The 57,868-nt window shown below is 40.0% G+C and overlaps 2 protein-coding genes across 3 annotated transcripts; one reads left to right on the plus strand and one right to left on the minus strand.

Moving 5' to 3' along the window:
• Positions 1–7,186: 7,186 nt before the first annotated feature.
• Positions 7,187–45,817, plus strand: TRAPPC3L (trafficking protein particle complex subunit 3L). The gene is made up of 5 exons (NM_001205437.1): positions 7,187–7,228; positions 11,050–11,147; positions 14,136–14,235; positions 42,411–42,596; positions 45,698–45,817. Exons 1-5 carry the CDS (start codon positions 7,187–7,189, stop codon positions 45,815–45,817), a joined length of 546 nt encoding a protein of 181 aa, NP_001192366.1.
• CALHM5 (calcium homeostasis modulator family member 5) lies at positions 33,899–40,098 on the minus strand. 2 transcript variants are annotated; one of them, XM_024996961.2, is made up of 3 exons: positions 39,845–40,098; positions 39,393–39,717; positions 33,899–36,022 (listed from the first exon to the last, which is right to left on the minus strand). In XM_024996961.2, exons 1-3 carry the CDS (start codon positions 40,018–40,020, stop codon positions 35,615–35,617), a joined length of 909 nt encoding a protein of 302 aa, XP_024852729.1. In that variant the 5' UTR covers positions 40,021–40,098; the 3' UTR covers positions 33,899–35,614. The 2 variants fall into 2 exon arrangements, with proteins under 2 accessions (XP_024852729.1, XP_005210817.1); XM_005210760.5 differs by having other exon boundaries at positions 39,393–39,994.
• Positions 45,818–57,868: the final 12,051 nt, after the last annotated feature.

A 57,868-nucleotide genomic window follows, 5' to 3' on the forward strand; every position in this document is an offset into this window, starting at 1 on the left:
CTGGCTAATTTAAATGATTCTGGTGGGCTTCAGGGCATGGGGGATGTTGCTATTTGTCTAATACCTGGTCCTGGGTTGATTAACAGCAGAGGAAATATTGGCTTGGTGTATGAGAGTTAGATAAGAAGGTGGGTCAGAGTACAGACTCTGGGTCACGCAGGAGACACAAACTATTTAGCTGTTAAATTGGCTGTGCAGTTAATGGATGCAAATTAGACAAAGAATCAAAGAAAACACAGTTATAAAACCGGAGTGATGGGTATATTAATTATGGTGATTAATTTGATGGCTTCAAGGGTGTATACATATGTCAAAACTCATCAAACTGTAAAATCACTTACATCTTAATAAAGCAGTAAAAATCTTAAGTATAATTATTTAACAATAGAAACACAGTGCATAGATCACTCAGAAAAAAGGGAAATAAAAAGAGAATAATGATAGGAAAAGAAATAGTAAACAGAGGAAAAAGGATGGTAATCAGAAAACAGAAAATAATGGTAGATATGAGACCAAACACATACAATAATCACACATACAACATTTTAAAATAGCTAACAATTATTGAGTGCTCACTACATGCCAGGTAAGAACATTATCTTATTTAATTTCCATAATAATCCTATGATGAGGTACTAATATTATCCTCAGTTTCTTTACAGATGAGAAAAGTGTACTGTGGAGAGATAAAGGAAATTGCACAGGGCCATGCAGAGATGAGGGAAAGGGCCAGGACCAGGACTCAGGTGGTTTGGCACATGCCTTTAACTACCACACCAGAGCTGGGGTAAATGCATCTACAGAGATTAAAAAATAGAGTCATGCCACTCACAAGTGACACCCTTAAAACACACAAAGCTTGAAAACTAAAGGTGCTGAAATGTATACCCTTGGAAATAACATTCAGTTCAGTTCAGTTCAGTCGCTCAGTCGTGTCTGACTCTTTGTGACCCCATGAATTGCAGCACACCAGGCCTCCCTGTCCATCACCAACTCCCAGAGTTCACTCAGACTCAAGTCCATCGAGTCAGTGATGCCATCCAGCCATCTCATCCTCTGTCATCCCCTTCTCCTCCTGCCCCTAATCCCTCCCAGCATCAGAGTCTTTTCCAATGAGTCAACTCTTCACATGAGGTGGCCAAAGTACTGGAGTTTCAGCTTCAGCATCATTCCTTCCAAAGAAATCCCAGAGCTGATCTCCTTCAGAATGGACTGGTTGGATCTCCTTGCAGCCCAAGGGACTCTCAAGAGACTTCTCCAACACCACAGTTCAAAAGCATCAATTCTTTGGCGCTCAGCTTTCTTCACAGTCCAACTCTTACATCCATACATGACCACTGGGAAAACCATAGCCTTGACTAGATGGACCTTTGGTGGCAAAGTAATGTCTCTGCTTTTCAATATGCTGTCTAGGTTGGTCATAACTTTTCTTCCAAGAAGTAAGCGTCTTTTAATCTCATGGCTGCAGTCACCATCTGCAGTGATTTTGGAGCCCCCAAAAATAAAGTCTGACACTGTTTCCACTGTTTCCCCATCTATTTGCCATGAAGTGATGGGACCAGATGCCATGATCTTCATTTTCTGAATGTTGAGTTTTAAGCCAACTTTTTCACTCTCCTCTTTCACCTTCATCAAGAGGCTTTTTAGTTCCTCTTCACTTTCTGCCATAAAGGTGGTGTCATCTGCATATCTGAGGTTATTGATATTTCTCCCGGCAGTCTTGATTCCAGCTTGTGCTTCTTCCAGCCCAGCGTTTCTCATGATGTACTCTACATAGAAGTTAAATAAGCAGGGTGACAATATACAGCCTTGACGTACTCCTTTTCCTATTTGGAACCAGTCTGTTGTTCCATGTCCAGTTCTAACTGTTGCTTGTAAAAGTGAGCTAAAGGCAAAAAAGTGTCAAAAGGGCTAATTTTGAAGACTCAATCATAAGAAAGGAATGATCCATTATGAGATAGGACAGTCACCAACTTGTCTATGACTGTATTACTGAAATATATAAAGCAAAAATATCAAATTATAAGGAGAAATTCTTATAATCAAAGAGATTTTTAACATATTAGAAGTGATCAAAGAAACATTAGGAGATAAACATTGAAAGGATATAAAAGATACGGAATAACAAAATTAGCGAGCTTTGTCTAACATCTAGTATTCCATACCCTAAAAATAGAGAATGCACTATTTTTATAAGTTCTCTATAAATCACTTGCTAAAACATACTGATCGTATACAAGATCACAAAAGGAAATTTCAGCATTAATGTCTAATAACAAGGATACAAGTTGAGAAACCATGGTAAAAGAACGGTATAGAGTAGGAGTTGGTAACCTATATATAATTCAGGGACCAAACTGACCCACTGCCTGCTTTGTAAGCTTTTAAACCAATAATAATTTTTTTTAATGGTTTGAATTTTTTTCAGTATTTTGTGACGTGTGAAAACTACGTGAAATCCAAATCTGAGTGTTTATAAAGTTTTATTAGCACGTATCCACACTGGTTCCTAATTGTCTAACTGCTTTCCCACCACCTGAGCAGAGTTGAGTAGTTTGTGACAAGAGTCTGTGTGGCCTTAAAACTGAAAATGTTTACTATCCAGCCTTTTATAGAAGAAGTTTGCGGAGCCTCTGTGAAAAATAAGTAAACTAGAATGAACAGTATGAATAGAGATAAAGCTTCAATAATTTTTAAGAATGCAAGCTGTATGATATCTGCAGCATGTTACACTCTGTAAGTTTTAAAATAAAATAATGTTATGTATTCTTTGTGGTTACTGACATCTGTAGAATCTAGAAACATGTACAGAAATCACAAATATCAAGTTTGAGGTAGTGGTGACCACGGAGGAGGAAAGAATAAGATTAAGAAGGGTACAGAATATTTCAACTGTATCAGTATTGCTTTAATGCTTAAAACAAAAACTGAATTACATACAGCAACTTGTTCAGTAGAGCTTGGTAGTAAGTACTACATCTTCCTTATGTTTATAATATAATGTTTTAAAACTCCATTTAATAGAGTATATGGAAGTGGAGAAGGAAATTGTAGGCCACTCTTTCAAGGAACATTGATTAGAAGTCATTATTGAAGTGTCAAAGACTTGCTGTAAAGAAATTTGTTGATTACAGATTCTTAAGTATTTATTTTCATTTACTATTGAAAGAATTGACTCTGTCTGCAGTACCAGCACATACTTTGTCAATGATCATGAATGGTCACATCCATGGATAATAATTTTCTTTGGGGCTTTATAGCCAAATGGTGTCCTTGTTAGTCTGCTGTTGCCTGTCTGAATGAAAGTGAATGTATTAACGGCTCAGTCATATCTGACTCTTTGCGACCCCATGGACTGTGGCCTGCCCAGCTCTTCTGTCCATGGGATTCTCCAGGCAAGAATATTGGAGTGGATTGCCATTTCCTTCTCCAGGGTATCTTTTCAACCCAGGGATCGAACCCAGGTCTCCTGCATTGCAGGCAGATTCTTTACCATCTAAGCCACAGGGAAGCCCATTGCCAGTCTAGCCAACGTAAAGCATCTACCCCTTGGCAGGGATACCCTAGCTCATTCACAGAGCACACACTCGTAACACCGGTGTGGGGAATCAGGTCTGAGAGACAGCGCTGTCCTCAGAGGGGTAGGGATGCTGAGTAAATTAACACTGATTTTACGTAAAGAAATTCACTTAAACACCAGAAGCAGGCTTAAATAGAAAAAGAAGCTGCAAAAAGATAACAAGCCCCTGGCTCAGATGTTATAGTATTTGGAAGTGGCTTTGCCTTGTCTGAGAGTTTGTGGATGAGGTCAGATAGTAAACCGACTGCTGACACATCAGTAGGTGTCCTCTGTGCATCTCCCCAGTTCTCGACTCAGCTGCCTGGGGAATTCTTCAAAGGCCGGTATAGGAGGTGGCCTTACTTGGTGAACAAGTAAGTTCACCACTTACTTGTGGTGATCGGCTGCTGTGCAGATAAGATGAGACTGATGAATGTGTCATTTTTCCAACCCAGGCTCCAAATTCAGTCCTCAGTTACAGAAAAAATACTTAACGAAAGAGGGAAACTTTCCTCTCCTGCATTATTTTGAAATGATTCATCTTCCTAATTTGCTGCCAAGGCAGAAAAGTAGAATCATACAACCCAGGGGGTCGTCAAAGAGTCTGAGCTGACTTAGCGACTAAACAACAACAACCTGTTTGAAACACAATCTCTGTGCCTCCCTCTCTATTTAAGTGAAGGATGGTTTTACATAAAAAAGAAAGAGCCTGGGGAATGCAAGGCTCACTCTGATCTGAAGAGCTACTAGAGGCAAGTAGATTTCATGGTCTGAACACCAGAGCTGTGCTTGAGTCAGTTATGTTTTTGCACAGGCCCGCCAGGCAGGGGTTCCTAACTTAAGCCCCGTGGTCCTGGCTGCAGGGGAGGGAGAGCGGGGAGACCCAACCATCTGGGAAAGAGCTGGGGTTTTCTTTCTTTCTTTCTTCATTTTTAGTTGCTTTGGGTCTTCATTGCTGCTCACGGGCTTTCTCCAGTTTCTGCAAGCAGGAGCTACTCTTCTTTTCAGTGGGTTCCCTTTATGGCAGCTTCTCTTGTGTGGAGCATCCTCTGGGGGTGGGGGTGATGGGAGGCGGGGACTGGGGGACTTGTAGCACATAGGCTTTAGTTGCTCCTTGGCATATGAAATCTTTCCAGACCAGGGATTGAACCTGAGTGCCCTTCATTGGTAGGTGGATTCTTACCCACTGGATCACTAGGGAAGTCCTGGCTTTTTCTAATGAATCTAGGATGTCCTGAATTCTCACAGTGGCCCTGATGTCACCACAGCATTAGTTTAGTGAAATCAGTTCCTGTATCATCATTCGCCTCCCACCAAGTACACAGACTTTTTCTGTCTTTCTCTGGATCTTTCATCTAGAACCCAGAATTATCCCCAAATTGGGCCCTGCAACATACTGTCAGCATACCTTCTGAGATTTTGTGAGTCGACCTCTAAAATATTTTGCTCTAACGTAAGTAGCATATGAGCAGTGGAAATAAAAAAAGACATTGCTGATTTGGAGTCAGCAGATTTAGTGCAAATTCCTCTTTGTTACCCACTTTCCAGCTTGTTGTTGTTCAGTCACTCAGTCATGTCCGACTCTTTATGACTGTATGGACTGCAGCACGCCAGGCTTCCTTGTCCATCACCAGCTCCCAGAGCGCGCTCAAACCCATGTGCATTGAGTCGGTAATGCCATCCAACCATCTCATTCTCTGTCATCCCCTTCTCCTGCTTTCAGTCTTTTCCAGCATCAGGGTCTTTTCTAATGAGTCAGCTCGTCACATCAGGTGGCCAAAATATTGGAGCTTCAGCTTCAGTATCAGCTAATCTTGAACAAATTTCTTAATTCTCCAGCTAACCTTCAACAAATTTCTTAAGCTCTGACTTTTAGATTTCTATCCTTTAAAATGGTCATGATTACAGTACTGAATACTTCAAGGGTGTAATTAAATTAAAATGAGACCAAATGGCTTAGTGTGCCAATGCAGGAGACACAGGAGATGTGAGTTCAATTCCTAGGTTGGAAGATCCCCTGTAGAAGGAAATGGCAATCCACTCCGGTATTCTTGCCTGGGAAATCACAAGGATAGAGGAGTCTGGCAGGCTATAGTCCATGGAGTCACAAGAGTCAGACACAACTTAATGACAACCACCACCACCAAAGAAAATGAAAAACAGGTTGTAAACTGTACAGTTTATATAAACATAAGATGTTATTAAAATCTGCTACTGAAAAGTCCCACACTTCCCAACCCAGCAAAACTGCTCTTCCTGATAATGGTATCTTGGAAGAAAAGCACTAATAGAAATACCTTAAGTATTGGAGCATACCATTTGATACATCACCTACAAAAACCATCTACAGTAATTCATGTTTGTATAGTACATGATAATGGAGAAGGAAACGGCAGTCCACTCCAGTATTCTTGCCTGGAGAATCCCATGGACAGAGGAGCCTGGTGGGCTACAGCACATGGGGTCGCCAAGAGTCGGTTTGTAGCACACATCATTTCCTTGATACAACTCTTTTGTGAGGTGGGCACTGTTATTGCCATTTTCCAGATGTGAAAACAGATCCAAATAGCAATAAAATGCCTTGCCCATGGTGACACAACCAGTAAATTATAGAAACGCAGCTAAGCCTGAGCCTTCCAAAGCCTCCTAGGCTCTTTGAACTAAGTCACACTGTTCTCCAAAGTAGTCAGTAGTCTGTCACTACATAGCAAGAATTTTCCAGAACACATAAGACTAATCGACTCAGGCTGTAAGAAATAGAGAACTACTTTCTCAAATTGAATTTTATGCTTCTATTTCTGGAAGAGTTTTGATCCTCTGAACCCTGCAGTTGTCAAGATGAGAAGGTTTCTTGTTTTTAACTTGAGGTATCTCTACTTCTGCGTAAATAAAACAGCCTTCAATAGCTAATATATTAGGTACTTTCAAAAGAAAGCTAAGGGCTTGTTTTCTCTGCCAGAATCATTATACATTATTAAACTGTAGAACATGCATTTTGAGCAATAGTTTTGTAAGAAAATATTATCACCCAAATTCTATCACACCTTAAATGGCTGCTTATGAAAAAGAAAGTTACCAAATTTGGATTTGTAATCACACTAAGTGGGGATCTTTCATACTTATTATTTGGGGGATAAAATGAAACCCATTAGAGTTGTCGATTAGGTTTGAATCCAGGATTTAGTGTCTATAAATTGCTGATCCTTTCTCGAATCCACACCACAATCAATACAAAGACTGAATAATGCTAACATTTAGATCTATCTTGGATTGTGAAGGTTTATGTTTGTGATTTTAAAACAATGCTTTGGCATGAGAACAAAACACCACTCTTATACTCCCTTGGGCCAAAGAATTCTCAGTAGCTGGTGCTTCTGGTCTGACTTTTCACTCTCAGCTTTTATGTCTTTAGTTTACAACTCGTCCCTACAAGTGAAGCAGTATTTGATTGCTGGCACTGTACTTGGCTATAAGACAGTCCTATTTATGATTCTTTTCCTCTCCAGTTCAGCAGAGAGCAAAAGCTGTAGAGTGCAGAAGTAGCACCCGTGTCTCAGAGCAAGGAGGAGCTACAGAAGCAATACGAAAAGACAAAGATCGGTGAACCTTCTTCACCTGCCAGGCACAATGTCTCGTCCTGCACACAGAAGACCAGAATACCGTAAAATAGTAAGATCTCTTTATAAATATATTCTCAAAGAGATTATTTTTTTCCTGCTTTAGAGAAAATGTTTTCCCAAGTGATTTCTGAATTATTTTGAAAGGTGATGCTATTAAGTAGACTTTTCCAGTGGAGCAAAGGGAGTGTTTTGTGGAGAGAAACATAAATGACACTTCTGGGAATAGTTACAATGATCTTTTACATACTGTGAGAGAATAATCAATTCTTTATACATATTTTAAAGTCTTCTTTTCTGACTAATTATATCTACAGAAGTGTCAAATTTTTCTTCTATCTCTAACAGTAAAAGTAAAAAGATTAAGCAGTTCTTTGTATTTCATACTTGTAACTGGTTGTATTTCATACTTCATGAAATAGGAAATGAAACATATACAAAATAGATGATTATATATTACATTAAGTAGGAATAGGTCATCAAAAACTCAATACTAAAATGATTGCCTTTAAACTATATTTTCTAGTCTTAAATATAATTATTATTGTGACTTGGTGTGGGCTCTTATCTTTCCTGTATATTCCAAGTTCAGAGTTATTTTTAAAACTATTTGAGGATTAGATTTGGATAAGTGTTGTTCTTTAACTCTCTTTTATTATGGTTTAGAGGTATTCAGAAGTTACAGATGTTAAAATTCATCATTAAGTTTAAAACTCTGTTAATTATTTCAGCAGACTCAAGGGCATTACATAAAAGTAACTCTGGACATGAATACTTAGGATTGTATGACTAACCCATGCACACACCATTTGGAAATGGCTGTAGATGCCAGTCTGGAATCTTCATTTTTTTATGGGACTCCTCAAATGCTGAAAAATATTGTATGTGCTTCATATTATACCTAAGTCACTTAATTTATGTATCAGTTAAAACACATTTTTATCTTGATATATCCAAAACCTCCTGAAATAATTAATGGTGTTCTATTTTTTATGTAAAAAAAGATTGATTTTTATGTTTTCAAAACTGTGATGATAAATTTATGTTGATCTCTCTTGTGATCAATCTGAGACCCTTCTGGACATGTGTTTCAAGATACAGTCTTTGACCATGAAACAAAATGAAGAACACTGGCCTTTATGGGCACCGAGCTTGAAACTCAGCTAGAAGTAAAACATAGTTAGTATCCACCCACCAGAGAGAGAGAGGAAAGAAAAGAAAATGCTATTTTTTTTTCAGTTTAGCCTTAATTATAAATGGGCACAATGTTGAAGGTATGGCACATAGATAGGTGTAATTTTATCTCCTGTTCTCTATTTTTCAAATTCTTTTGTTTTACTGCTGGCAGCAACAACCACATTCATTCACTTCTCTCTCTCCTTCAACTTTGCTTATTCTTACACTGTCATATTGGCTTTTAACAGTGATTTATCTTCTGCTGTAGCTCCTTATATGTTAGGCAGATATTTTCTGTATAATTTACAGGCAGTTCTTGTGATTTATGATTAGGTTCTTGGAAGGTTTAAATAAGAACGGAATTAAAACTGAATACATGATGACCCTTCAGTGGTTTGCTTAACAAATATTTTTATTTAAATCACATGCTTTACATCATTGGTTTCCTACTAGAAATATTAATGTACTCATTTTTTCCTATGCCTGAAGTGTGTACATTAGTGCTTAATGTCAATTAATGTATTTAATGTCAATTAATGTTTTTAATGTATATTCTACACATGTTTATGACATTTTGATTTAGCTTTTCAACAGAAATTATGTCCCTATGCACCATATACTATTTGGATTCTTTTGATTTATCATTTATAATTTAAATTTTAAATTATAATTAAATTATAATTTAAAATTTACAAAGTTATAATAAATATTCTACCCAATTAAAGAAACCTATTTATCGTGATATAAACCTATTCATAAGAGAATGGACATTGGTGGTATTGGGTCAATTTTGGAAGCATTTGGATCAATATCATATAACATTTCAAAGAAGTCACTTGGTTGAATAAACTATTTTATTGGTTTTCTGAGTCATTTCTACTTCTTATTTAAGAAAAAATAATTGAATACATATTATCAGGCCTTATCTTGCCCTCCATGTTGTGCTACACAAGATACCTGAGCCTGCAGGTAAAAACACCACTTCTAACCTGGAATCCATATTTGATCTAGATTATGCACAAAATAAGATTATTTTTGACAATGGTACCGCTTCCTACCTCCCTCTCCCACTCACCTCTACTCCAGGCAGTGCCTTCTTTTGTGCACCTCAAAGAAAATTGCTACAACAGAGAGGAGCCTGCAGTCTCAGACTCCACCCGGGCTCTGCCAATCATGGCCAGTTGGGAGAGTAACTCATTCCTCCTGAGGCCTCATTCCCTGCTCTGAAAAATTGAGGGAATTGCAGTAAATTATGTCAGATATCTTCTTCTATTTCTTTGTTTTCAATAGCAGATACAAAACAAAGAAACTTTTTTTTAATTGGAGGATAATTGCTTTATAATGTTGTGTTGGTTTCTGCCATACAACAATGTGAGTCAGTCATAATTATACATATATCCCCCCCTCTCTTGAGCCTACCTCCCATCCCCTAATCTACCCCTCTAGGTCATCACAGAGAGCCAGGCTTGGGCCCCTGTGCTATTCAGCAGCTTCCCACTAGCTATCTTTTTAACACATGATAGTGTATATATGGGGCTTCCCTGGTAGATTAGCTGGTAAAGAATCCACCTGCAATGCGGGAGACTCTAGTTCAGTTCATGGGTTGCGAAGTTCCCCTAGAGGAGGCATGGCAACCCACTTCGATATTCTTGACTTTCTTAATTTGTCCCACCCTCTCCTTCCTCCACTGTCTTCACAAGTCTGTTCCCTATGTCTTTGTCTCCAATCCTTCCATCCAAATAGGTTCATCAGTACAATTTTTCTAGATTCCATATATATGCATTAATGTACAATATTTGTTTTTCTCTTTTTGACTTACTTCACCCTCTATAACAGGCTCTAGGTTCATCCACCTCACTGCAACTGACTCAAATTCTTTCCTTTTTATGGCTGAATAATATTCCATTGTATATCCATACTACATCTTCTTTATCCATTCATCTGTTGATGGATATCTGGGTTGCTTCTATGTCCTACCTGTTGTAAATAGTTCTGCAGTGAACCAAAAAAACTTTTTAAAAGGGATTGATTGAATTTTGTGTTTTCTTTTTTCCATATTTTCAACATATCTTTGGTAAACTAAACCAAATTTATTCTCAGTTTTACTTTTCATTTTTAATTTATTCTTAAAAATATTACATATTTTAGAGATCTATAAGAAAAGTACAAATTCTTTTTTCTCTAAGTATAAAGAAAAACTCTAAATTTGTTGCTATAGTAGGGTTCAGCCTGATGGTCTCCTTAGCAGATCTGAAACGTATTAGGGATTGTGCAGACTCATGAGACATCTCACCCAATTTTTCCTTCCAAGTGAAAACATGGTCAAAATATACCAAAGGCCATTCTAGAACAATAAGAATTTATATTAGCAATTAGCATTTTAAAAAACTTCCTCCATGAAAACGTATTGTAAGTTGTATAAGCAAATGCATAGAAAGATGTTCGCATGTTAAGAAATTTATTTCAGAGCTCTTTTTCCCCCAGCAAAGTATCCAAATATGGGTACAATTTGTTCTCGAGTGAAAATTACTGCAGTCATCAGACACAACTGAGCACACACACTTAGTGGGGAGGGGGATGGAAGAAAGGAACAGATGATCTTAAAGGCTGCTTCTGGCTAGAAAACTTTTTATAAAGGACCAGTAGTATATTTCCCATAACTTTGCCAATAACATAAAACTATCTCTTTTTCCCCAGAATAAAGATCTCTTTGTCCTCACCTATGGAGCTCTGGTTGCCCAACTCTGTAAGGATTATGAAAAAGATGAAGATGTGAATAAATATTTAGATACAATGTGAGTAGACGTCTTTTATTCTTGTGGAATGGAGTTGGTCTTCCTCTTTTGACTTGTCTTGCTCCATTTTAGCTCCTCTTCTATTTCAACAAATCCCATCTAGAGAGGAACATAATTTCTAATAACTGCCATTTAAGTTGCCATAAAGCCTAAAGCAATAAGAAGGGGTTTTTATTCCATGAATATCAATCATGTGACATTTTCTTTTTTATTAGAAATCATTTATTTGCTAGTGTTCTGTAAGCAAAAGACGTGGTAAAACTGAAATTGCTCTTTAAAGAATATGGTGGGTCATCACATTTCTTTTCAAGTCTTCTGTTCTAGCATAATTTCTTCCAATGTAAATGTGTGTTTATGTAAGCATAGACTATCTATGGAAGGATCTGTGCAAAAACTGCTAATGGTAGTTGCCTGAGAGAACTGGGGGGAAGGGCAGGAGATTATGGGTAGAAGGGAGATTTACTGTTCCTTACATAGTGCGTTTATTATCCGAACACTTTTAACATTACTCTGTTTTACTCAAAATCATACTAAATAAAGAACTCATTCCTTCCTTTTAAAATAAAAGTCCATTCTCCTTTATTAATAGACATTTCTCCTACACTAATTCAGCCTTTAATTTTCAGAACAATTATATGATTATTATATTACTGCTTAACAATAAAACATCTATAAATATACTTAAATCTCTTAATTATGGATCCTTAAAAGGTTTCTAACAGAGCAATGACTGGAAAATTTGTACTAGTTAGAAGGTTCCATTAGAAAGTTTGAAGAGGAAATTTAGTGTAGATGAGCATTTTGGACCTCTTTTAAAACGCTCATTATATTCTTGATTGACATACAGAAAAAAGACATTAAGAAAAGCTTGAAAGATTTTTTTGTGAGCTCTTGCTTTCCTCCCTTTCTATATGCTTATCCTTTTTCTATCAGAAAGTTCTCCTTCATTGTTCTAAGTTCTGTTCATTTTGGTCCACATATTCTTTTAAAAAATTTCTTAATTAGTCAGGAGGACTTCCTCAGCTAAATTGTCTGTAACAGTGGTAGCTTTTTAAGCTATTTTATATTTAGGTCACTCTTAAAAACATGATAAAATATTTTCAGAAGTCAGATTATTTAACTTGTTAAATTTCCATTGTTTTGCAGAACAACAGCATAAAATGAAGACACTCATTTATTTGACACCCCCCCAAAAAAAATACCTATGGGTAGCTACTTGGGTGCATATTTTAATAAACATGAATGAAATATTATTTAAAGAATGCATTTTGAGAGGCTGTAGAAAGGCCTTGCCGTAAGAAAAACAATAATTCGCATTTGGATTTCTTTAATAGCTTCTGCTGACAGCATCTTACATTTTTAATTTGATATATAAAATATCTGCTTTGCAGAAATATACCGTTTGACCAAAGCAAGATGTATACTGCACTGACTACAACATTCTGCCTTTCCATTATCTGTCCTAGCAGCTGAGCCTGCAGATATGCATAATATAGAAAACACTGAAAACATTTTTTTCTAAAATCCTGGTACAACTATTTCTATAGTTTCTATTTTTTAAAAGTCTTTTCAACGTGAACTTCCTGCCTAGAATCACAAAGCACTTTTCTTGGAAGGCAAGTAAGCTAAACTGAATATTTCTATCTACTCAGAAATATAAACAAATAACCTCATAGATTTAGTAAATCACTTTGACATCAAATCCACCTTCCTCTCCCAGTTGACTGGTCACTGAATATCCACTCCCACCCTTTTCAAGCCCTGTGGAACAAATATAGCCCCGTACAGACTGTGATGTCTTTTGACTTGTTGAGCTTTCTGTTGCCCTGTTCAAATTGTTTCACTAGTCATGGACATGCGGCTGTGACATTAAAAGACTGATTTTGTGCCAGTTGGTAAGCAAAAACAGTCTTCTTTCTTTTATTTCCACTGTTAAGTTCATAATTCCTCAAGTAGATTGAAAGTTTTAGGTCTGTCTTGTTGAATCTGTCTGCTCAGATATATTATCACATCTCAATAAAATGATTGCAGAATTGTGCTTTGGGTACCACTCAAGCCATCTGCTGTGAGATAGAGTGAACACATAATACAAATACCTTCTCCCAAGTCCCATACATTTAATTTCCCTAAAATTAAAAAAAAAAAAAGAACTTTCTGAACTTTGCTTTTTTGGTTCTTTTCACTAAACCAGTGTTCCAACTTCAGTGTAGCTGAAAACTAAATGGCACAAAAAAAATTATTTCTCCATTCCCTTCTTCCTCTCCTTCCAGAACCGATCCCAGACATACCTGCTCTCCTACCATGGAAACTATGCTAAGAAAAGATGAGCATCTAGGTACCACACCTGTAGCAGCCAAGTCAGCTAGAGCCTCATTCTGTTTCTGATAATGGCCAGTGATGAGAAAGCTAGCTGCCAATGAGACACATTAGGCTGCAAACACCAACCTCTTTTAATTTTGATTTACACTGTTAAGTTTGGGTCAGCCTTCACTCCTCAGACTCTTTTGCTTAAAGGAGACTGGTTAAAATTTCCTGGATGAGTTGTGCTCTATGGGTCATAAGGCTGCTGCTGCTAAGTCACTTCAGTCGTGTCCGACTCTGTGCGACCCCATAGACGGCAGCCCACCAGGCTCCCCCGTCCCTGGGATTCTCCAGGCAAGAACACTGGAGTGGGTTGCCATTTCCTTCTCCAGTGCGTGAAAGTGAAGTCGCTCAGTTGTGTCCAACTGTTAGCGACCCCATGGACTGCAGCCTACCAGGCTCCTCCGGCCATGGGATCTTCCAGGCAAGAGTACTGGAGTGGGGTGCTACTGCCTTCTCCGGGTCATAAGGAACTCCCTGCCAAATTGCCATTTGACTTGTCAACTTGGTTTACTTTATTATTTATTTACAAAAGTCCTAACAGATGATTCCATGCTGAAACATGGAGGGACTTCACTAATGTCTCAAATATTATTTTCATAGGACACTCTTTCCCTTCCTCCACAGGGGATACGGTATTGGAACACGGCTGGTAGAAGACTTTTTGGCTCGATCATGTGTGAGAAGATGCCACAGTTATTCAGAAATTGCAGACATAATTGCCCAGGTAAGTGCATTTTAGCTTTGGCAGTATGTTTTGAAAAATTTTGATTGGTCCTGTTTGGTGGTTTTCTTCTCCAATTGAATGGGTTTCAACTGTTTTTGTTACTAGGTGCTAAGAGAAGGAATTCTGATCAAAACGCATTTTATTTCTGCACAGAGATAAAGCTACTGTGACCAGAGATAAATGCTGCCAGGCTTTTAAACATCTATTGATTTTTCTGACCACTTGTGGGGCGTGTACGTCCCACACTGGGAAAAATGTTTTGAGAAGGTAAACAGAAAGACAGGGTAAAAGGCAGCCTTATAACACGTATAAGGGTATGGAGAAGGGGATAGCAATCCACGCCAGTATTCTTGCCTGGAGAATCCCATGGACAGAGGAGCCTGGTGGGCTACGGTATACAGGGTCGCAGAGTCTGACGTAACTGAAGCAACTTAACGTGCATATAACACATATGCCCCAAACTAGTTTCTTTGCATAATCATTTTTAGCACATGGAAGGAGGTAACCTTTGGTTAGCTCAGAGAATATTGGTGTAGTCATTTTGTTCCCAGAACAATGTTTTCCCCAGAGGAAAAAATAAGCTTCCTGTAAAAGCATGTGCTCTAAGAACTTTCATAGCCCTTATATATAAGAAATAACTTTGAATCATCCAGCACAAGCTCAGATTTCTTGGATATAAGGTTAGGAACTGAATCCTTAGCCAAAATTCATTTAATCTGCAGGTCTTATGGTTACTAACCTGGTGCTGTCTGTTTGTGGGAGCCCTAGAAAACAGGCATGGACATGAGATATTGATGGAGACAGTAAGCTGCCTCCAGTTCACACAACCGACCAGTTAAGTCCGTATCATTTTCCTTTTCTCTCATTCTTAATATAATTCTATGTTGTCATACTGACTCTTCATCTAAGTGGTGATAATGGTTTGACATAGTGCTTTGTGATTCTCAGTGCAATTTTACATACTTTTTGTCTTTCATTCTAAAAGTATCTCTGTGAGGTAGACAGGGTAGGGGTTATTGTCCTCATTTTCCAGTTAAGAAATCTTGAGCTCCAGAAAGAATATGATAAAAACTGAATATAGTATATGTGAAAAAAATTATACCAAAAAACCACAACCAAATGAAAGATGTTTTCACATATTATTATTATTACTTTCATTATTTTGTGGCTAGTGAATCATGTAGTTGAAATTAAAATCCAGGTCTTCCAGTCCTAGCGTAGTCAGTTTATTATACCACTAAACAGGTTAAAAAAATTCTCTTTCCATATTTGCAGATGGTAACTAAGATACTGAAGCAGTAATTTGAAAAATGAAATAATTTTTCACTCAATCACTGCTATGGGTAATGCTACAAGAATACTAGCTGTTTTAATGGAAAGTAAATACTTGAAATGTATAAATGTACATGGCTGTATTCTATTTCTGTAAAAAAAAAAAAAAAAACACCATTTGGATTTTGATAAGGATTGCATTGAATCATTAGATCGCTTGGTAGTATGGACATTTTAGCAATAGTAAGTCTTCCAATCCATGAATATAAAATGTAGTTCTATTTTTTGTGTCTTATTTAATTTTCTTTTCATTAATGTTTTGCAGTCTTCAGTATACAAGTCTTTCATCTCCTTAGTTAGGTTTATTCCTAGGAATTTCATCCTTTTTCGATGCTTCTATAGATGGACTTTTTCTTTTTTCTTTTTGAGGGGTGATAGTTCATTGTCAATGGCACCCCACTCCAGTACTCTTGCCTGGAAAATCCCATGGATGGAGGAGCCTGGTAGGTTGTAGTCCATGGGGTCGCGAAGAGTTAGACACGACTGAGCGAGTTTACTTTCACTTTTTACTTTGATTCATCGGAGAAGGAAATGGCAACCCACTCCAGGGTTCTTGCCTGGAGAATCCCAGGGACGGGGGAGCCTGGTGGGCTGCAGTCTATGGGGTCGCACAGAGTCGGATACGACTGAAGCAACTCAGCAGCAGCAGCAGCAATTCATTGTCAGTGTATAGAACAGTACTAATTTTTGTATGTTGATTTTGTATTCTGCAGCTTACTGAAATTATGTATTAGTTCTAACAGTTTTTTGTATAGTCATTAGGATTTTTATGTATAAGATCACATCATCTGCAAAAAGAGAGTTTTACTTCTTATCCAATTGGGGTGTGTTTTCTTTCTTTTTTTTGCCTAATTGTTCTTACTGTGATTTCCAGTAGTACTATGTTGAGTTGAAGTAGTAAGAGCAGGCAGCCCTACCTGGTTCCTGATCTTAAAAGAAAAGCCCTTGGTTTTCACTATTGAGTAAGGCAATGGAAAAAGCACAGCCTCTTCAACAAATAATGCTGAGAAAGCACAGAACAATGAACCTGGACCCTTATCTTATACCATACACAAAACCAACTCAAAATGGACTAAAAAAATGTAAAATCCAAAACTTTAAAACTCCTGAAACAGACTATAGGGCAAAGGCTCATGACATGGGTCTTGACAGTGATTTCATGGATACGACATCAACAGCACAGGCAACGAAAGCAAAATAAGCAGGTGAGATTACATCAAACTAAAAAGGTTCTGCACAGTAAGCAATCAACAGAATGTAAAGATAACCTATGGAATTAGAGCAAATATTTGAAACCACCTATCCGATAAGGAATTAATCCCCAAAATACATTAGAAAATTCTATAACTTTAATTAAAAAAATAAACCAAACTAATAACCTAATTAAGAAATAGGCTAAGACCTAAGTAGACATTTCTCCAAAGAAAATATACAAATGGCCAAGAGGTATATGAAAACAGTCACTAATTGTCAGGGAAATGCAAACCAAAACCACAATAAGATATAACCTCACAACTGCCAAAATGGCTGATTTGTTTTTTTTTAATGTTGCTGAAGATGCTCAGAAACTGGAGCCCTTGCATACTGTCAGTGGGAATACAAAATGCAGCCACTGTGGAAAATAGTAAGGAAGTTCCTCAAAACATTGAAAAATGCAATTACCATGTGACCTACAATGCCTCTTCCGGATATGTACCAGAAAGAATTGAAATCAGGGTCTGGAAAAGATAGTAGCACTCCTGTACTCTAGGAAACAACCCGAAAGTTGATTGACTGATGAATAGATAAGGTGATCAATACTACAATCGCATACTATTCAGTCTTTAAAAAGGACATTCTGCAATATGCAACAACATGCTGCTGCTGCTGCTAAGTCGCGTCAGTCGTGTCCGACTCTGTGCGACCCCACAGACGGCAGCCCACCAGGCTCCCCTGCCCCTGGGATTCTCCAGGCAAGAACACTGGAGTGGGTTGCCATTTCCTTCTCCAGTGCGTGAAAGTGAAAAGTGAAAGTGAAGACTCTAGCGACCCCATGGACTGCAGCCTACCAGGCTCCTCCGTCCATGGGATTTTCCAGGCTGGAGTGGGTTGCCATTGCCTTCTCTATGCAACAACATGGTTGAAGTCAATTACAGAATGACAAATCTGGTATGATTCCACTTATATGAAGTCTCTAAAATAGTCAAATTCACAGAATCAAAGAGTAGAATTGTGGTTGCCAGCAGCTGAGGGAAGGGAGAAATAAGGAATTACTAATCAACAGGCATAAAGTTTCAGTCAAGCAAGATGAATGAGCTCTATGACACTTCTCTGATGGTCCAGTGGTTAAGACTCCATGCTTCCAATGCAGGGTGTGCAGGTTTGATTCCTGGTTGGGCAACTAAGATCTCATGTGCTATGCCATGCAGCGCCCCGCCCGCCCCCCCCCAAAAAAAGTAAGTTCTAGAGGTCTGTTGTAAAAAAAGACTTAAAAGAAACAGGTCTGTTTGATATAAAACTAAGAACATGTGCAACATCCACTTTCCAAATATCTCTTCTCTAAACATTTTATGTCTTTTTGGTCTTTCCAATGTCATGTAAATTCTTGTCAGCCCCTCCTATCCTCAGCGATTGGGAAAAAAATCCACTTTCACTCCCATACAAGATTCCTTATTAATGAAGAATAAGAAGGACCTCGCCCTTCTCTTGTGCAGAGAGGCTGTCTCTTGGCCTTTGCACTTTCCTTCAAAGACCTGATTTCCTCCCTCTTGATCATTTCCACCTCCCCAGCAAAGTGTTCTTTTACATGTGGGGATGATGTCACCCAGTTCAAGAGCATTTTAACACAGATGATGGGTCAGACTTTATACTCAGCCACTGATGCTTTGCTTATAATTAGTAGCTTTTGTTAAAAGGTTTGGCTTTCCATAGCATTATCTCATTAGCCCTTGTAAACTCTCCTGGAGGAGGCAAGTATAAAATGTTCCAGAGCTGGTGTTGTAGAGAAGTGGGGCAAGGTCAGAGGGAGTTCACCTAGTCACATGCTGCCGTGGGGCACAGCACAATCGGGAACAGAACCTAATGGTGTGACTTCTGTTTGGCTGCCCTCTCAGACCACGCACTTGTACAGAACACTGCCATCACTCTTCCCGAGTACCTACTGTATACTGACATGTCATGGCTTCCACAGAATTCATGATTGTTGTCCTGGCTCCAAACCAGGAAAGAGAAAGAGGATGCATTTGAAGGAAATTGGCTAGATGAAGAAATCTATGCCCATATGAGTGAAGTGATTCTCCGAAGAGCTGGTTAGTGAAAGACTGCACGTAGGAACAGGTCTCCTGACTTTATGCCTCTGCCTCTGAGAGGGGACAACTATTTGACTTTGGATATTAATAACATTTTCCCCTCTCTAGCTTTCTTCATTTCATCTTTTCCACACAACAGATTGTCACTCTGTCACTAGGCTTCTGACAAATTCTTTTGACAGTCTTTATCAACTTAGACAGCTTATTAAAAAGCAGAGACATTACCTTGCCAACAAAGGTCCGTCTAGTCAAAGTTATGGTTTTTCCAGGAGTCATGTATGGATGTGAGAGTTGGACTATAAAGAAAGCTGAGCGCCAAAGAATTGATGCTTTTGAACTGTGGTGTTGGACAAGACTCTTGAGAGTCCCTTGGACTGTGAAGAAACCCAACCAGTCGATCCTAAAAGAAATCAGTCCTGAATATTCACTGGAAGGATGCTGAAGCTGAAACTCCAATACTTTGGCCACCTGATGCAAAGAACTGACTCATTTGAAAAGACCCTGATGCTGGGAAAGACTGAGGCGGGAGAAGAAGGGGATGACAGAGGATTAGATGATTGGATGTCATCATTGACTCAACAGACATGAGTTTGAGTATACTCCGGGAGTTAGTGATGAACAAGGAGGCCTGGCGTGCTGCAGTCCATGGAGTCGCAGAATCGGACACAGCTGAGCGACTGAACTGAACTGAACCCTTAAATTGCGCCATCTAGTGGTGTGAGAAGAAATCTCATGCCAGACACCAAATCACTGATTCAAAGAATTTTTATAGTCAGCCTTACATTTTATAGAAAAAAGGACATAGGCTAATTATGAACTCAACTTCCTGAAACATTAAACATGTATGAATTTCTAATGTCATTTTTTCATATACAAGTGTACCTTTTGTGATTATTCCTTCAAAATACAACTACAAATTTTAAGTAAGACAATATATAATTAGCAGCAATATAACGTGATATGTAGCAGCATATAATATTTTAAAACGTGAGTAATACAGAGCTTTTCTTCAGAAAAGCTCAAAGTAATTTCCACCTATTGTCTATTTTTCTATTACAAGAACCGTGTGAAGTAAAAAGGCATCTGTCATTAGCCTCATTTTACTGACAATGTAATTAAGACTCAGATGATGTCACCACGAACACATAAAGAAGAAAAGCCAGTTTAACTGTTGATGTGAATCTAAATTGATGCATTCACTATTTTCATAGTGTTTGGAGATTCCTAAAAAAGTTAAAATAGAACTAACATAAGATTTATCAATTTCACTTGAGTATTTACCTGAAGAAAATAAAAACACTAATTGGAAAAGATATATGCACTTTTATGTTCATTGCAGCATTGTTTACAGTAGCCAAGATATGGAAGCAACCTAAGTGCCCCTAAATAGATGAGTGGATAAAGAAGATGTGAAACACACACACACACACACCACACACACGTGTGTGTGTGTGGTGTGTGTATATAATGAACTACTCAGCCATAAAAAAGAATAAAATCTTGCAATTTGCAACAACATGATGGACCTAGAGCGTATTATGCTAAGTGAGATGTCAGACAGAGAAAGACAAATGGTGTATGACTTTACTTATATGTGGAATCTAAAAAGCAAAATAAATGAACGAACATAACAAAAAAGAAACAGACTTACAGATACAGAGAACAAACTAGTGTTTGCCAGAGCAGGGAGATTTGAGAGGAGGGATGAAATGGTTGAAGGGGATTAAGAGGTACAAACTATCAGTCATAAGATCAATGAGTCACATTGATGTAATGTACAGCACAAGAAATATAGAAAATATTTTTAATAGTATGGTGTATAATCTATAAAAATATAAATCACTATTATACACCTGAAACAAATATAATGGTGCAAATCAACTACACTTCAATTTTTAAAATGTGTAGCTTTCAGAGAAAAAAAGCCAGCTTCGAATTTAATTTTTCTGACTTTGTTCCAGTGCTTTTTCCAAAAATTAATTGTTTCTTTAAAATAGACCTTTGATTAGAATATATATATATATATATACACACATATATATATATATAACCGAGTCACTTTGCTGCACATCAGAAACTAATACATGTAAATCAACTATACTCCAATAAAAATATGAAATGTACCTTTGAAGATTTTTCTCCTATTACAACCACCATTCTGAGAAAAATGAAAATGCAGAATTTGCAGTAGAGTTACCCTAGATGATTTTAGTTGTAGTAATGAAATATTGGAGAGTTTAAACTTAACAGGCATACATCCCTGTGTTTATTATAAGAGCAAGTCAAAGATAAAATTGTACTTCTCTCTGGTCTAAGGTCTAAAAGAGAGCTCCTTATTACACAAAAATGTATTTCATGGTTTCCAAACACATTTATGATAAAAATTTTTTTATTAGAAGAATCAAATCAAAGAAAAACTTCATCATTGAATCAAGATAATCATAAAGGATGGGCCTGAAAAGAATTATTAGAATGTTGCCTTTAAGAGTAGCTTAAACATGAGGAGCTCCGATCCTCATCAGATTCGGAGCAGTAGTCTAACCAAGTTCAATGTAATGGAGATTAAATCTGAGTCCACATCCTGCTCAGCCACATTCCCTCTCTGTGACCCTGAGCAAATCATACAGCTTGTCCAAAGGTCAGTGTCCACATGTATCAGGTGAGACCTCTTCCAGTTGTGGTTTCCGGATTTTCAGGTATTGCTTTCCCTAGCTAAACTCTGGACACAGAACTGTAATCATAAACAGCTGAATATGTTGATTGCAGCTTCCAGTCTATCTCAGAACATCCGTGCCTTCTCGTTACTGATAGTATTTACAAATAGTTGACCTGGTGTAAACTCTGTTCATCAAAGCCTGGAAAGCTTTTTACTGTTAGGTCAATGTCATTATGATGGTTGCTCTGAGGGGTATAGACGGAATTTATGATTTTCTAGAATAAACATCACATCATTGGTATTGTCACAATGAAATTTTTAAATAGAAAAAAATATGATATAAAATATATAAAAGATAGAAACAGACTTATAAAACTTGAAATTCTGATCCTTAGGCTGAAAAAATTGGAACTCCATATATTGTGCTTGCAATAAATTCTGAAAAGCAAAAGCGAAATCTTTTACTTTGAATAGTATAAGTTGAAACCTTGGAAAGGTAAAGGAACTCATGATCAATCTTACTGAGAACATCTTTATTATGAAAATAAGGCAACATAAGGCTGTATTTTAGTTCAATCTTTTAATCAGGCTGTGACACACAGTTTCACTGTGTTTTATGCCTGTTGATCTTCCAAGAATTTGCTGCTGGCCAGCTTCTTTTATATGTATTTCTGTTCTCCATCCAACAAGAACAAGACTGTTTTACAATGAATGAAAATAATATGAAGTTTTCCTGAGTTACGGTAATACACATAAAATTTGACTTGATACTTACATAGATTATCCAGAAAAATTATATTGAATTTCATTTCCCCATCATGTCTGTAAGCTTTACAAAGGGAAGGATAATTTCTGGCATTCTTGGGGTTTGGCCCATCATGCCATGGCAAACCAGCGCATTGTAGACATTCATTAAATATTGTTGAAATGAATTTAGAAAGTATTTGAAGATTTTTTTTCACATCTACACTGTTGGTCCTCCTAGTCTGTCCAGAAGAGGGCAGTGGGCCGTATTCATCGCCAAATAGACTCCTCTCTCTTCCTCTCTTACTGTAACTCTCATCACCTGCAAAAGCCCCCTTATTTCAAGTAATATTTACTACGCTGAAAATACAGTGCTCTAAAAGTCTCTAGTTGCTCACAACAGCAAATCAGCAGTAACAAGATTTGAATTACAAAAGGATCCTGAACAGGAAAATAACGCTTTCGCTGCTGCTGCTAAGTCGCTTCAGTCGTGTCTGACTCTGTGCGACCCCATAGACGGCCCCCTACCAGGCTCCACCATACCTGGGATTCTCCAGGCAAGAGTACTGGAGTGGGGTGCCATTGCCTTCTCCAGACTCTCACTGAATAACAGACAATGAACTCATCTTGATAATTTTACTGAAATGTTTATTTTTTCCATGATTTATAGAAGTGTAGAAATTTTCAGGAGAAGATTCATTCTTGTTACATTGATGTCACTTGTGATTACAAAATGCAAGCATTAAAGAGGTAATCCAATACCATTTCACTTAACTTAATGGGCTCATATGTCTTCCAGTTTATTATAAGGGCAAATAGAAAATACAGTTGTACCTTTCTCTGGTCTAAAATCTAAGAAACATCTCCTAAGTTACAGAAAAATATTTCTCATGCTTTCCAAACACACTTATGGTTAAGTTTTACAATCTTGAGAAGCTAGAGACAAAATTGATCATTTAAATAAATCATTTCCATTTATTATGGGAAATGTTCGAAATGTATCCTAAAACTCCTCATGGAACAAAATTGTGTTAGGGAGACGTAATGTTGTTAGCATTGGGGTTGTCACGTTGTAGGGGCCTGTTGTGCGGATGTTCGGGACGCCACAGCTGGACCTCATGGAAGAATAGAAATGGAGTCTATCTTGTCATCTCAGTAGCCGGCATTTATGGTTCCTTACTTCAGTCTTCTGCCGTTTTAGTGACTCAGTTACTCTGGTTATTAAGCTCTTGCAGCTACCTACTAATATCGTTTTATTCTTCTTTATCTTTTCTCCATCTCAGTGATTCTGCTGCCTCACAGTTTTGGCCTCCTCTTGATTTCTACTTAGTCATTTACTCCAGGCATTTTTTTGCTTTCTGCCCAATTATTTAATCTGTGATTCTCTCTGTGTGTCTCACATTCAAAATCCCAAAAAGAGAGCCTCTAGCTGGTACAGCCAGTCACTAGCCCTCTGTTGGGTAGAGTTTTTACACTAAGCCGCTTCCACAGACCCATAGCCAAACTATGGACTGTCTTGATTTTCAAATGCCTGTCCTTGTCCATTGTGCTCAGTCGTGTCTGACTCTTTGCAACCCCGTGGACTGTAGCCTGCCAGGTTCCTCTGTCTGTGGAACTCTCTAGGCAAGAATACTGGAGTGGGTTGCCATGCCTTCCCGCAGAAGATCTTCCTGACCCAGGGATCAAACTCAAGTCTCCTGCATTGCAGGCAGATTCTTCACCATCTGAGCCACCGGGGGAAACAACAGGGTAATGAAACACAAAGCACGGCCATCAGAGGGAACCTCTCAGAAAGGGAACTCGGGCACGAAAAACAGCCTGCTGCTGCTGCTAAGTCGCTTCAGTCGTGTCCGACTCTGTGCCACCCCATAGATGGCAGCCCACAGGCTCCCCCGTCCCTGGGATTCTCCAGGCAAGAACACTGGAGTGGGTTGCCATGTCCTTCTCCAATGCATGAAAATGAAAATTAAAAGTGAAGTTGCTCAGTCGTGTCTGACTCTTCGTGACCCCATGGATTGCAGCTCACAGGCTCCTCCGTCCATGGGATTTTCCAGGCAAGGGTACTGGAGTGGGGTGCCATCGCCTTCTCCAAAAACCATCCTGAGACTTTCCCAAATGGGGAAAACAAAAGAAGAACCTTATTCTTTCCATCTAGGAAATTGATAGCAGTAATTTATGGGTCTTACTTTACCTGTGAACACTCTACTTGGTTTATTCATCTTACGGATGCTACTGTTTGTTTTCCTTTGTTCCAGCGGCCAGAATTCCTGTATACAATAGTGTGCTGCTGCTGCTGCTAAGTCGCTTCAGTCATGTCCGACTCTGTGCGACCCCATAGACAGCAGCCCACCAGGCTCCCCCATCCCTGGGATTCTCCAGGCAAGACACTGGAGAGGGTTGCCATTTCCTTCTCCAACGCGTGAAAGTGAAGTCGCTCAGTCGTGTCCGACCCTCAGCGATTCCATGGACTGCAGCCTTCCAGGCTCCTCTGTCCATGGGATTTTCCAGACAAGAGTACTGGAGTGGGGTAGCAGGCTCCATTTAGCATGCAAGCTACAAGGTACTGAAGAAGGGAATTGTCATTGTTACACATTTTGCAGACAATAATCAAGTAAGCAAACCTTTCCAAAAAAAGAAAATGTTTCCCCTAGGAAGCAGTCCAAGTGAAACCACATTGTTAGTTGAAAGTAAATATTTTAGACCATTAGCAAGAGTGGGGCAGACATTTCTTAGAACACTAAACTCAGAGATACTTTGGTGGAAGGGAGATAACCAAGTTCTCCTAAGACAAAAATGATGTTGTGCTTCAGTAGACAGTATTTGGTTTTTCTTTTCAATTTCTTATAAAAGAACCAATCATAAAAGTTCTGGTCCTCTAATCCTATGGGGGTTTTGCTTTTGCTTCTTTTTTTCTAAATCCCTTGCAGTCCTTTCTCTTGGCATTCTGTGTTTCTTCAGAGAATGTTACCAGAGATGACCTGATATTTTTATGTGAATAGAGAAACTGCCTGGGTGAAGTGAACTTAAACCAGGCCATTCAAGTCAGAGACATCAGTATATCTTAGGATGTTTTTCTCCTCTTAAAAACAAAACAAAGCAAACAGTTTTGTTCCTTATGCTTCTGTATTTTACTTTTGCTTTTTTTTTTTCCTGATTATATTTGGCTTCCTTCATTTTCTTAACAATATACTTTATCTTTAAAAAAAAATACCTTCCACAAAAATCACCATATTTCACAATTCTGTAGTAATAATCAGTCACTCAGTTGTGTCCAACTCTTTGCAACCCCATGGACTATAGCCCGTCAGGCTCCTCTGTCCATGGGGATTCTCCTGGCAAGAATATTTGAATGGTTTGCCATGCCCTCCCCCAAGGAAATCTTCCCAATCCACAGATAGAACCAAGGTCTCCCACATTGCAGGTGGATTCTTTACGGACTGAGCCACCAGTGAGGCCCAAGAATACTGGGGTGGGTTGCCTTCCAATTCTGAGTGTAAGCCTAAATGGAATGCACCCAGTACCATGCACAACATACATGATTATGTTGACACCTTAATTCTGTGCACAAAAGGGGGAGGCTTTTTTTCTGTGCTTTAAATGTTTTATTATTTTTTTTCTCTTACCAGGATAAAAATTTAAATCTCAATTTTAAAGTTGCCTCCATTCCTACGATGCCTCCCCAAAGATACACATAAACAGATACACCCCTTGCCTTTTACACACCACTTACTTAAAGGGATAGACAAAGAAATGCAGCCTGAATGGCATAAAATAAAGGGAGCCTTGGAACATTTTTATGGCTAGGCAACACTTGTCCTTTGTTAAAATCTCTTACTGATGTGGAGGACTGGTTTTCGCTGATCCTTTTGGTAACGCGTTCATGCTGCTTTTACGGCCTCAGGGCCAGGAGCATGCCTCTGATGCTGCCTAGTTAGTGGTCAGCATCACCAGTGATAACACACCTTCCTTCTTCTGCAACACGTGCTCTCCACACTCAGCTCAAATCTCTCCACGTCAGGCAACTCAAAGCCGTAACCCGGACAACCTGCCAGGAATCCTAACACTATGGGGTGGGAAGAGGGAGAGGGTGCAGTGGGCCACCGCTAATTTCTCCTCCATGAAATTGTTTAACAGCCAACAATTGTGACTCTGGGACAAAGAGCCCCCAATCCTGAATTTGTAGGTATCTTGCCACTGTTTTATACTAGAATAATTTTTAAGTAGATGTTTGAGGATTTAGACATTATGATATGGGCTCCCATCCGCACCCAAAAGATTGAAGTGGGAAACTGAGGTCCTAGAACAATGGAGTCCTCAGAATCTACCTGGCATTCAGGAGCCAGGCACTCCTTACCTGTGATGCGTACAGGGAACTGAAGCAGCGGTGGGAAAGAAGCCAAGTGGCAGCCTGGGTCACTCATCAGAAGCGTCTGGGCAGACCAGGAGGGTCAGGTTCACAACCAACAGGGTGGCAACTGGAGAGCAAGTCAGAGAGCAGTTCCTAACGCAGCACGGTGGATGTGGGTTTCAGGGCTGACGCACCACACGTGCCCCATCCCCAACTCCTTCCTAGGATTCCTGCTTCCTCTCATCCCGCAGTCAAGCAATGGAAGTGAATCAGACTAAGCCTCAACAGAACATCTTTCTTTGCTATTAATTGCTATTTTTCAAAGGCTAGCTCAAAATCTAGTGGTAGAGGCCTACTGACTTACTTTACTTTTTTCCAACATATGGTATTAACATAAGTCGGAGCCCTTAGTAAACAGGGATTAAATTCCATGGAAGTCACAGCATAGCACCACACAGCATTCCAGAGAAGGCTGATCTCACAGTTAGCTGAATGTCAGACCATTTTCCTAGTTAGTAACATTGTCGAGCAGAGAAGACAGAAAAACTAAAAGGAAAGAAAAATCCTTTATAGTCAGAAAATTCTCAATATTTAAAAATGATGAATATTAACAGCAAAGGGCACACACAAAATATTTTGAAAATTCTTACCATTTGGTCCAGAAATGTGTTTCTTAAAAATCAGAAAACTTTTTAAAGCAAACATAACCATTTAGACTGAATTTTCCCCCTCTGAGTAGGCAAAAACTGCCTTATATAAACACCCCCACACTCGCTCTGTTCCCTTTGTAGCTCAGGGAGGGGTGAAAGAAAAAAAGCGTGGGAAGTTTTCCTTTGTGAACAAGCTTGCGTGCATAACCACAAGTTCGGTGGATTCTGCAGGCTGAGGGTGTCTAACCCAGAGGACTGCATCAATTGCTTTGGCAGATTCTCAGTATGAAGCCAAGGCACCTGCAAGAAAATTACCCTTTAACTTTTTATAGACTACATTTGTATAACGTTATTTTTCTTTTAGACACAGAGAAGTATCTCTTAAGGCTCAACTCTCAGTAAATTCTGCAAGTTACCTCCCCTTACTTGTGAATGTCTATCTTCTACTTCTGTTCATGGTCAAATCTTACAGGCAAACTGGCTCTTTCCAGGCATCTTGTCTCCTTAGCACTATTACCAAAGATGTTCCAGAAGGAAGTGTTCAATCTTTCAGGTATCTCAGCACATGAAATCCAGACTGTCCTTAAGTTTCCATTGGAGACTCTTGGTCTTATTCCTGTGGCTTAACTTATTTGGAAGAAACTCATGAAAGAGACTGACTTATGAAACAAACTTAAGTGTTTGGGTTGAAAACAGCAATAGCATTGGGAGCATTTCATTAATGTAAATTTATCATGAAATTCCTGAGTAGGGGGTGAAAACAGTTGAGGAAACACTGGGAAACAAAACCCCAAAAGCTCAAGCAAGCTCTACCTGAGCCTGGAGATTCGGAGACACGTGGGCAGGCAAGCCCTGCTTGCTGTGTCTTGTAGTTTGTGTCAGAAGTAAGATTCTGTCTGGATTTGCCCTGACCTCTCAGTGCTGCGCCAGAGTAATGGTTATCGACCCTGACTATTTCATAGAATCATCAGCTTCTCCCAACTCCAAATTCTGATGCCCAGGCCCTAATTTTGACCAATTAAATGATAGTCTCTGGGAATAAGGCCCAGGCATCAGAAATTTTAAAATGCTCCCTATGTAATCTTAGGGCTTCCCAGGCAGCGCTAATGGTGCCTGTAGAACCTGTCTCCCAATGCAGTTTGATCCCTGGGTCAAGAGCCCCTGGAAAGGGGCATGGCAACCCCTCCAGTAGTCTTGCCTGGAGAATCCCATGGACAGAGGAGCCTGGTGGACTATGGGCCACAGGGTCTCAAAGAGTCAGATGTGACTGAAGTGACTTAGCATGCACGCACACACGCATGTGATCTTTAATGGCACACACTGCTTTAGAGCACGGTTTTCTTGATGCACCAGGGTGATCACTGCAGAGGTGGGGTGGCATGTGGGGACTGCTACTTCTTCTCTCAGTTCAGATGCTTCCAGAGTTACCACTCCCTTTTATCTCCTTTAAGTGCTTCAAATAAAATAAAATGTAATTGGGAAAAAAGTGGAAAACATTAGAGGGATGTAACCAAGGAGAGTCTTGATAGAAACAATGCCCGCCAGTGTTGGGATAACTAGTTTATCCCATCGAGGAGGAGGTAGGGAAAGAAACTGCTTCTTTCAGGACCTTCACTCCAAAGAAGATGAAATTGATCAAACACCAGTTTCTAACTGTATGTTTGCAACTACGTATTTCTTGAACTGCTTTACTTCCTTTTTAGTATCAGGTGAAACTCACTCATTGGAGAAGGCAATGGCACCTCACTCCAGTACTCTTGCCTGGAAAATCCCATGGACAGAGGAGCCTGGAAGGCTGCAGTCCATGGGGTCGCTGAGGGTCGGACACGACTGAGCGACTTCACTTTCACTTTTTACTTTCCTGCATTAGAGAAGGAAATGGCAACCCACTCCAGTGTTCTCGCCTGGAGAATCCCAGGGACGGGGGAGCCTGGTGGGCTGCTGTCTATGGGGTCGCACAGAGTCAGACACGACTGAAGCAACTTAGCAGCAGCAGCAGAAACTCACTCATAGTTAGCCAACAGTTTAAGGAAGCAAGCCTTTTAAAAACCCTGATTACTATCTCTCATGTTTCGTCTCTTGGCACAAACACCAACAAAACACCTGGGAGAAATCTTCCCGATCTGTTGATACCATCAGCAATTATTATTATTGCAGAAGCACATCCTTTTATGTTAAAAATCTAAGAATAAAATGTTGTTACCACGCAACTAGTGGAGACGAAAATGGCAACCCACTCTAGTATTCTTGCCTGGAAGAATACAGTCCATGGGGTTGCAGAGTCAGACATGACTTAGTGACTAAACCACTACCACCATGCAACTAGTAACCATTTTATAGGTTGTGTACTCGGCCAAAGGATGTGTATATTTTGAGGTATTTTCTAAAGCAAAATTATTCAACATCACCTGAATTAATAACTTTTCTTACTTTATCCTCTTCCTTGAAACAATCTAGAGAATGTGATTAAGTAAATCAATTCATTTTCCCCAATTTAATCTCAGCCATTACAATTTAAAATGTTTTAAAGATTTTTTTTTTTCTGGCACTGGTGTGGCTGTAGGGTCAGGAAATTTGAAACTGTGAAAAGACAGCTGGTCATACAGACAGACAGAAAGATGTGCTCTCAGAGATAAAATATTAAAGTTTGGGTACTCTTCTAAATCTTTTATGAACTTTCCATTGCTGAAAATTTCTTCTTTATCAATTGTAATTTTTATCTGAGGAAATAAAATATGATAGTGATGCTACGTTCTAACTGTGCTTCTGGTTCACCTCATCAATACAGTGAACGAGAAGCATAGTTCAAGCATAACTATCTCAAATGTCTAGAAACCCAAGTGAAAACACTGTACAGAAAGGGAAAGAGGCCAAGGGCCCAAATAGAGACCAAGCAACTTGGAGACAGACATCAATCCCCAAGAGTACACGCAGAAGACAACGGACTAGCAATTTATGGACTACTGCCTTAAGACTCAGGACAACAGAGTTGAAAACAACTCTGATGTACTAATCCAACACTCAGAAATTACAAGTGAGGAAATTCACTTTAAAAGATTAAATGAACACTTGAGAATACACTACCATGAAGCAGTATTTATGTGACAGAAGTTGAATTACACTAATTCAGGTCCAATTCAGGTCCACACTTAAGCTCCATCTCTTACCTGTGGCTTAAACATAACCTTTTTGAAATTTAATATTATTCATAAAGGTGGAAACAATCATCTTTCCCAGTATGCTTTTGAAATTTTAAATACAAATTATATGTAAAACATCCAACACATAATAGTTTGTTAACAAATTTTAATTCTCCCTTTCCTCTTTAGTGGAGTAGCAAAATTTAGAATATAATCTCTCTTACAAATATTCTTTTATTTGGCTAGGCAAATATTCTTTCTGCACAACTCGATTTTAACAAACAACTGAACTTTGAAAATATTATTTGAAGCAACCTAAAAGCAGTTTTCTTCCAGGATCAAATATGACATTTTATATTTGTAAGAAGAATCTTCCAACCTCCAAAATGAATTAAACTAACCTAATGCTCTTGACCAAAACCCTACTCCAGTAGGTGTAAGTACAAAGGCACTGGCACGTGCCTTGCCTGCAAGTAACACAGGCCTCCTTCTGGGGCTACCCTCCATGTTCAAGTTCAGCCTCAGTAGCTCAGCTTGACTCCTTACCTCTCCTAAAACCTCATTATGTCCCAGTACTCATTTAGGGCTTCATTAAGTTTTAGTCAGAAGCCACTGCATTAAACAATTAAAACTGGAGCCAGATCCTTCCTTGTGTCAGCTCCCGAGGGCAATCTAGGCTCCCCTGGGAACTTTGGGGAAGGAAGAGATTGGTTGAATACATGATAACAATCAAGGCTGAAACCACACCAATGAGAATAGTCATCCTTGCAGCTGCCACATAAAAGGAGCATGTACAGATCCAATGCTCCTTGCTCTTTAGGTCATAGGTAAGGGGCTGCAAATGTCAAAAAGTCAACTACTGACTTTATTCTGGTTGCATGAGTGAACAAAGGAGAACAAACCAACATGCTATTATCATGCACATAAAAATGAACAATTCCTTGAATTACCACATATTATGTGCCTCCTAATCTGGTCCCACCACTTCGTGGGAAATAGATGGAGAAACAGTGTCAGACTTTATTTTTGGGGGCTCCAAAATCACCGCAGATGGTGACTGCAGCCATGAAATTAAAAGACGCTTACTCCTTGGAAGGAAAGTTATGACCAACCTAGATAGCATATTCAAAAGCAGAGACATTACGTTGCCAACAAAGGTCCGTCTAGTCAAGACTATGGTTTTTCCAGTGGTCATGTATGGATGTGAGAGTTGGACTGTGAAGAAAGCTGAGCACCAAAGAATCGATGCTTTTGAACTGTGGTGTTGGAGAAGACTCCTGAGAGCCCCTTGGGCTGCAAGGAGATGCAACCAGTCCATTCTGAAGGAGATCAGCCCTGGGATTTCTTTGGAGGGAATGATGCTGAAGCTGAAACTCCAGTACTTTGGCCACCTCATGCTAAGAGTTGACTCCTTGGAAAAGACTCTGATGCTGGGAGGGATTGGGGGCAGGAGGAGAAGGGGACGACAGAGGATGAGATGGCTGGATGGCATCACTAACTCAATGGACATGAGTCTGAGTGAACTCCAGGAGTTGGTGTTGGACAGGGAGGCCTGGCATGCTGCGATTCATGGGGTCGCAAAGTCGGACACAACTGAGTGACTGAACTGAACTTAACTGAACTGAATAGCATGTTGGTTGCCTTCTAACCAACTCATCCCGTGTTGTCCCCTTCTCCTCCTGCCTTCAATCATTCCCAGCATCGGGGTCTTTTCAAATGAGTCAGTTGTTTGCATCATATGGCCAAAGTCTTGGAGTTTCAGCTTCAGCATCAGCCCTTCCAATGAATATTCAGGACTGATTTCCTCTAGGATGGACTGGTTGAATCTCCTTGCTGTCCAAGGGACTCTCAAGAGTCTTCTCCAACACCACAGTTCAAAAGAATCAATTCTTCTGCGCTTATCTTTCTTTATATATTCATTAAGGAATAGCTTTTTCATGTACTCAAATAACTAGCACTTAGAAAATACCATGGAAAAAAGAAAACATTAGACTAGTGGCAAAGAAGAATGAAGAGGTACAATATTTGCAAAACGTAGGTGAGGAAAACTTTAAAACTATCCCTAAGTGATGAAAGGTAGCCTTGAATAAATAGAAAATACATGGAAAGTCACCCCATGTTCTCAGACAGGTTGATAATAGCACAAAGTCTCATTCTGTAGATCTGGGGTGAGGCCCAGGATTCTGAGTGACTTCTGTCTCGCCTTCCCCAGTGTAGACTGCTTTGTGCTTTACAGCTGTTGCTCTCAAGATGTGGCCCCTAGACCAGCAGCAGCAGCATCACCTGAGGAGTTGTTAGAAACGCAAATTCTTACCCCCAACCTGCCAAATCAGACACTTGGGCTCAGCAATCTACATTTTAACAAGCCATCCAGATGATTTTTGGCACACATTAAAGTTTGAGAACCAGCACTTCTAAAGTTTAAGTTGCATAGAATCACTCAAGATCTCGTTTAATGGAAAGCTTGATTCAACAGGTCTGGGATGGAGTCTGATTCTGCATTTCTAACAGGCTCCCTCATGATGCTGATGCTTTGGTTTGAATGTAACACTTTGAGGAGCAAAGCTAGAAGACCAATCTGTTTCTAACTTACTCAAGGCCGGCCTGTCCTGTGCTTTCCACTGTCATCTTTTTCTGGGTATTAATGCTAAAAATATGTCACTTTCTCAGTAATATGTTTATTTTAAACCAAATTAACTCATAGCAGTGTGTTCCTCTCAAACCAAATTTAACAAAAAATCATTAAAAATGAATCTCAGGCTTTGGTGGAGCCAGTTTGGAGAAGTAACTATTCAGCATCTATCAAATCATTCCACAGCTCATTCACTACTTACTGAAATCAAGAGATAAATGTTATTATAAAAATCTATGCATAAGGAGATATTTGCATAATCTATATATAAATTCAATGTGCCTCTAATCTCTCATTTAACAAATTCTGATTTTCACATATTAGTGTTCAGGATATCTTCATAATGCCCATAATTTGATTGGCTTCAAACAACCAACATTTATTTAAGCTCAGGGGATTTGGACAGGACACAGTGGGGACCCTTTTATAATATTTGCAGCAGATGGTGTGGCTGAGAAGTCTGCATGGCTGGTATGACTTCACTCAGACCATAGATCTAGGATCTTTTTCCTGGATGTTTGCTGGATCCTCTGGTTCTTCTCCATGTCTTGTCTGCTGAAGCTGGAATGTCCAAATGACTTCTTTACTCATATGCCTGGTAACTAACCTAGACGGACTCAAACAGTTGGAGCTGGCCAGCTATGATCTCTCTTTGTCTCGGTCTCTCTCCACTTGGCTACTTTAGCCTTCTTCAGGGCTTGGGACTCTTCATTAAGGTAATTGCATTTCTTACATGGTGGCTGGTTTTTACCAGAGTAATCACTGCCAGAGACCAAGGCATAAGCTGGAATAGTTCTGCAACCTGGCTTCACCTCTGCTACATATTGTTGGTTCGTTAAGGTCAGACTCAAGGAAAAGAGGAAAAGACTCTCTCTCTCAATTGGTGCCATTAAGCCATGTTTAATCTACCATGGTTAGGTTTTATTGCAGTGAAACTCAGATCCACCAAAGTGGTACCAGAGACAGTTTGGCTAGAAGGAAAGTAAATGCACCACAAAATCTTCTTAGAAAGTTCTGGCTCATATTGTCTCTTCCTAACTCTGATTTCAGTGACATCACCTGGGTAACTTGAAATTACAATATAGAAATGGGCAAACACTTCAAATAACCACTTTTTCCAAGAACCAATTGTTACACATTTGTCACACACCATGTTTAAAACCCAAACAATATTGCAACCCCACAGCCCCCGCCTCCCACTCTCCCACCTACACATACACACACACACACACACACACACACACACACACACAACCTGACTCTGCACCTCCAAGTTCCCAAGGATATGTGTCAGGTCTTATACCTATAGGATCCTTTCCCCAGTTTGGGATAATGCCACATGATAATAAGGAATTCAGCCCCAGGATTCTCCAATGAGGAGGCAAGGACCCTCCATGGTATAAGCTGTGAGCCACAGCATAAAGCATGGTACCTCTTTCTTAAATATTGATTCCATTCATAGATTTAGAGGGAAATAATGTATCTATATATTTAAACTAATGTGGATATATTATATAATAGAATACAAAATTTGCATTCTGTAGGAGCCCACTAAAGTGTTTTTAGTTTCTTATAAAGTCACAAGGTAATAAATGAACTTCAAGGTTGAAAAAAAGTTCTAACGTATAATATTAATACTGTTGTTGCTGTTTAGTCGTGTCCAACTCTTTTGTGACCCTATGGACTGTAGCCTGCCAGGCTCCTCTGTCCATGGGATCTCCCAAGCAAGAATCCTGGAGTGGGTTGCCATTTCCTTCTCCAGGGGATATTCCTGACCTAGGGATTGAACCTGGGCCTCCCGCATTGCAGACAGATTCTTTGCCACTGAGCCATCTGGGAAGCCGTATACAACATTAATATATGCCTTTATATAAATAGTCATAAGAATAGGTGTGTGTGTGCTTGTATGTATGTGTACATGTGTATTTTTTAATGTAGAAATAAGCCCATGAAGGCAAAAGTGCCTAGAACCCACAAGAGTCATAATACAGCTCTGACTCCAGGGGTCTATTTTCAATGCATAGTGGAAACATGAGAAAAGCTCTGATTTTTGGCATCATATCCTTTCAACATGTTATTTTTTAGAACTGATGTCTTCAGATTCCAAGGAAATGAATTTTAAATGGTAGCATTTCATTACATCCTTGGAAGGTAGTAAGATAGATTTACTACGAGGATTTCTACCAACTACACCGCAGATCCCACTGTGTGGAAGTGGGAAGTCTGTTAATAACAGAAGTCTGTTAAGGGGACCAGGCTCACTCACAAGTCACCACTGCTCCCCCTGGATTCTGTGACTGTATTTACACAGAGTGGCAGAACTTCTTGCATGAGTCTCACTGTCAGTCATCAAATCTTAGAACCTGAAGCCCCTTGAGCCCGACTCCCAACCCCCAACCAATACAAGGGCACCACTGTCACCATCTTTGGCCAGTCACTCAGCATCAGTTTGAGCATGTGAAACCTTTGTCATGTCTAAAAAGCTGCTTCCCTTTGTGTTATTGTCTGATTAAGAAATATTAAATGGAAGAAAACACAGAGATACTCTGGTAGCTGTTGATGCAGGAGGAAGATGTCTGGACCCCGTGAGTCAGTGATGGTGGGTGAGCTGCACGTTTTGGGCGGTACCCATAAGCATCATTGTGGTCTCCTCATCCTCCGGACGAAGGTCTAGACCCTCCTCTACCACCCTGTGGAGGGTGCTGTAGTGTTGCCGATTTTGGTGGAAGGAATGGAGCTCCGAAGCAGCCTCCCAGGCTGCAAAGGTGGGCATGGGGAAGACATCTGGCCTCTTGTTTTCCAAGAAGCATTTCAGGTTTCTGTCACTCAGCTTTTTGGCGTAGTCCACGAATGTGTTTTCCAACTGCTCCTTCTCCTTCTGTGCATACGTCTTCCAAAAACTCAGCTGAAGGTAACTAACTTTAGATCGGCAGCGAGCATAACACGTGGTGAGCAGAGAAAAGAAAGATGCGGAACAAATCAGGAACCATCCTAGAATCTTAGAAAGAAAGAAATATTGAGCATACCAAAAGCAAAGCTACTTCTCAAGGAGACGGGGTAGTGTTATTGGGAAGTATATGGCTAATTTAATAGCAGACCTCAGTTGATATCTTTCATCTTAATTAACAAGTTTTGTTTTTTGTTTTTTGTTTTTCTACAAAGTTAAGGTTTACCTAACCTCTGTTCTCCATCCTACCCACTATTGCTGGTATGCAAAGAAATACCCAGAAGGCAGGCAAATGGAAATGAGCAAAAATATAGATTATCCAAGAACTGGAAGAACCAAGCCCTCATATAGTACTAGCTTTAAAGGAAAGAATTCTGTGTGTGAGCATATTACCAGTTCCTTAGTGGAGTATCTTCAGGCATTGATACGTGGATATTCACGACCAGTGACTGATTTTTCCCACGTTACATTGTTTACAGAGAACCGCAGGCCCTTCCTGAGAGAGGTAGCTTCACTCATTACCCTATCCCATCTCACTGTAAAGCAAGACAAATGTAACACAATAAGGAAACTGAAGCTATAAGAATTGGAAGCTCGCGTAAAAGCCAAGGGGAAAAAAAAAAAGAACGTTTGGACATCAGTTCTCAAAAATAACACATTGAAAGGATATGATGTAAAAAAAAAAAACAGAATGAATTTTTTGGCCAACCCAATATTTTTCGTAATTGGAGTTAATTTCATATGTGAACAACTAACAAAGCTCTTTCCAAGTTTCTCTTAATATTTTAGTTAAATGGCCCTTAGTATTTCTCAGCAGATGGGCCTATTTGAACATAAAAATAACAATCTGCAAATGAACCCATGCTGACCATAATAGAACAACAAATAAGCTCCAATGTTTATTTGGAAACCAATGGTTGCCAAACTCTGATTCAGACTACAGAGGTCACTGTGCAGGATCTCAGACCCTACATGAGTGCCTGCTCTGGGTTGGCACTGGTTGGGTTTAAATCTCAGCTTTCACTTTTTTACAGATATTCTCTGTGCCTCTGATTCCTCAGCTGTAAAGTAGGGGTTACCCTCCTCAGAATGTAATTTAGAGGATTAAAATGAGGTGATGTAGAAATCCACGTGACTCAGTAAGTATCAGCTATTAGCATGGGCTATTATTTTTCAATCATATCCATGTCTATGTAAAGGCATTACTGAACATAGAGTATCTCTCTGACATGATTTATATTTACTTTACTTATATTTACTTTAATCACTTGTGGTTGGCTACATCAGATCTTCCTCTTTTCTCTAACCTCTATCTTTTTCCACACAGCCCATCCTCCTGCAGGCCATCTCACTTCAGTATCTAAACCAATTCTGCTGAGTTATTCACTGTTTGATCAGCTTCAGGCCCTCCTCCCCTCATTGCGTGGCCTTAGCATCAACTTGCTTTCACGTGAGTGCTGAGCACTGAGCCCTCTTGTTCTTCACTAATTCATGGTACCCAGGATCTAACTAGACATGATGGATGGTCCCACCCCAGCCCTCAATAATACACCATTCTGCATGTGTCTTCTCCCTCAAACCTTGGCATTTTTCTCATCAGTTTAAAATACTTACTGTGTGCCAGCAGTTTTATGCCCATTTATGTCCATCATCTCTGTACTTCCAAGGGTAGGTGTTATTACCCCCAACTATGAGGACACTGGGGCTCTCAGGGGTCAAACAGTAGCTCTGGGTCACATAGCTGGTGAGCAGTAGAATCAGGATCAAACCCAAGACTAGGCAACTCCAAGATGGAGTTCTTGCCACTACTCTACCTACCCAAAGGACAGAAAGCCACCCAGCTGGATTTCGTTCCTCTGCCCCACCCATGGACGTGGCACTTTTTCCACCCCTACCCACATACCCAGCTGTGGGTCCAGACTGTTTGCTGCCCCTGCCTATCGGAAGCACTGCGGTCAGCACCTGCTATGATACAGCTCCCTTTGTCCACATCTCTTATGCATCATCCCCTAAGGAATCAGCCCCAGGTCCTTCTCATTCCTCTGAAAAACAAACAGGTCAGTGTGCCCAGGCTCAGCTGTGGCAAGGACAGGCATGATTTCCTTATGCCTGTATTTAGAGAAGGAAAAGCTCACCCAGTGGTGTTTGGATCCGCTGCTACCTGAATGGAGCCTGGTACCCCAGGACACAAATCATAAATCACTCACTGCATCATCACATTTGTAATTAAGACCTTCCTTCAGCAAAAGAAGGAAGATGTTTGGCAGCCTGGCATGTTTTTGTCTAAAATGTGCTTTATGCATTAAACAAAGGGTTTTATGGGGGAGCATTTATAGGCTTATTAGTTTATAAAGAGAGTCTGAATATATTGCCAACCAGTTTGGAAACAATTTTTGATTTGATGTGTTGTTGAAAAGACCAGTCTGTATTGAAAAAAAAAAAGAGTAAAGTCTCAGTATTTTCAGCGCATTTATTCTTAAACAAATAGCCTTCCTGACAGACTGTGGACCTGTTTATCTACTCCTATTGCTTGTTTTGATTTGTGAAATATCATTCCTGCTCCTCACAAGTAGGAATTCAGTCTTTTCCTGAGGCCAGGGCCAGGCTCACATCTGGATTTGTGCTCATGTCTCTGAAAGAATGACAAGCTACTTCCTTGTATCAGTTAGGTAAAGCTACAATTTCCTTCTGTTAAATAAAACAATGCCCCAAATCTTGAGCTCCGAAAGTAACGTAAGAAGAACTTTTTAGCTATAGAACACAGAACATAGGAGGAAAACTCCCTGGAGAATATGGTTCTGTTTCACTGAAGGCTATTTAAAGTCTGCCAACATCCCATTTTATACAGGAAATTCTTTTCCACGTTAACAATATTTACACATAGAGATAGCAGTTGCCAGAAATCATGCAAGGGAATCTCTACACTAATTATATGATGTGCAACTTTGAAAAGTATTAGCTCACTTGATTTAGCTGTATTTTAATGGATGTATGCTATGCATGTATGTGTGTGTTTCTCTGAAAAACCAGTTTGAAAATAATTAATAGAAGGCAGTAATTTCTAATTACAGCTCTGCCATTAACACTTTATAATGAGTTAGTGTCATGCATCATTTACAAAGTCAACCCAGAGAGATTGTTTTAAAGTACTTAAGTGTTTACAGATGTCTAACTCAAGAGGAGATTTTCTTTTCGAAAGTGGAAAAGACAATCCAATCAGCAATTTTATTAGCCATCCAACCTCGGAAAAGCTTTTCCTGAGACTGTCTTAACGCTGCACCACATTCCAATTTCCAGAGTTTCAGAATGTTCTGGCAGGATTCAGGCTCTACCCTGGCTGAACGAAGTACAGAGAGAATACTTCAAGCTCATGCTGGGGGGCAGGGGGGTGTGGGGGAAAGGCACTTGTGTCCCTTCTTACCTGAGACTGGGCTTGCAGCGACAATTTCAGTTCTTCGTTGTCTGTGGGGGTCATGCTGGTTTTTCCGCAAGATACTTTGTAAAGTTCTTTCCAGCACTCTTCAGGCTTGCCTTTGCAAATCAGATCAAGGAGTCTTGGACTTTGGGTCCCGCTCATTGCACATTCGTAAAAAGTCCCATTGAGCAAAGCCACAGACAGCCACATCACTGGAGCCACCAATGAGCTCAGAATGATCTGCCCCAGGACGGAGAAGAAGCGGCAGTTGTGGCCCCTGGGGAAGATTTTCCTGGGATTCACACAGCAGCCTGTGAAGAGTCTCCATGACCTGTTATTCAGAAAGAATCCCAGGATCAGTAACACCCAGGCGGGAGCAAACAGGAAAGCCAGCCCGTAGATCACATTCTCAGTGCCGCAGGGACACTTGAAAGCCACGAGTGAAAAGAGACGCTCACCTCCCACGGTCAGCAGAGCCATGAAGCTGTAGCCAATGAAAGTTTTCTGGTTGAGGATGAATTTTAGAAACCCCTGAAGAGCATCCATGTTGGAGATACACAGAGGGAAAATGCTTTGCTCTTACTTGTTGGCAGAGCCTCTGTGGCAGTGGCCGAGGGTGGAGCTCTTTCTTCATTAGAAACAACAGTCCTCCTTCTCAGACTGAATTCAGCCAGATAAGGAAACAATGTCATTCCCTAGGAATGAATATTTCCCAACAGTGTTCAGATAATGCCTCCTACTGGTGGATGTTAGGCCATGAAACTAGAGCCAAAACACTGGGAATAAGAGTAAATTCACAGTGAACAGCCCCCACTTTTATGTTATTTCCATGTGGCTTGGATTGAGAATCAGAAAGAAATTCCGACTATTACAGATAATAATAGTTTAGGAATTTTCCATCCAAAGGAATAAACATTAGCAGAAATCGCGTTTCAGCCAATTGGTTGGGAGCCAAATCAAGTCTCCTAGCCTAGACTTTCATGATGGTATTTTTCTCTTGTTACTTAAAACTTTTGCTACTTTGACTTAAGATCTGGAAGCTTCATTTTACATCCTCTTTAACTGATCTGTGACTTTATCAAATTTTTGGATTTGGGCTGTTTGAAATTTATATGGAAAAGTTCAGGGAGAGTTTGAGTTTTGAGTGAAAGATAAAGTGAGAAGGGTCCTCATCATTTCTTTCCTAGACTATCATAGTAACCTCTTGATTGGTATTTCTGCCTTTGACTTCATGCCTACCCCCATTCTCAACCTTAAATTCGTCCTCTATGCTGACATGAAGGAGATCCCTCTAATATAGAAATCCAGTTCCTCCCTAGCCTACTCACATCTTTGGGGCTCCCTGTTGCCCACAAGTTGATGAATGCAAACTTTCCCTGAACCTCATCATGGAATTCTGTGCCCTTGACATGTTCCTTCTATCTGGAATATCCCCCCCACCCCCATGCACACACACACACACACACACACACACATACACCTGACCTTGTCTACCTGGCAAACACTCGCTCAGTATTCATAAACAGCGTAGAAGCTTCTTCCTCTGTAAATATTTCAAGGGTTATTTCCTAATATACAGCATTGTACTTGTGGAGCTTATTGTAATATTGCAGTTATTTATTTACTATCTATAGCTCCTTTTAAACTGTAAGCTCTTCTAAAACAGGAACTACATCTTAATACATTTTGTATTCTGGGTGTAAAGATGATGTCAAACACAGAATGAATGCCTATTCAAGAATTCGTTTTTCAAATAGTTGTTGAATTCCCCTGTGTGCCAGGCACTGGGCTAGACAGGCAGTACTCAACGTGTACTGTTGAATGAATGACTGAATCATGAACATTTTAGTACTTCTAATTATGTGTCATTTAGGAAATTGTCTTCACTTCGCTTCTACACTGCTTTTAGTATTAAATACACTGCTTTTAATATGAAAATTAATGGAATCACTTGAAAGACAACGATAAAGCTGACAAATTTCCATTAACAAACCTCAGTTTCCAGGTCTGTATATTTGGTGACAAGAAAGCCACTTGGACTAGAAGCCAAGGAACTATGTTATAGTGTAATCTTAGCCATGTCGTTTTACTTCTCTGGATCCCAGTTTACTCGTTTGTGAAACTGGAGGTAAAAAGAAATAGTCCCCAAGGTTTCCTCTATCTCTACCTTGTAAAATTCTTGAAGCTCTTTAAAACAGCGGACTTTCTTGAGAGGCTACTTTATGACCCACTTATGTGCCTGCCACCGCTGGCCCTTGCTCCTTCTCAGAGATGTTACTCTTGGTGATATGACTGCCTCCACTTCCCAAAGCATACTCTTGGGTTTAATCTTCCTCGACTCCCTCATCCCCGACTCTGTCACCTTCCTGTTGTGGCACATGTGTCTTGGGTCCCTTCTAATTCAGAAGGCTTTGCTGGGCTCATGTGACAAATATTACGCTAGCATGCTGCTGCTGAGTAATATTTTAATTTCTTACCCTTCTGAGGAATATTTTTTTTTAGGAATATTTTTTTTGAAAAAGATTTTTTTTTCCAAAAATACTGCCTTAACTTTGTGTTTCATAAACCATACTGTTTCCACAGAAAACTAATACTTTAGGAGATTCCATGAAGAGAGTGTAAGAATTGTACAAGTTGTAAGGTCAGTACATTTCAAAGCTGAGCGTGAACTCAGGCTTTCTGACTATGAACTCCAGAAGCTTAACAATTGTGCCTGGAATGGTACTTGGGTGTCTTACTAACAGTTCTTTATTTTTATTTATTTATTCTTTACTCAGAGGAAAACTGCTTTACAATATTGTGTTGGTTTCTCCTGTACAACAACGCAATTCAGCCACTTTGCTGTCATTGTTTCGTCATTAAGTGGTATCTCTTGTGTGACCCCATGGGCTGTAGCCTGTCAGGCTCCTCTGTCCAGGGCATTTCCCAGGCAGGAATACTGGAGTAGATCGCCATTTCCTTCTCCACTAATAGTTATTTATTCCAGGCCAAGTTTTGTAATATTGTTTTTTTCCTGTTTGCTAGGTTGCTTTCAAGATGTACTTGGGAATTACACCAAGTGTGACCTGTAACAACGCAAGCAGAAATGAATTTTCCCTGATTCTAGACAAGAATCCTCTGGTGGAGTTTGTGGAAGAGCTCCCCACTGGGCGGTCTTCTCTGTGCTACTGCAACTTACTCTGTGGAATTATCAGAGGGGCCCTGGAAATGGTAAGACACATACTTTATTTTGCCAGGTGTACAGTCATTATCTGGGCTTCCCTGGTAGTCAGCTGGTAAAGAATCCACCTGCAATGCAGGAGACCTTGGTTCAATTCCTGGATTGGGAAGATCCCTTGGAGAAGGAATAGGCTACCCGCTGTACTATTCTTGGGGTTCTCTGGTGGCTCAGATGGTAAAGAATCTGCCTGCAATGTGGGAAACCTGGGTTCAGTCCCTGGATTGGGAAGATCCCCTAGAGGAGGGCATGGCAACCCACTCCAGTATTCTTGCCTGAAGAATCCCATGGACAGGGAAACCTGGCGGGCTACAGTCCATGGGATCGCAAAGAGTTGGGCACGATTGAGCGACTAAGCATGGCACAGCATTCATTGTCTAGTGCTGGCTAACTAATTACCCTCAAAGGTAGCTGCTTAAAACAACAAACATTTATAGTCTCACACAGTTTCTGAGGACTGGAAACCTGGGACGGCCTTGCTAGGTGGCCATGGTTCAAAGCCTTTCACGGTGCAGTGCACAGGCAGTCAAGCAGTTGGTTGGAGCTGCAGTCTCTGAAGACTTGACTAAGGCTGGGAATCTATCTCCAAGCTCACTCACTGGCCTCAGTGCCTTGCTCACAGCTGGCCAGAGACTTCCTGAAGTTCCTTGTCACATAGGTCCCTGTAGTGCTCTAATCACCACAGGTGCTGTCAATTCTGCTGGACTTTGGAGGGAACTACTTGAATGATAGGAGGTGGGGTCCCTGGGGGCCACTGGAGGCTTAGTTAAATCTAATCTAATCTAATCATTCATTGATTTAACTAAGATAGGGATCAGCCTCTGTGAAGCAGCGTTGAGCATACAGAGAAGAACAAGAAACAGTTGTTGCCCTTCGAGAGTCTTTTGTCCAGTATAGGAGCCAAATGACTCAGGGTCATGGGAGGATCTGGGGTGGGACAGGGGTGAGGAGAGGGAAGCCTTCCTAGGGAAACTGTGAGCTGACATCTGAAAGATGACAAAGCAGTTAGATGAAGGTCTTGGGGGAAGGGGAAAATAATATTCCAGGTAAAAGGAGAACTATGTCCTAAAGCATACAAAAACTGTTTCATTAAGGGACAAAGAAGTTGAATTAATTCAGCATCAATTGCATATAGATAGAGGAAAAAATCAACTCCAAAATAGGATAAAGAAGTCTCTTCAGTTTTCATGGATAATTGATTATATGTGCTGAATGACATATGTGTATCAGACCTCTTGTGGTCCCATATACCCAAATAATTTCAATGTAGTCTTCTTATTATTTTAATTGATTTTCAGTTAAATTATGACAAATACAAGAAAGATCTTATGAGAAAAAAATGAGAGTGCATTTAACTTCCATATTTCAAGTTCAGTTTCAGTTCAGTCGCTCAGTCATGTCCGACTCTTTGCGACCCCATGAATCACAGCACGCCAGGCCTCCCTGTCCATCACCAACTCCTGGAGTTCACCCAAACTCATGTCCATTGAGTCAGTGATGCCATCCAACCATCTCATCCTCTGTTGTCCCCTTCTCCTCCTGCCCCCAATCCTTCCCAGCATCATGGTCTTTTCCAGTGAGTCAACTCTTCACATGAGGTGGCCAAAGTATTGGAGTTTCAGCTTTAGCATTAGTCCTTCCAAAGAACACCCAGGACTGATCTCCTTTAGAATGGACTGGTTGGATCTCCCTGCAGTCCAAGGGACTCTCAAGAGTGTTCTCCAACACCACAGTTCAAAAGCATCAATTCTTCGGCGCTCAGCTTTCTTCACAGTCCAACTCTAACATCCATACATGACCACTGGAAAAACCATAGCCTTGACTAGACGGACCTTTGTTGGCAAAGTAATGTCTCTGTTTTTCAATATGCAGATATCTAGGTTGGTCATAACTTTCCTTCCAAGGAGTAAGCGTCTTTTAATTTCATGGCTGCAGTCACCATCTGCAGTGATTTTGGAGCCCCCAAAAATAAAGTCAGACACTGTTTCCACTGTTCCCCATCTATTTCCCATGAAGTGATGGGACTGGATGCCATGATCTTCATTTTCTGAATGTTGAGCTTTAAGCCAACTTTTTCACTTTCCTCTTTCACTTTCATCAAGAGGCTTTTTATTTCAAAGTGCAGTGTATATCCTTTTACTGGGTGATGGGCATCACAAAGGTATGTTTTTTGCACTCAAATAGCAAATAATTTGGCACACCGAAGTCTACGGTCTAACAAAGGCAAGCTGGTTGACCAAGGAATTCTTAGTAAGAGAGGGGAATGAGTCAGATCTCAATAAATATTAATTGATAGACCCAGGCTTTTTCACTTATTTACTTTTCCTAGGTATTTTTGCTTATTTATCTTATTTATTCCTGTGACTTAAAATAACTGAAAAGGCACTCTGTTGAGGGTACGTCAGCAATATGCTGCTCTTTTTTGAGTGTATTTTAACGAATAGAGAAGTAAGCCCTAAGGGTTTACTTCAATGTCTGAGAAATGAGAAATGCTTTATTGTGCAAAAGAAGGCCTGGGTATCAAATATTCAAGTCCACAATCTCAATGTTTAATTTTATACTTATAATTTATTTAGTTGGTGTTGTTTCATAGTTCTCAAAGCCGTAAGTGATTGCTAAATGTTGTTAGGACAAATGATTATGTTATTGAGCTAATGAGAGAATGACTTACAGCAAGTCAGCTGGAGAAGAATCGTTTAAGAAGCCATTTATCCTTGGAAGTTCTGTTTGGCAAGGCATGTTGGGTCAAGGCCATCACTGAGTTGGGAATTTGTGTTCTTCCTGAGATGGATCTATAGTTTAGACTTATACTGTGAGCAAAAACGGGCCCACATTCTGGGCTTGCCTGAGAATCAGCCAGGATGATTTGAGCCTGTCCTGGACCACCCTTCTCTTTGAAGACTCACACACAGAGCTGACCACAGCCAGACCATCAATGGAGTAAAGGGCTCTTCATCCACAGAACAAGCCCTTTTTTATCATTCCACAAGGAAAGTGAGCTCTTTATGGGGTATATCAAACTGAAAAATAGAAAAATTTGAGTTTTCTTAAAAAGCTGAATGATATAAGCCTGTTTTTTTTTTTTCTTTCCTAGGTTCATTTGGCGGCTGATGTTACATTCCTGCAAGACAGACTAAAAGGCGACAGTGTGACAGAAATAGGAATAACATTTCTGAAAAAGCTAGATGAGAAAAAATACAGACGGAAAAAATGAAGAAAAGCATGCAAAATGCCACAGGCTGGCTGGCTGAGGAGTTAATATTAGTTAAATATATATAGCCATATAAATTTTGAATTTCTTAATAGCATGGGATTTAAAAGGCTTATAAATCAGCCAGAAATTTGAAATGCAGGGCACTAAGATTTAAAGCTGTTTTTTCTTTGCTTGTAAATCACACATTTTCAATCTCAAGTCCACAAGATTTCACATACAAATAACTCCTTGTAAGATAGCAAGCATGAATTCTATATATTATATAGTCTAGTCTAAGAGAGTCTGTTTATTTCATTTACTTATGGTAATGAAAAAGAAGTATACCACCTACACAGTTGGTATATTTCTCTCTTCTTGTTGGGAAAATGGATGAAATGATATAAAATTCACTATATAAAATATTTTCTAGATATTGTATATTGCATTCGCTATAGAAACAATATCAATTGCCACAATTTCCCATAGTTTTATGAAGTGGTAGCTATAGACTAAATATCTATAGCTATAGACTTTTCTCATATCTTGGCTTGGCTTATACCTTCAGCCTCCTGAAGTTACTACTGGTTTATAATTATCGAGACAACCTATTTATTTGGATGCTAACTCTGAAATATTTTAAAATAACATTTAATTTTATTAACTTAATTTTTAGATAGCTGGTAGTAACTAAATTCCTTTCTTTATTCATGAAACATTGCTGTTGGTCAGGCCAGGAAATAAAAGGAGAGATAAATAATGTTCTTTGAGAAGAGTTTCTTATCTTCAGTTAGAAATTTTGGTATCACTTTTATCCCTTAAAAATTGTACAAAGTATATTCTGTCACCAGAACATACTGAAAATTCACAATGTACTGGATTAAATAAATGATAATCTTTACCAGACCATAAGCATATAGCAGTCCAGGATCTACTAGGCTCTGCAGAGAACTCAAAAGATAAGTAAAAGTTACCGTTAGTGTGGCACCATCAGTTAAAGCTGGTGTAAATGATACGGTAGTGATAGACCTCAGCTACGTCTCAGGAACCCAAACATACAGACTCAGTTCTGTTTCTAGTGGCTTCAGTTAATCCTGACCAGTGGCTGATCCTGGCACATCATCTCTCAGCCGCTCTCTGCCGCTGTCTCTCTCACTCACTTATCTGTAAACTGAGAGGAATGAATGTAATAAATATCTGAAATTATACCAGTGAGCTTAAAAGATATAAATAACCACCACTGAAATTCCATATTTTTGGACTTTAGAAGGCTATGGAAAATTGTTTGTTCCCCACCTCCCTAGCTGTGTCTTTGAAAGGACATTGAGGTAGGTCTCAAGAACCAGATAAGGTCACTGGAGCAGCTGCAGCATCAGTGGAAGGAGTTCCAAGCCAGTTGTATAGAAGACCAGGAGTAGAAGGATGGAAGAAGGATGTTATCTGATATCAGAAGGGATAATATCACAATTCCATGGATGCCTTCAAGAAGAATGTTGGCCTACAGTCCACCCCAAAACTTATTTTGGAATGTTTCCATCTTCTGCTCAGCTTTCTATTTCTTTTTTATAGTAGACTCACTCCTCCAGAAACCCAAGATATTCATGTCTAACGGCCTCCCTCTGAAGATAGCACTCAACTAGCCATTTTGAAAATGTCCCAGGCCCTGGAGTATTCTACTTATCTACACCTTCCTCTCCTTTCTCTCCCAACCCAGTCATCAAAACTCACTCGGCCCATGTCTTCATTACCCACCCTCTGAAGGCAGCTAATCTAATACTCTCAGTGGTGCTGGGTGTTGAAACTGGTAGTGGCTTCAGGATGAGATTTGTTTTCTATCCTTTTTTATTTTCCTCACCCTGGAAAGGGAGACAATTCTCTTGGCATTGAATTTATGCTATGAAAGGTGATCCATGTAACCAAGAGAGTGGCTTGTTTGTATTCAATTGTTGCTCCTTTCTGAAAAATGAGAATCTAGAAAATGCCATTCAATAGAATTATGAGATTCATATATAAATTTTCTAATTAAATTCTTTACATTAAAAAATAAAAGAAATAGGTAACATTAATTTTAATAATTTATTTATTATTTAAATCTATCATTATTTAATAATTTAGTTATAAAAATATTATTTTAATATTTAGCTAATATAAAAATTACTATCGACATATTACATTCTCTTTTATACTAAATCTTTGAGCTCTAATGTGTATTTTACACTTTTAGCACATCTCAATTCAACGCTAAATTTTCAAAGTGTAAATTTACAGTGAAATGCAGTTCTACCCAAACAACCAGTGTTTAGTGTTATTTGATAGCTTCAGTTTTTAAATCTAAATTAGTTAAAATTAAACTACATTAAAAATTCCTTTCCTCAGTCACACTAGTCACATTATAAATGTTCAGTAGCTGTATGTGGCTTCAGTTGCTGTGCTATGTAACACAGGTCCAGAATTCTCTGTCAAAGGGAATCGACCTTGGACACAAAGAATAAGTGGGAAGGATCCAGGTTCATGGAGAGGGACAGAAGAGATGAATTGAAAAGATAAAAGGTAAGGAGGGAGAACATCCAAGATTCATGAAATGGTGTCTCTGCAAACGGAGTGGGGATCCAAGAAAACAGAAACATTTCTTCGTAAAGGAAGGTTGCACACCGCCTGCTGGGCTCCGAGTGTCTCTTCATTGCCTTTGTGTGAAGTTGAGTCTTTACACAAAGAACATGGAAACTGCACAGCATAAACTACAGAGCTATATAATATCTTTATTTCATAAAAGCTTTCACTCTGAACCCCAAACCTTGATCAATGCAGAGATTTCTATCATCTTGGTAAAGCCAAAAGGGAAGAAAGGTTCGGGACAGAGGAGTAATTTAGGGTTATTCAAATGACATCATCAGATGGTTCCCCAGCTGTTTACCAAGGAGGCCTGCCTGGGTTGCCTGTTCGCTATTTAAAGCTGCCAGGAATCAGACACACTTCTCTTAGCAGCCTGCTCATCTATTTATTGTCTTCTCAAATCTCTCACTTTCATCCACTAGTTATTGGAAGCCTGGATCTCTTTAGTTGCAATGGACTATCATGAATAAGTTGAAAGTTCCCTCTCCTCCTTGTTTATGAGGGACCAAAGTAGAAATTCGGAAAACCAAATGCTTGACGTGCAAAGATGATATTAAAATTTTATAACCAAAGAGGTCACTTTAACCAATATCTGCTCAATGTTAAGTAACACTGCTGCTGCTGCTAAGTCGCTTCAGTCGTGTCCGACTCTGTGAGACCTCATAGACGGCAGCCCACCAGGCTCCCCCGTCCCTGGGATTCTCCAGGCAAGAACACTGGAGTGGGTTGCCATTTCCTTTTCCAATGCCTGAAAGTAAAAAGTGAAAGTGAAGTCGCTCAGTCGTGCCCGACTCTTAGCGACCCTATAGACTGCAGCCTTCCAGGCTCCTCCGCCCATGGGGTTTTCCAGGCAAGAGTACTGGAGCAGGGTGCCAGTACTTGCCTTCTCTGGTTAAGTAATACAGTAAATGCTAAAAGATATATTATTCATTGCTTAGTGTCTCTCCACTTGGGACCATAGACTCTGGGTAGTTGTGATAGTTCACAGCCTCATCCACCAGCTACAGAGTCTAATTCATTTTTTCTCAGTAACACTCAAACTGTCCCTGATGAAGGTGCCTCCCAGCCCTAGAAACCTGGTGTAACAAAGGATTCTCTCTTTAAAAAAGAGAGCCGAGTTTCCTTTACACTTCGTTGCATATTCCTTAAAGAATAAGTCCAGTTGCTGTACTTCCTTATTCTGGGAACCTTCCAGAACTTTAACTGGTCATCCTACAGTGGCTATGGCAAATAATCAGCAGATAGAAGACAGATGCAGTCAGTATTAAGGTACCTATTTGTGATCTGAGAAGGAAACATGTAGTCCTTATTCAGTCAGCAATAGTTGCCCTAAAATTGAAAAAAAAAAAAAAAAAGGCCATAGCCACAGAAAAGCAAAATTTTATTTTTCAAGTGTTTCCTTAAGAGAGGAGAGGTTAAACAAAGCACATGAACAGTTGGAAATACTTCACTAAAAACAGTTAAGAAATAAATGTCCGAGGATAATTGCTTCTTCTCCCTTATACCCAGACTCTGTCTTTCCCAGTTAGATTTTTCTTTGCTTTTCTTCTTTCAGTCTCTTTTGTCTTCCACTTTCTTTTTCTTCTAGGAGCTCTAGTGCCACTCTGCGTGTACATTTTCTTCCAAAGAAATGTCCCTACAACTCCTTTACTTCCTTTTTAAGTTCTCTCTATCACTATGCTTCATGTAATGGACATTTGTTGGCTGACTGTATCTTACCACTCTAAAAAGAATGACATGCTTCTATTCAGGTGCCCACCATTTTAGGAGGCAATGTGTCTACTTCAGGGTAAGTCATCCATAGCCCCAGCTCCACTGCTATTAGCTAGGCATAGTGGCTTTTTCCCAGGTGAAAATCTTGCCATCTAGTTCCAAGCCAATCGGGACATGGCATTGGCCAGACCAGAATCACCACTGCTGACATAGGGAAGGGTTGAGACTGAATGGATTGAAGAGAAAAAAAAAAAAAACCTGTCTGTTCCATGAGGCAATAAATGTACTATATTCCTTAAGCAAACAGAGTTGGGTTTCTATTAAAATAATGCAGCAAAGTTCATGGTGTGATAAATATGTGATAGGCCAGACAATTTGCAACACACTGGAGAATACCAAAGAGAATAACTCTTTATCAATGCTTTTTTTTTTTTCGTGATTGATTGCTCAGTGGAATAAAATTTGAATTGACAATAGCTCTTTTCCTCACAGAGAGGAAAAGGTTACAGGACAGGGAATAGAACCTGAATTATAGTGTGTGTCTATGTGGCACAGGTTCCAGAAAAATGAGATTTCATAGAAAGAAGACATTTTCAATCAGTGGTAGCTCTTAAAAAAAAAAAATCATACATTTCAAGTTGCTGCTTCAACTATTTCTACTGGAAACTTAAATCACGCCTGGAGTCACCTGAGGATTTCCAAGTCAGAACCTTCTAATTTCTGGAGCCTCCCAGTGACCTAAATCTTTCAAGTCAGCAAACTATATTTAGTGACTTGCTATTTCCATGTAGCCTGTGAACCACATTGATTTTAATGACTTAAAAAAGGAAGTGCTGAAACTCCCAGTGGTCCGTGTATACCAAACAACAGAAACACCTGGAAAGGCTGCTTTCTTGGTTTTAAATTCAGTTAAGATTTCTATCAGGTGCTAGGCATGTTAATTATGTGGTATGTCACTTCATTTTCATAACAAGCTGTGAGGTATTAAGTTGGTAACAGAGAGAAGGGGCTGGAGCTGAAACCACAAAGGGTCTAAATGTGCCTGCCTTAAGTGAATTATTCATGGGAGCAGTAAGTCAAGAGAGGTGGCAATCAGACTTCAGAGGCTGAGTGAGGGATGCAAGAAAAGGAGGCAGCTTAGGAAAGAAGCTAACACGCTTTGAGTATTTTGAGTCTTGAGATGCCTTTGAAACATCCAAAAAACATGAGGAGCTCAGAAGTCTGAATTGAAGATGGACTTTGGAGTCATCAGTATATGAACAATAGTAAAAGCAGAGGATAAGAATGGCCACATTCGGGGAGAGCATGGACTTCAGCAAATACAAGGAGCAAGACTCCCCTGGTGGACCAGTAGTTAAGACTCTACACTGCCAATGCAGGGCACCTGGGTTCAATCCCTGGTTGGGGAACTAAGATCCCACACGCTGTACCACACAGCCAAAAGATGAAAGAAAGAAGACAAAATACAAGGAGCAAAGATGGAATCTTGAGAAATATCACCATTCAAGAGGTAGCACAGACAGAACACAGCTGAGGCTGGACCTTCAGTCAGAGATGGAGATGGGCGAAACTGGTAATACTGAGGCCAGGAGAGTTTCAAGGAGAGGAGAGTGGTCAAGGGATTAGATGCCATAGAACAGCCAAGAAAATTAGTCCAGAAAGGGACACTGGATTGATGAGGAGAGGGTCTTTGTCTCAGGGTAGCTACAGGGCAAGACGAAGGCAGCGGCCTCATTATGGAAGATTGAAGGGTCAGTGCAAGGTGAGATGCTAGGACAGGTGAGTCTTGGAACTTGACCGTAAGTAGAAAGAGAGGTAGGATAGTTGGTATAAAGTTGGGCTTTTGCTCTCTCCTTTTTATTTTTAAAGAATGCAGGCATAAAAATACAGGAGAGAGAGAATGATTGATAAAACAATATTGTTAGAAGGTAGAAACGGACAAGATTCAGATCATAAGAAAAACATTTGACTCTAAACAACAAAAAGACTACCCTTCCCCTGAGAAAAGTGATGATGGTGAGAGTGGGCACACACAGGAGTGGGATTAGCGTGAGGGTTAGACCTTGATGCAGCTTGTCACCCCTGGCCTCAGTCTTTGCCTTGAAGCAATCTGCAAGGTCTTTGTGGAGATGGAGGTGGGCAGAGGCTGTATGAAGATACCTGCTGGGGCAGGTCACGGCCCATCCTCTCAGCACTCACACCCAGAAACAGAAAACGCCCCACCTTCAGCTTGAAGACTGTACACAAGCCTGAGGGGAAAATACAGATCACCTTTTCTTCCCCTGAGCCCTAACGGACCATCCTGCACCCTGGCATCAACCCGGGCTATAACAGCCTCACTGGCTGCTCTTCCCTCAGACTCCACACGGATCATAAGCGAAATTCCCTCTGTCTCGGAAGGAGATGGGGAGATTCGGCAGTGGGCTCTTTTAAGGAGCTCTTCCCCATGACGGGTAGAACGGTGGCTACAAAGCTGCTCCAGAATGCCCTGTGTTCTGAAACTGCTGATGGTACACACCAAAAAGTGACCGCTGAGGATGGCCATGGAAAGTCACAGAGCTGAATGACCAACTCTTCTAAAATGATTTTACCAAAGATTAGATGAAATGGCGTAGTTTCCACTTGGGAAAGATTTTCCAAAGGTTCACACAGAATCCTGTAAAAAGCTGACAAATGCCACTATTAGAAAAAACAAACAAACAAACCAACAAAAACAGGAAAAGCTGCATGAAAGCTGGATCCAATAAGTAAAAATGTCCATGGTCATAAATTTTATTGCTGCAGAGATACTCTAAAACTAACAGAAAGAGTATACGTATAACTGAATCCCTTTGCTGTATACTTGAAAGTAATATAACATTGCAAATCAACTAGCTCCATACATAAAACAAAAGTTAAATTTTAAAAAATAACAGAAAGAAGCAAATCCCCATCCCCACTATCAGCAGTCCCTAAAATCTGTAACCTATGACTGTCATATGGCTGCCTAATAGATTTCAGACAGTCTGGAAGAGCTCCAGGTGTGAACCGTGTGCCTTTCAACCCCCTCAAGAGGTGGAAATCGCCTCTTTAAACTTTTCTAAACAGCCGCTGGGTGGGGTCTCTCCTAAGGATGTCAAACCAAAATGAATGAATCGGGGAAAGGAGGCCTAATACTAGTTGCTTCACTTTAGACAGCTCCAGGGGCAATTTTTTGCCAAGAATTCAACTTCTCCAGGTCCAGTAGTTGAATAAGATGGTGTTTCTAGTTGAATAAGATGGTGTTTCTATGCACAGACTGGGCCAACCATCTCTTGGCAAAGATTTGTGCTACTTGATAGTCAAAAGTTAAATGTACCTGAACACAGGGATATGCCTGGTAGCTACCTTTTAGAGGTAAAAATGTCTGCAGCAAATCTGGCTTGGTGGTAGGGAGGCAGACCATGTGATAACGCAGAAAGTTCATTTCAGCTTTGGGATGGTAGATTTTATAGAAAAAGCTATAAAAATAAAAGTTGAGTACCAAACATGGTCTTGGAGATTATCTAAAGTATCCTTTGTTGTTATCATTTAGTCGCTAAGTCATGTCCGACTCTTATGTGACCTTATGGACTGTAGCCCGCCAGGTTCCTCTGCCCCTGGCATTTCTCAGGCAAGAATACTCGAGTGAGTTGCCATTTCCTTCTCCAAGGGATCTTTCTGACCCAGGAAACAGACCCAAGTCTCCTGCTTCTCCTGTAATGCAAGCGAATTCTTTACCACTGAGCCATCTGGAAAGCACTACTTTTCAAAAAATTAATAAGGTTACTGAGACCTGAAAGCTTGATATTGATGTCAGGAGGAAGACCCCAGGAAGAGAAATTAATGAATAATTTCCAGTCTATAGATTTGCCTGTAGAGACACAGGCCCACTGTAGCTCCCACTACCTCCTCAGGAACCTTTCCTAGTCACTTATCTGCCTTCACCTTCCACATGGTTCCTTCTCATTAGCCTAAAAGTATGCTCAAGTCTCTACAATCCTAAAAAAACAAAAAACATCTTTTTGACACTGCTTCTTTAATAGGCCACCAATGTCTCCTTGATTTGTTCACTGGAAAACTTAAAAAAAAAATAATAATTTAGCAGAAAGACTAATCTATGAACTGAATGTTGGTTATGTTGGTTTCCCACAGAATGTCTTAGGTTGAAGCCCTCACCCCAGTGTGATATTTGGAGGTGGGATCTTTGGTAGGTTATTAGGGTTAGATTAATTCTTGAGGGTGAGGCCCTCATGATGGGATTAATTCTCTTCTAGGAAGAGAGCCACAGGATGGCTCTATCTCCTGGCCCAGTGAGGGTACAGCAGGGCAACCGTTTGAAAACCAGGAGGAGGCCTCTCAGAAACACCGAATCTGCCTGCACTTTGATAATGAAGTTCCCAACCTCCAGAATTGTGAGATAAAAAAATTTTTTGTTGTTGTTTAAGCCACTAAACCTATGAAATTTTATGATCGCAGACCAAATAAAGACAGAATGCCAGGTTTGAAACTGGACAATTCTCTGTTAAAATACTTATCTTAAATTTCTCCATCCTGATTCTTCTTCTCCATTTTAGCTGGCTATTGGTTCAAAGACTCATTCATTCTCCTTTAGTTCCTCTTCCTTCCAAAAATGTTAATATAATTAAAAATAAGAAATTTGTATGCAGGTCAGGAAGCAACAGTTAGAACTGGACATGCAACAACAGACTGGTTCCAAATAGGAAAAGGAGTTCATCAAGGCTGTATATGGTCACCCTGTTTATTTAACTTATATGCAGAGTACATCATGAGAAACGCTAGACTAGAAGAAACACAAGCTGGAATCAAGATTGCCGGGAGAAATATCAGTCACCTCAGATATGCAGATGACACCACCCTTATGGCAGAAAGTGAAGAGGAACTCAAAAGCCTCTTGATGAAAGTGAAAGTGGAGAGTGAAAAAGTTGGCTTAAAGCTCAACATTCAGAAAACGAAGATCATGGCATCCGGTCCCATCACTTCATGGGAAATAGATGGGGAAACAGTGGAAACAGTGTCAGACTTTATTTTGGGGGGCTCCAAAATCACTACAGATGGTGACTGCAGCCATGAAATTAAAAGACGCTTACTCCTTGGAAGGAAAGTTATGACCAACCTAGATAGCATATTCAAAAGCAGAGACATTACTTTGTCAACAAAGGTTTGTCTAGTCAAGGCTATGGTTTTTCCTGTGGTCATGTATGGATGTGAGAGTTGGACTGTGAAGAAGGCTGAGCATGGAAGAATTGATGCTTTTGAACTGTGGTGTTGGAGAAGACTCTTGAGAGTCCCTTGGACTGCAGGGAGATCCAACCAGTCCATTCTGAAGGAGATCAGCCCTGGGATTTCTTTGGAAGGAATGATGCTAAAGCTGAAACTCCAGTACTTTGGCCACCTCATGCAAAGAGTTGACTCATTGGAAAAGACTCTGATGCTGGGAGGGACTGGGGGCAGCAGGAGAAGGGGACGACAGAGGATGAGATGGCTGGATGGCATCTCTGACTCGATGGACGTGAGTCTGGGTGAACTCCGGGAGTTGGTGATGGACAGGGAGGCCTGGCGTGCTGTGATTCATGGGGTCGCAAAGAATCGGACACGACTGAGCGACTGATCTGATCTGATCTGAATAACAATTAGCTATCTCACAGTCTCTGTGGGTCCAGAATTCAGTAGCAGCTTACCCTGGCTCGTTCTGGGCTTCTCTAGTGGTTCAGATAGTAAAGAATCCACCTGCAAATGAAGGAGACCCAGGTTTAGTCCCTGGGTAGGGAAGATTCCCTGGAGAAGGGAATGGCAACCTACTCCAGTATTCTTGCCTGGAGAAGCCCACGGACAGAGGAGCCTGGTGGGCTACAGTCCATAGAGTCACAAAGAGTCAGACACAACTGAGTGACTAACACTTAACCCTGGTTCATTCTGGTTCAAGGTTTCTCTCAAAGCTGTGATCAGGATGTCAGCAGAGTCTGTAGCCATCCGAAGGCTGGTGAAAACTGGAGGGCTTAGTTCCAAGACAGGCCACTCACATGGTTACTGGCAGGAAATTTCAGTTTCTCACCACATGGGCCTCTCCACTGGCTGCTCCATCACCCTCACAACCTGGCAACTAAACTCCACCAGAGAAAGCAATTTAGGAGACAGAGAAAAGGTGGCAGCACATTTTTATGACCTAAGTTCTGAAGACACCAATATCATTGCTTCCACTGTTTTCCCATCTGTTAGAAATGAGTCACTAAGTTCAGCTCACAATCAATAAAGGGAATTCATCTTTCTCTCTCTCTCTTTTTTTTTTTTTTTTGACTGCTCACATGGCATGTAGGATCTTAGTTCCCTGACAAGGGATCGAATCCATGCCCCTGTGGTGGAAGGGTAAAGTCTTAACCAATGAACCACCAGGGAAGTCCTCATCTCTATCTCCTCAAGGAAGGTGTTTTAAAAACACCACATGCTATTTGAAAGATGTCTCAGTGGTTTTCCAACAAAATACTAAGAAGGTATAATTTTGTTACGTTTTTAACTTCCTCTCTGCTGCTGCTACTGCTGCTAAGTCGCTTTAGTCGTGTCCGACTCTTAGCAACCCCATGGACCACAGCCCACCAGGCTCCTCCATCCATGGGATTTTCCAGGCAAGAGTACTGGAGTGGGGTGCCATTGCATTCTCAGAGCCAACGTTACTCTTTCTGCCCCCTTCTGATGCCTATGTCAGAAGCTTTCTCTATCTCCTTTATACTTTAATAAAACTTTATTACACAAAAGCTCTGAGTGATCAAGCCTCGTCTCTGGCCCCGGATTGAATTCTTCTCCTCTGGGGGCCAAGAATCCTGGCATCTTTGCATGATTCAACTTCCTCTCTAGCCCTCAACTAATCTCAGGGCTAGCTAATCTTATTATCAGGGGTTAATTTTACCATCATTTTTGCCTTTTCCTCTCACTGTCATAGAGATTTCCTTGTCTCCATCTTCTATGAGACCCCTTGTTTCCTTGATCCTATGACTTTCCTTTCTTAGAATCCTCCCTCTTCTGAAACTGCATACCTTAGGGGCTTCATGATAAAGAGTGAATAGGGGACAAAGTCTGTGAAAACATGATCATTAAGCTTCCAACTGTTTTTCAGAAATTCAATGCCATTTGATTTTGGATTCTTGGTCTGTTATTTCTCTGGAAAACTTTAGGATCTTCTTATTCTCATTGTTCCAAAATTGTGCCATGATGCATCTCATGGTGGGTCCGTGTCCTTCCAATGTGCTGATCATCTGATGAACTCTTCAATATAGAAACCTATCATCTATTTGGTTAAAAACGTATCAAATTATTTCTTTGATGATTTCTTATCCTATTCTATCCATTTTTCCTGTTTCCCCCAGACTCTTATTAGTAGGATGTTAGATATTCTAGACTGGTTCTCTATTTTTATTTTCTCTCCTTTCCATCTCTTTATCTTAATAGTTTACTTCCTGGGAGATTTCCTCAAGTTTATCTTCCAAACTTCCCATTGCAGTTTTTAATTTCTGCTATCATGCTGTTAATTCACAAGAACTCCTTTGTCTTTAAATGTTTGTAATACAATTCTGTTCTCATCTCATATATGTCGTGTCTCCTCTTATATCTCTAAAATCTATAATGGAAGATTTTTTTTTAAGTTTTCTTCAAAGTGCAGTTTGCGTCCTCCAGTAACTTTTTCCATTTGTTTTGATTTCTTTCATACTTTTCTCAAATCACTGGAGCTCCTTGGTT

This window comes from Bos taurus, chromosome 9 (assembly GCF_002263795.3).
Source record: "Bos taurus isolate L1 Dominette 01449 registration number 42190680 breed Hereford chromosome 9, ARS-UCD2.0, whole genome shotgun sequence".
NCBI classification, from domain to species: Eukaryota; Metazoa; Chordata; class Mammalia; order Artiodactyla; family Bovidae; genus Bos; species Bos taurus.

Coding starts and splice junctions, on each gene's coding strand:
- TRAPPC3L (NM_001205437.1), top strand. CDS start 7,187: ATGTCTCGTCCTGCACACAGAAGACCAGAATACCGTAAAATA. Junction 11,148..14,135: donor AATAAATATTTAGATACAAT/GTGAGTAGACGT, acceptor CTTCCTCCACAG/GGGATACGGTATTGGAACAC. Junction 14,236..42,410: donor TTGCAGACATAATTGCCCAG/GTAAGTGCATTT, acceptor CCTGTTTGCTAG/GTTGCTTTCAAGATGTACTT.
- CALHM5 (XM_005210760.5), bottom strand. CDS start 39,932: ATGGATGCTCTTCAGGGGTTTCTAAAATTCATCCTCAACCAGAAAACT. Junction 36,023..39,392: donor CGCTGCAAGCCCAGTCTCAG/GTAAGAAGGGAC, acceptor TTTCTTTCTAAG/ATTCTAGGATGGTTCCTGAT.